This window comes from Colletotrichum tamarilloi, assembly GCF_030869305.1.
Source record: "Colletotrichum tamarilloi strain Tom-12 chromosome Unknown Scaffold_114.1, whole genome shotgun sequence".
Lineage (NCBI taxonomy): Eukaryota > Fungi > Ascomycota > Sordariomycetes > Glomerellales > Glomerellaceae > Colletotrichum > Colletotrichum tamarilloi.
Window position 1 is genome coordinate 1 of NW_026849497.1, and position 66831 is coordinate 66831.

The following is a 66831-nucleotide window of genomic DNA, read 5'->3' on the forward strand; positions in this document are numbered from 1 at the left end:
CGATCCCAATACGAAGTTCGCGAACATCAGGGATATCCATCGGGCTCAAATCGAAGCGGGTGAAAAGGAGGTTATCACGGCTGAATCCAGCGACTCTGAATGCCCTAGTGAGGCTGGCAGCTGTATTGTAGTGGGTGTGGTTGAGGATCAATAGTTAATAGTAATGAGGAGGTTGGGTTGTGATCCCATCGTTTTTGTGGTGCCAGAAACAGGGGGGTGCCAGGAAGTGGGTATGTTGACTTACTCTTCTCGCGGGCTCAAATGTTTTTGTAATGGCTTTGTAAAGACTTTGAATTCCGGGATGCGTGGAACTGGCCATACGGCATAGTTTCGAGTATTCGCCAGGTGAAGAAAGTCCAGAACTATCAAGCCGAGAGCACAGAGTACCAATAAACGGGTATTGACAGGCAAACCGGGCTTGTCGACCGAAATTGACAGCACCAAGTTCGCCAACGGCCAAACCCCGACAAGCCTTTCACGCCGTTACGGGCATGCAGGCGCAGAAAGCCGCCAGCGGCTAGGACGAATAAGGGCGACCACTGTGGATGTAGAACAATCTACAAGCGACCGATTCGGGGCTTCGACCAGCTCGGGCCAGGTTCACCTACAAGGGTATGTGCTGCAAGCGAGCTGTGAGTTTAGATGAACAGGAGCAGAAGGGGAATCGGCGCATGAGCCAAGCTTGGCGACTGTATTTCCACAGATTTCGACAACGTGGGCGGCTTGTGAGCAGCCCAGGGGTCAATGTCGTCAATCTTACTCTAGTTGCGACCCCAATCCAGGGGTGTTCGCCGGCGTCGACGACCGTGTTTGGTGGGAAATGGATCCCGCGTACATGTTGCTCCAATGTTTCAAACGAAGAGCACTTCGACCAAATCGTCACTGAAGCCTACTCCTATCGTGTGATCCTGGTTGGGCGAGGCAACAAGGTCGAGCTCCTTTGGCCATCCTTGCCCTTTCACCACCCCTTTTCGCGTCCATGATGCCTGAAGTTTTGTCCAGATGAGGGTAGTCTGCCATGATGTGGGGATAAATCTCATCAGCAATGTGGGTGGGATGATAGATCATGGCGGCTGACAGTCTTTGGTTCCCATCATCTTAGTGCGCTAGGGGTGGTGAGATATCTTCGATATAAGACAACCATTTCTTCTCACCATTTTCATCTTTTCTCTATTCTCTATTCGTTCTCAACCATCGCTGTGTCTTTTGTCATTGTACAAACCACTTTCTTTCTTTTTTGAAACTTCACTTTCATTCATTCCCTGGTGGAAAATCAACCTCTTCATTTTCTTCCTGTCCAATCTTTCCAACCACCCGGTCTTCACCAAACCAAACCAACCCACAACACAAAATCAAGATGCGCTCCTTCGCCTTCCTCGCTGCCGCGGCCGTCGTGCCCCAGGCTATGGCCCACTACGTCTTCCCTACTCTCATCGTCAACGGTGAGCAGACCGAGCGCTACCAGTACGTCCGCGAGGCCAAGAACTCCAACTCTCCCGTCACCGACGTCACCTCCGACGGCATCGTCTGCAACATTGGCGGCAACGACGACGATGTCCTCGCAAAGACCCAGACCAAGGCCGTCAACGCCGGTGACGAGGTCGGCTTCATCGTCGAGAACGACATGGGCCACCCTGGTCCCCTCGCCGTCTACCTCTCCAAGGCTCCCTCCGGTGTCGCCTCCTACAAGGGTGACGGCGACTGGTTCAAGGTCTACGAGCTGTCCACCTCCAACATCACCGAGGCTGGTCTCCAGTGGGCCACCTACGTCAACAACGCCGGTATTCACAACTTCACCTTCACTCTCCCCAAGGAGGTCCCCACCGGCGAGTACCTGATGCGCGCTGAGCACATTGGCCTCCACGGCGCCGGCACCAAGGGCGGTGCCCAGTTCTACATCGCTTGCGCTCAGATCTCCGTCACCGGTACCTCCACCGAGACCCCCTCGCCCGTCGTCAAGTTCCCCGGCGTCTACACCGGCGAGGAGCCCGGTCTGTTGATCAACATCTACTACCCCGCCCCCAAGAACTACACCGTCCCCGGTGGCCCCGTTGCCTTCTCCGGATGCGAGGACCACACTGCCAACCTTCTCGGCCAGACCTCCGACGGTGACTGCACTGGCTCCGATGGTGCCACCACTCCCACCACCCCCACTACTCCTACCACCCCTTCCACTTCCGCCGCTCCCTCTGCAGGCATCCCCGACTACAACGGCGGCAACAGCACCAGCCCCGCTGAGCCCTCTGCTGCTCCTACCGCTGCCGCTGGCGAGGGTGACGACTGCGAGAAGTCTGCTGCTCGCCGCCGCGTCCGCTCCATGCGCCGCAAGCTTGCCCGTGCTGCTTCCTTCTAAAGCAGTCAAGAGAGTTGAGAAGTTGGAAAAGTTTTTGGACATAAACCCCTGAGCTATGCTGTCACCACTTGGTATTAGCAGTGCTCAACACATTATTCTTGTATATACATATGACTTAAGACACTGGATGTAAATGCGATTAGATATCGGACGATCCTTCGTACAAAGGCGTCCTCATGTTTGAAATATGAGAATCATTCACATGAAACCTTCACTTCCCATCCTTAGGTCATGTGAACTGCCGACACTTGACTTTGGAAATGAATGTGTTCAAGGGGTTGGCCATAGTACAACAGTTGACCTAGTCAAAAGTTCTGTCACACAACTGAGCTAGGCAACCACCTGCTGCCAATGATTCCCCTTTTTGTTTGAAGGGAAAAAAAAAAGAAAAAAAAAAAGACTGATCTAGGCTCAGATGCTACAGCTCACCATCCTCACAGTCTTCATCTTCATGGGCGTTAGTCAAGAGGTCAGGCTTTGATCGGGTGTAACTTGAAGGAAAGCTTGGAAAAAAGTATCGGATGACTGACCGATACCAGCTTGAGCCTGCGTCTTGACGCTTGTGGAACCCCTTGAAGCCGGTGTCTCCAAGCCATGATGGGGCTATACTTGAAGACTCAATCAACATTCTCGCAATTGAGCACATGATCTTCGTTGTGTAATGCTTTGAGCAAAGTGTCTCAATCGATCATGTAACTTTCCGCACATTTTCCTCTGACAGGCGTATGAGTATCTGACCAAAAACCGGGCCTTTTCATGGCTTAGTTTAGGAGGATTTCGTGTCACTCACAACTCACTTCGTAACCCCCGAGGCCGGTCCTAGTTCGTGGCACCATAAGATGTTTCTATCACCCCTTCCAATCGCTTGTAAATACTTGGAATGCATTCAATCTTCTAGGAGCGGTTGCGGGAACTAACATGAACATGCAATTCTGCACCAGACTGCGACATGCCTCTTGTAACGCAAAATGGGCAAGTGTTCATGCGAACATGATCGAAGGCCTTGATACTTCGTGAAACCCTCATTCTGGTCACTTCAGCTGCTATGTACGTACATGTAATCACACATCAAGTTGTGAATGCAGCAGGTCTCCATAATTGCCATAAAGTCTGGGTATCAGCATTGGTCTCCACTGGTATTGATAGCATCGCAAACATATCATTCCAACTCATCATTCACTCGTCAAGAGTTCATCATCGTTGCTTCGCTCTTCTATGCAAAATGGGTTCGAATATCATTGTTCCATACCAGTATTTGCCTCTACGGAGCCCGGACTCGATTCGCATCGTCGTCCTCGACCCGGCTGCGGATACCCAGTCTCCTCTGCAATGCTCCTTAGCTCAATATGACAAAGCGGAGCAGATGAAGAATTTCGGCACAGAAAAGGATTTTGAGGCCGTCTCATACACCTGGGGAGACGCACCACCGTCTTGTCAATTGCTGATTGATGGTGCATTCTCTTTCGACATCAGCCCGACAGTCGATTCACTCTTGAGAGCTCTACGGCAGCCGTCCACAACCAGATCTCTTTGGATAGATGCCATTTGCCTCAACCAGCAAGATACTGGCGAGAAAGCGCAACAACTTCCTCGCATAGGTCGGATCTACAAAGGAGCGAAAGAAGTCCACATATGGCTCGGTGACCCAGACGACAAGACAGCAGCAATCTTTTCTGCTATACGCATGATGCAAACGATCCCGGACACAAAACAAGTGAAAATAATGGCTGAAGCAACATTGAAGATAACTAAGAGCCAAATTGGGGCCGATCATATCCTTCAACTCAAGCGTTTCCTTTCCCGGCCTTGGTTCTCGCGCCGTTGGATTATACAGGAGGCATGCCTAGCCAAAGAGGCCAAAGTCCACTGCGGAACATCCTCTTTAGGTCTGCCTTGGTTTGTCGCCGCTGCTCGCCAGTTGGAATGCGTCGAAGAGCTATACGGGTTCCAGTACCACTACCAGATCCTGATGATGAAGAGTCTGAGCGAAGAGCGGAAGCCGATCCTCCAGCTGCTCTGGAACTTCCACGCTGCCAAGTGTAGGGAGCCAGAAGATAGAATTGCTGCGTTGTTCGGTTTGATACCAGACCATGAGCAAATCATGGACCAGCAAAGCTATCTCGATCTTCGACAACACTGGACAGTTCTGTACCGAAGGCTCGCACTGGCGATGTTCCGGCGCGGCCAGAAGACTGCTTTGCAGATGCTCCTTCACTTGGCTGAGTTCGGGCCGCTCAATGAATCTGACGACTATTACCCGTCGTGGGTGCCGAATTGGACCAGAGAACGGCGTAGGAATCTTCCATTCTACAACATGAGCAGCAATGTCGATGCCTTTGACTATCCCGAGAAGCCTGGCTTTCCAGAGGTTGCTGTTGTCATGGACTTGGAGCGCGCCTCCACATTCGCCTTGCCACCTGTTAACCCCGTCGGAGACGAATGGGTTATGCAAGAGATCCCCGGGGCAACACCAAATTGGACAGACGACCGTACCACGCGGTTTTTGTTTAAACAGGACCGAATATTCATTCGCTGGTACGATTCCTCGGGTGGCCCCAGTGGCCGTACGGTCAATTATTTCATGTTCGCGGATGCACCCGACGAATACCCCGAGTCTTTCTCTCCGTTGAATAGTCTCGCCAAACTCTGGCACAAGTTCTTCCCGCCCAGCTTCCCATATGCAGAGGGCGACTCGGACAAGATTGAGACCATTGCTATGCTATTCCATACCATTTTACGCTTTCGCAACCCCACCAAGATACCGCCTGAGGAGAGATTCATCCAAAATACCCTCAAAAATCTGGGCGAGCTACAACGACACAAACTCTCCTTGGACCAGGCCAAGCTCATAGACCAAATTTACACAATGATGGAAGAAAATGTCTTCTTCAGTCTAGAGCCACGGGATCTTCCGGAAGACCTCAGCCCTTCATTCAGGTCTCGAGGTGAATACGGCTTTGGTCCTCGTACGCTCTTCCCTGGGGATATCCTGATTCCGGTGTGTCGTCTGAAGGAGGATCCCGCGAGGCGTTCGTGCATCATGCGACACGACGAGACGGGACGACACATGGCCACTATGTTGGTGTTGAGGATCGAGCGCGGACCTGAAGACACACGATATTCCCCTATACCTTTTTGTGCTCCGATTGACCCAGCTACTGGAGTCCCCAGGGAACCACCGCATATAAAGCGGATGAGGTATCCAAAACGGAGTAAGCCTTACCCTGTTGCAGGACCCAAAGAGTCAGCTCCAGAGAACGCGGCTGCACCTGATCAGCACAGAGTGGTCGGAAAGCCGGTCAGAAGAGGTCGTGTCATTGGCATGGCGGTATGTGTTACGTCTGATGGGACGAAGCGATACGCTGAGCACGACATTCGTCTCGAAGGGGAAATGCATAAATATTTGGATGTAGATCAGCCATGCCTCATTGAGTTGTACTAGGTGCTTTTCTAGAGCGCAATCCTTCTGGCCAACCTCACTCTTACATTGTGTTACATGCGTCACAACGCACTACTACATGTAATATAAGTCTACTAGGTGATTAAATATCTGCAGCGCGTGCATTCTAGAATGAAGGAGTCAGATACCCACTTTATCCAGGTCGGAATGAACTCATTGCCTGACAGATGCCATAAAAATTTTTTCTTGCAGTCATGAGAAGCGATCAGTTGATAGGAAACCCATCGACAATTGTGACAATAGCTTCAAAACCACCTAGCATTGCCTTACTATGAGGGGATGTAAACTTGTCTTACTGGGAAAATCGCTTTGTCTTCCGATGGTCCGATTTGCAGATCTCGTAGATCTCGAAACTTGCAGACACTCTTGCATCGGGAGGCTGTCGGGTGCATTCCCTTAGCTGAACCGCTATGCAGCTGGAAGAATCTGTCGAATAGACTAGGTCTTAGCCTCTTATCTAAAGAGGCGCCAGACAACTAGCGGTTGATGATTTGAAAAACACCACCCGGAGCCGCAACGGGGCGGCAATGCGGAACCGCAACGCCGCAACGCGGAAATGTGCTTTACGGACTTAGCTTCCTTTGCCCCGGATTTCTCATGCATGATCCCGCGCCTTTCCCCGCACTCAACCCCCACCGACGCTGATGTGCAAACCAAAAGGTACCCGGAACGATGACCCTTTGACTCTTTGGCTGCTAGCATCGTGGGATGAACGATTCAAGCATGTGTGAAGTCTTTCGAGAGAGATGTAGATCAAATCAGATCATTTCAGATGGCAGTATGCATTCCATCCAATGCCCAAACCTTTGGGTCTCTACCAAAGTTTGAAGCAACCTCGCATAGTCTCTAGATCTTGGGGGGCCAACCATCCCTTACCAACCCTGCGACCTCAAGTGCGGAGAAGCTCCGTCTTAGTTGATGACAAGCTGCGTCAACGCCCCTCAGTCTGGGGTAATTCGAGCCGCCGGCGGGTCCAAACAGCCCGTATCAAGGCAGAGTTCAAGCTAATCCATCCAAGCAGAGCGCGTCCAACTTGGCAGAAATATCCTGAAGCTCTATGATTTGCCCGCTGGATCAGCCTTGAATCCCCCAGTTGCCCCGTTCCCCCGCATTCGAGGAAGCCGGTTGCGCGCTATCGTCTGCAACTGAGAGACAATGTGCGGCCCTTGGCGCCTCTAAACTCCACAAAACCACTACGGATGGGAAAACTGTTGAGAGCTAAGGCGGCACAGCAGGACGCCATTACTTCGTGGACTGTGTGCGACAGAGTTTCATTTCTTTGCCCGATCTATCCCCGGAGGACCCCCTCAAAATGCGTTGTCGCGTCAAAAGCTGTCAGGTGATGTCACGACTCAGCCCTCCGGTGCGGAGGAAGGGAAGCTGTCACTGGGGATGAAGATCTCTCGTCCTGCATAAAGTCTCCTTTGCGACCCTCCTTTGAAGGCATTCCCACACCAATCCTTCCCAGAAGCATCTGCAGGCAGACCATCGAATACTACAACACCACCTTCGACCAAATACCTCGAAACAATGGCAGGATCCTTTCCGCGAAGCGAACGGATCGAGCCGGGCTCAGTCAACCTCCCACCCCGCGAGTATCCCCCATCTGTTCGCTCAACATCGGTTGATGCGGGGAAGGCCGCGACAGATGTCATCAACGCCTTCAACGCTGCACTGAACTCCAAGGAGTACAACAAGCTCGCACAACTCTTCGTCGCTGACGGCTACTGGAGGGACCACCTAGCGCTATCATGGGACCTCCGCACCCTCAAGGGTAGGGAGAAGATCCAGAGCTTCCTCAGCGAGGCGTGCCGGCTCAAGGAGGTGCAAATCGATACATCCACGGCCTACAGAGCACCTCACTTTGCGCCGCTCGATGCTCATGGCAAGGTCCAATGCCTGCAATACTTCATCAAGGTCAAGACGGATGTCGGACCTGGCGAGGGTGTCGTGCGCATGGTTGAGTCTGGCGATAAGTGGGAGATCTTTACATTCTTTACGACTTTGCGCGAAATCGCGGGTCACGAAGAGCCTACTCGGCACCGACGAGAGAAGGGTGTTGACCACGTCCAGAAGCGAGAAAGCAAGAATTGGAAGGAGAAGAGAGAAGATAGCGTCAACTACGTTGATAGCGAGCCTACGGTGGTGATTGTCGGTAAGCATTTTGACCTCGGGCGTTCAGCTTTTCATCGGATGATACTGACAGTGATGTAGGTGCCGGCCAAGCTGGTCTCACGATTGCCGCTCGGCTGAAGATGCTCAAAATCAATGCCCTTGTCGTAGACAAGCATCAGCGCATCGGTGACTCTTGGCGCAAGCGATATCACCAACTTGTTCTCCACGACCCGGTTTGGTACGATCACCTACCGTATATCAACTTCCCAAGTCACTGGCCCGTATTCACGCCCAAGGATAAGATGGGAGACTTCTTCGAGGCGTACGCCAGCCTTCTCGAGCTCAACGTCTGGATGTCAACAACCCTCACAAAGTCGTCGTGGGATGATTCCAAGAGGCAGTGGACCGTCACTCTCGACAGGCAAAAGCCCGACGGATCCAAGGAAACTCGGACTTTGCACCCTCGCCACGTCATACAGGCGACGGGCCACTCTGGCAAGATGTTCTTCCCTAGTATCAAGGGCATGGACAAATTCAAGGGAGATCGCCTCTGTCACAGCTCCGAGTTCCCGGGCGCCAGGCCTAACTCAAAGGGCAAGAAGGCTATTGTCGTTGGTTCGTGCAACTCGGGTCACGACATTGCACAGGATTTCTACGAACAAGGATACGATGTCACCATGGTACAGCGTAGCTCAACCTCCGTCGTCTCCTCAAGTTCAATCACGGACATTGGTCTGAAAGGCCTCTACGACGAGGACTCACCCCCAGTTGACGACGCCGACCTGTGGCTATGGAGCTTGCCCGCTGAGCTCTTCAAATCGCTCCAAGTCGGCACCACGGAAGTACAAAATGCCAACGACGCCGAGCTCCTCTCAGGCCTCCAAAAAGCCGGCTTCAACCTAGACATGGGACCAAGCGGAGGCGGCTTCTTCGTCAAGTATTTCCAGCGTGGTGGCGGCTACTACATCGACGTCGGATGCAGCCAGCTCATCATCGACGGCGAGATCAAGATCAAGAGCGGTCAGGAGATCACAGAGGTTCTCCCCAATGGTCTCAAGTTCGCGGATGGCTCGGAGCTTCAGGGCGACGAGATCATCTTCGCGACGGGATACCAGAACATGCGCACCGAGGCGCGCAACATCTTTGGCGACGAGCTCGCCGATCGTGTTGGCGATGTGTGGGGGTGGGACGAGGAGGGCGAGTTCAGGACCATGTGGCGGCCAACGGGGCACCCTGGCTTCTGGTTCATGGGCGGCAATCTCGCAATTTTTCGTTACTACTCTAAGATTTTGGCATTGCAGATCAAGGCGGTGGAGGAGGGTATCGATCAGAACAAGAGCCACACTAAGACTTTAGGAACGACGGGAGGTGTTCCCAAGCTGTGAATAACTTGTACTGCTTGCTGCGTTTAGTTCAGGCGTAATGAAATTCCTTTCTGAAGCTCTCTCACTTGAACCCGTTATTACGGCCATTCTCCTGCCTGCTGTTTTCACCGTGACTATCGGGCCTTTATCGCCGTCAACAACCGCGCAGCGCCGGTAACGGGCGGATCAGAGTGGGGCCGGCCTGGGTCAGGTATTCCGGAGAAAGTGTGACCGTGGAATCGAAACTCGGGATATTCTGTGACCGAACCATGGGCTGAAATCTTGTTTTGTCTGTTACTTTACTTATCTATACATCTTTGAGCTTAGCTACGGGCGACTTTACTGCCCACTTGGTCTGTGTTGCGGGCTTCAATGAATCCATCAATCTTAACGGCTCAAATCGGATCCAGGGTCGAAAACTCAACCCTTAGAGCCATTAGACCCCAGATCTTTCAGTTCATCAGCGGCGGTTCTCCCGGATCATCGATGCTCTTCAGGCTCAATTGCATGAGTTCTGATCAAAGTCAAGCACTCCCGAGCTTTAACTGAATGCTCACATGGCCCGTGAGGCCCTCCTGAGAATTGCGATTGCAATCAGCAAAACATCGGCAGAGTGGTGATCTGCGATTTGCAGCATGGTTTCGGGCGGTATTTGTGGATATCTTCGCGCATCCCTGGTCAATATTTATCCCCAGCTACAACCTTGGCCCCCAAAAAGCCCTCGATTGTGGAGTAACGTCTCTTTTGTTTCTTTGGCCTGACCGCTAGGTCTCACGACTAACGAGAAGAGATCGTCACTTTAATGGAACTGCTGAAAGTTGCCGCATTCCCTATTGGGACTGAATGAAGAGTTTTGAAGACCAATTAGTCGTTCTGAACGCATTGCCGTCTCCTTCAGGACAGAGCTAGGCCAATGCTGCTGGCTCATCTGTTGATCTATCCTCATCTGATGCAACCTATCATGCTCACACAGTCGTAGGCGTACTTGTCGAGTGCATACGTGGGCTTGGGAAATCGGCAACTGCCCCTGTCAATCTTTATTCACTACCCTGCACCTGACAATTTCGACGGTATTCAAATTATACTTCTGGTGTTTTTTGAATGACGAAATCTGACCTTGTTCTCTGTCTTGATAGGGCTCATCAATGATTTTGGCACAACGATCTCCCCCGCCTCCGTAGCAGCCGTCCTTTCCGACGTGGAGAAAATATGCCTGTCGTCTGTTCTCAAACTGCAGTTGATCGGCACTTGAATTGCGATCTCGAAGGGTTATTGCTCACTATTGAACTCTGCCAAGATCACAAACTCACACATGATGGCTGATACTGCAGTGCGAAAATGTCTCAACTCTCAAAGAGCTCCTGATGTTCCTGCATTTGCTGATCAATCTTTCCCAAATACCACGTGGACTTCGCGTGTCTGCGCCATCGCCGAGCTACGGATACAGAGCTGCCCAGGACGTGCGCGTGAGGCAGGCCTCCAAAAGCGACCGTTGACGCTAGCAACGAGACCAACTCACAGACATTTGATCCAAGGCGCAACTCAAAGCGTGCCGTCGGGTGGGCGCCCGCCAAGGTTGCACGCACGAAATGAGCCCAGCGAAAGAAGAAGTCGGTTTGAGATCGATGATACACACTGTTGCTAGCAGGGTTGGAAATTAGTCTAGTCTAGTCTAGTATGGCCTGGACTAATACTAAGCTAGTCTAGTACGGCCTGGACTAATACTAAACTAGTATAGTACGGCCTAGACTAATACTATACTAGACTAGTATTAGTATACTAATTAGTATATATTTAGAAAAAATTATTTTTAAATTTATAATTAATAATAAGCTATAAATACTTATATATATTAAAATAAAACTATAAAAAGCTTCTTTTATATAGTTTTAAAAGCTTAAATACTATTATTTAAATAAAATATACTTAAAATATTAGTTTTTTATTAATTTTTTTAAGAATTTAAAAATTAAATTATATATATTTTTTAATTAAATAGTTTTACTTATATTTACTATAGCAATATTTTTTATTATATTTTTTAGACTTTTTTCATAATAAATTAAAACTAATATTTAAATTTCTAAAAATAGTAATAAAATTACTATAAATAGTATATTTTATATTAATTAGTATACTATTAGTATACTAATACTAGTCTAGTCTAGTACTAGCTATACTAATACTAGTCTAGTATTTTAAAGAGTGGACTAATACTAGACTTACTAGTACTAGACTAGACTAATACTAAATACTAGTAGTATTTTTTCCAACCCTGGTTGCTAGTGCCGACGTTGAAGGTTGCACGGTCGGCCGCGATCTGTGACAGCTCCCGGTGCCGACTCAACGGCGTCGATACTTAGTATTCTGCTCAGTCGGCGGCTACACACAAACGAGACCAAGTCCGCCTTCTCAAGCCACCGGATCTAGCGGGAGTCTTCATCCGAACATGCAAAGGCCACCCGAACTGGCGACAGTCCGCTCTTCACTCCAAGGTTGCGTCGAATAAAGTTCCGAGACTCGGCTACGCGCAGGATTCGCGACAAGCAGCCTGGTCGCCGATTGGTACATTTCACATACCGCGCTACGCAATCCATTACTGCTGGATTCAGGGGCAAGTTCGGGCCCTATGTTCTGCAGCAATCCTTCAGACAGGCATCTAGCGATCTGTAACCCAGTCGAGACTGCAGCCGCAATTGGACAGCAAGTGCGTCCGGAGCACCTCCCCCTCCTCGTGAAGTTGCGGCCATGTCGGCCTGCCACCTTGCGTGTCGAGTCTGTTGGAAATCGGGATAGAGGTCGTATAGATGGAGGGTTGACCCTTGCATCGCGACGCTTGGCGGAATCTCATTCCCTTCCCCGGATTGGTTTCTTACGGCTTCATCCTGGCCGACCCCTGTCAGAGTTGCCTCAAGGGCACCAATGCTACCCCACGGAAGATCTTGGGCCATCGACTAAGTGACTAGTGCACGCTCTCTTCCCACTCAGCCTCTATTACGACGTTCAACCGAGTGGGAGTATCCATGTCTGCAGAGATGACCCAACAAGTCGAAAATTGCACCACTGCAGGTAGAAACACGGCTTGTGGCTGCTGGGGTTTCGATCTGAGGTGGGCAAATTTCCCAGGCGAGGTGAGAGAATACAATAAGGATGACTGAAGGCCTCTGCTCTTTGATCATAGAGGGAGACTTGTTTCTTCTTCTTGGTTCTTCACAAATCAACTCAAATTACGCCACTTACGCAAATCATCTGGAGGTCTGTTAAACATGGCGGCGAACGTCTTGGTCAGGAACCTCAATGCGATACAAGAGACTCAACAACAGGCCTCCGTCAGCACCGTCGACCATGCCCTCGATGGCCAATCCCGATTTGGAGAGATTGTTGCTATTCTGGCTGTTGGATCCGTTCTGTCGACTGCGGCGGTCAGTCTCCGGGTCTACACCAGGGTTAGGATGCTGCGAACTTTTGGGCTGGACGACTCGGTGATGGTGGTTGCCCAGGTGAGCAATAACAACATCTTCCTGAGTCAAAGACTTGCTGGCTCATATCATTACTTTCTCAGATGTTCCTTATCGGATCAGCTGTTGCCATTGGGCTTGGTAAGTCCATCTGATACCTCACAATCTCGAGTCTCTTACTAACGACAATGAAGAGAGCAAATGGGGTCTTGGCTTTCATTCATGGGTTCCTCCACCCGAGGACTACGTCCCATACATGAAGGTAAATCCTATCGCGATCAACTCACCGCCGAGTCTATACTCACAACAACATCAGTCCTTTTACACCTCGATCATCGTGTACAACATCGCGACCTGCCTCGTCAAGATCTCCATCCTATTGCAATACCGCCGCATCTTCGCCATCGACATTATGCAGAAGTTGACGTTGTGGGGTCTTGCCTTTATGATCTCGTGGACTGCCATGCTCTCCTTCCTTCTACCAATGATGTGTCTTCCCGTAGCCGCTTTCTGGGATCCGACCATCGAAGGCCGCTGCATAGACTTCCTTGCCATCTGGTACACCATGGCCGGAGTCAACCTCGTAGCCGACTTTGCCATTTTCAGCATGCCGATTCCGGTCATCAACTCACTGCAACTTCCTCGCAAGCAGAAGCGAATGTTGCTCGTTGTCTTCTGTCTCGGATTCTTGTAAGTTTTTATCCATACTCCGCTGATATTTATTGTTCTAAGTCGTTTTTCAACAGCACATGCATCATCTCTGCACTCAGAATCCGAACCCTCCGCGTTGCTGCAGATACAAAAGACCCGTACTGGGATAACGTGGACGCCGCCACATGGTCCTTCCTCGAGGTCGCCATCGGCATCCTGGCGGCATGTCTTCCTACCCTTCGACCGATATTCGTTACTCTGCTGCCACGCCTCTTCAACGCGTCTTCACTGCAGTTCAGGAGTAGTGGCAGGCCATCGAAATACGGTAATCCGTATGCTCAACCAAGCGAAGGAAACAACAGGGCCAGTTTTATGCACGGGCTGGGATTCCACCGCCCTATGAGCAGCACAGAGGGGTTGAATCGCCAAGACGGAGTTGAAATGTCCGGTCAAGAGAGCGAGACGTCGGCTGAGTACACCGTCAGCGTTAGCACAGGAGCACCCGAAAGCCTCGACAAAATGTCTCGGGTGAAGAGCAAGAGAGACAGTGTGATGGATGGTCAGCATATCAGGGGGCATATTCGGACTACGACTGTGGTGACTCAGGAGGTCACGTTCGAGAAGCCCTCTAGTTCCAAGTCTAACCCAGACCAGGATTAAGAGGATGAGTTATTTCTTTTGTTCAGGTTTGTCTTAGTTGTATTGATGTGAGGATGATGTTTCCTTTCCTCGTGTCTTATTTTGGTTCATGTTATACCCCATTTTTACCTCTACTTATTGTCATTCGTTTCTTTCGTTAGTTAGAGGTCTTGTCCAGATATTTACCTTCTGCGCGGGTTCAAGCGTAGTTTTACAAATCTAATTCTGTTTGTCTGCTTAAGATGGTCCCGAAATCTCCAACGCATGGTACTGCTAAACCTAGTCGGAGTATTCTTCCAGCACACTTCGTGGCTCTACATACTTCCCTAGCGGCTTGTAGTCAATGTCGTACCCAAACGCCTTCGGTCCACCAATCTCTAGACCAGCTTGAGTCTCGGTCCATCGCGGCGAGCAAGTAATACCAATCACGGTGACTCTGTACCCGTACTTGAACTCAGGCACTCCGAGAGCCCGGCCCGACTCGTTGTCCAAGATTGAGATCAGATCCGGCACAGCAGCCACTATGCTAGTCTTGCCGCCCTCATCAGCATGCTCGGCCAGGATGTTCTCGTTCTTGAAAGGGATCTTCATCGTGCCCCCTTGTGCGACGGCAGCAACCCTCTCCTTGTTGTTCGCAGCTTCGTCTTCATCGCCGCTTTCAAAGGCGGCGATATGCACCTCACCGTAAGAATGGCCCTTGAAAAGCCGCCTCTCGACCTTCATAATCTTGCCCCTAAACAAGACCTTGGCAGCCTCAAGACCACCGGCTTCTTTGATGATGGACTCGGCGATCGTGCTCATGGTGTTGGTTGCTTGGCAGAGAGCAATGCAGCGCCCAATACGCCATGCAAGAGATACAGTATTCAGAACGCCAAATTTCTTGACCTTATCGGTGGTAGTAGGCTTGGCTGCCATGCCTACACGAGAACCCATCTCAGAGCAGGAGGCGCGTAGAGCGCGGTCGACGATTTCGTCGTTGGGCGCTCTGGTCATGACGATTGTCTTGCCGTCTCCGGAGTCGATGGCACACGGCACCAGCTCCAAAGGGGCATGTACGGCCAACGTCGTTTGCCAGTACGTTGGGTACGCTCTACCCATCCAGTCGCCATCAATGATGGGACTGTCGTAGAATCGGGATGAGCCAACGAGGAAAGGTTCGAGACCATTGGCACCACCAATCTCGAGACCCATCACGGCATCGAACTTGTCATGGCGAAGGTACTCCATCAAGCCCTTGAATGCGTCTACCGTCTCGATGGACTGCAGTCGTTCAATGGAGACAGCGGGTGAACCCATGTGGCCTGGTCGAAGTTAGTCAATCACTAAGACGCCATGCGTTAACGAGATCAGTCTACTTACCACCCCAGTAGATGACATCTGAATCCTTCAGTGAGGATGGCTCAATGACACGCATCTTGTGTCCGGCTCTGAGCATATTCCGAAGCTGGATCTTCGACGCGGCCGGGCTTCCACCACCTGCACATCCCAGCACGTAACAGCCATCGGCAAGATACTCCAAGTCAGTTTCAGTGATATGCCATTCCAAAACACCGCTTGTATTCCGAGTAACGGTCGGCTTGTACTTGGCTGGGTCAGTCTTTTCTTCCTCCACGGTTGCCCGCGTCAAGTCTTTAGTCGCTTCAACCTGCTCCTCGCCGTCCTCTTCCTCCGAGTCCTCGAGAACCTCTTCCAACTTGGCATGGAGGTCAATGTCACCAACTGCTTTGACAAGTGTTCGGATCTGGTTGGCGACGTATTGCAGTGGCATCGTCTCGATTTCGGCAATCTTGATGCTTTCCGGGATCGCACCAGCAGCAATAGCGCGCTCGACGGCCATCTTCTTGGCGTTCTCGATGGCTTGCCCTTCTGTCTGGTGAGTTGTACCTTGCACGATATCAACAGCGCCGCATACACGTGCGATGGCTGCTCCGACAGCGTTGGCGACATCGTGGAACGGCGGTCGGACGAGCTTGGAGGCACCTTTCAGGCTTTCCGGTGACAAAATGGCGCCTCCACCGACGAGGAGGACCGGGACAGGGTCGGGTGAAGTTTTGATAACATCAACGGCACCCTCCAGCAGTGCCTTGATGCGGAGGATTGCCTCTTCTACAAAAGCAGAGTCTAGGCTGTTGGCGTGCTCAGTTGTGCCCACGACTGCTTTGCCGGCTGCGACTGCGATGTCCGTCGTCGTGCAAACATCCCCGCCAAAGACAAGTGCGCGTGTGGTCAGCTCAAGTCCGACAGACTCTGGGCCGACTTTGACTTTGCCATCCACGTTTCTGACAATGGAACCTCCTCCGAGACCGACGGAGTGGAGGTGAGGCATCGAGTAGTTGACTCTTACTCCAGCCACGGTGACATACGCCGATGCTTGTCTAGGCATGCCTGAAGGAAGCAGGACGCCAACGTCAGATGTTGTCCCGCCAATGTCTACCACTATAGCAGAGCTATCACCGCCAGTGTCTAGGCCCGCGAGATAAGCAGCTCCACGCATTGAGTTTGTGGGACCGCTCGAGAACGTGCGGATTGGGATCTTGGCCGCAGACGCCGCGTCAAGGATGGTGCCATCGTTTTGCGTCAAGAAGAGAGGGCAAGAGAGGTTAAGTCTCTTCATTGCGAGACGGAATCTGCTCACAGTCTTCCTTGCATAGCGCAAGATAGCACCGTTCAGGATAGCGGCATTCTCTCGCTCAATGAAGCCAATGCTCGCACTCGCCTCCTTGCTGCACACAACATCTACGCCAGGTACTTCGCGGAGAATGATGTCGCGAACCTTCTCCTCTTGCCCAAAGACTTCGTCGATAGGTGAGTAGACACCAGATACTACAACAGCGCCGACGCCACTCTCGCGGATCTTGGCGCACTCGGCAACGACCTGAGATTCTACCACTGGCGCCTCTTGTGAGCCGTCAATGTGTAATCCTCCGTCGACAATGCCAACGTAAGACTGGATCACAGCTGCTAGGTCTGGAGGAAACTCGGCGAAAGCGGGCACCTCGCGCAAGAAGGATTTGCTGAGCCGTAGAACGCCCACACGCTGCAGGCGGCGAACATCACGCTCGATGACTGCATTGATAAAGTGTGTTGTTCCAATGGTCACACTTGCGACTCGTTCCGGCGAGTCTGTCAAGCCGGCGGCGGCGAGCACAGTGCTTACGGCGGTCTCGATGCCTGCGCTTGCATCGGGGGTGGTGGGAGTTTTGAAGTGCGCTAGAACCCCGCGGTCCGCAGTATTTTGGAGACTTAAATCGATTGCGACGGCATCCGTATTCGTTCCTTCGAAAACACATTATCAGCGAGGTCTCGTTTTGAGAAATTGAGTCTCTTCAATATGTAAAATTTTGTTTCCGGGTTGAGACACTCATTGTGTTTTGAGCTGACGGTTGGAGCTTTCAGACTCACCTCCAACATCAACTCCAATTCGAACAGTACGTTGTGATGGTGGCATCTCTCCCATGTTGGTACTTTGGTCGCACAACAGCTCTGTTTGTTGCGATATCATCAGCTTGTTGCTCTTCTCCAGGTCTTCAGTTCAATCACTTAGTTGGGTATGACTGTCCCAGTCTCATATACCTAATCAGCGCTCATTCCTTTAGCTCCAAGCTATTCGTGTCAGCAAACCCCGAATGGCAACGTCGCAAGCTCTTGGCCAAAGCTCGTATCGTCGGAGATCATCCCACAGGCATGCCGTCTGAGCGGATGAAGCGGTTAAATGGGCTCCCAAGACCACGGCCACGGCCAGATACTGTCTGCCACTAGTCTTTAAGACGGCGCAAAGGATAGATAATGAATGATAATCGGGCAGGTACAGCCGCTTGGCTACTCCGTGCAACCATGCAGTTAGAGGTCCGGACACCAGATGCCGAACGATGATGTTGCGGGGTAAACTTGGATCCCCTGGGTTTGTTGATCTCCAGACTTTGCCCAATGCCGTTCTTATCACCGGCTTTGCTCCACCCTCGCGTGAAACTATGATAAGAGCTTCACACCTAAGGTGTGTTTGGAGGCATTCTCCAACGATAAGAAATAGCCTAAGTTGATAGCTACGCATACCAAACGCGGGTGTCTAGGTTATCGGCCGAGGTTTTGGATGACGCGAAGGTCTGCCAAGCGGGCGCCAATGCAACGTACCAGAAGCATTACCGATATGGAGGAACTGCATCCAGGATGCGCGTGAGCGTGGACTCTCGTCGCCTGCGGAATCATTAAACCAAGCGAATGTCCCTCACCCGGCCGCGAAGTCATTGGGAGTCTTTGTGCAAGTCCCATGGATTCGTTACTATTACCATGAGTCTCCGTGGATTTTTGAGATGGGCTCGGCTGCCCGACACTGATGTAGCTGAATCAAACGTGTGGATTAACGAAGACATCAGACCCCTTCCTCCAAACCGTAGAAGATGGACAACTTCAACTTTCATATCATTCTGGTTGACTAACCAGGTTGCAAGTCAGTGAAAAGTTATTCATGATAAACTCATTGGGCAAGCTAACAGAGTGATAGTCTCCAATTGGCAACTCGGAGCATCTCTCGTCGCTGCTGGACTCTCTGTCTGGCAAAGCGTGATTGCCATTGTCATTGGCAAAGTAATTATTGCCCTTGTTGCCATCTTTAACGGACATGTCGGCGCACATTGGCACATCGGATTTCCAGTCGTTTCCCGGTACATCTGGGGCGTGTACGGGCAGTACATAATCCTCATTCAGAGAATCATTCTCAGTTTGGTGTGGTTTGCTGTGCAGTCGTGGACCGGAGGTTTGACAGTTGTCAACTGGTGAGTACCTCTCAAACAAAACATCAATCGCCTCTGTGTGACCTAATGCTTGCGAATTTCAGTCTTTCGGCAATTTTCCCATCGTTCGAATCATTAGGCAACGTGTTCCCCGAGTCCTCACACCTTACCACCAAAGACTTCATCGGTTGGATCATTTTCAACGTGCTCCTTATTCCCATCCTCTACATTCGGCCTGAGAGGATCCAGAAACTCCTTCTGGCTTTCAACATCATCTCCTCAATAACACTAATATCCATCATGATTTGGGCTCTGGCAACAGCCGGCGAAGCAGGGTCTCTAGTCCGCCAAGGGTCAAAGCAAATGTCCTCAAGCGAACTCGGCTGGCAAATCGTCCATGGCATCACTACCGTTATCGGTAGTATTGCTGTCGGATTGACCAACCAGCCGGATTACTGTCGCTTTGCTCGGAAGCCTGGAGACCAGGTTTTCGGACAATGGTTCAGCATCATCTTCTTTGGAGCCATCTTCCCTACCTTTGGCTGCTTGGCAGCTTCGGCAACTGGCGTCATCTACGGCGAGCCAATCTGGAACCCGCCCTTGATCGTCCAAGCATGGCTAGATTCGAATTACAACGCCAAAAGCCGCGCAGGCGCCTTTTTCGCTGGGCTTGGTCTCCTCTGTATCCAACTGAGTATCAACTCTGTTGATAATGCTTTCTCCGCTGGCATGGATCTGTCTGGTCTGTTCTGTCGGTACATCAACATCAGACGCGGCGCTTACATCGGTCTCGTGCTGAGTGTTGCGCTCTGCCCATGGGAACTCTTGTCATCGGCGGCGGTCTTCATCAGCGTTCTCTCCGCTTACAGTGTCTTTCTTGGTCCCATCATCGGCATCCAAATCTGCGACTACTTCATCATCCGCAAACGCAGAATCAAGCTGTCAGACCTCTACCACCCTCGTCCAGATGGCTCTTTCTACTACTGCAAGGGGTTCAACCTTAGAACCTTCGTCGCCTGGGTGTGCGGCTTTGCGACACAGCTCCCAGGTTTTGCTGCTAGCGTTACACCTGATAGCGTCAAAGTTGCTGAGGGCTGGATCAATCTTTACTACCTAGCGTTTCCACTAGGTTTCGCCATATCGTTCTTGTTACATCTGGGCATCAACACCATCTGGCCCCCTCCTGAAGCCGGTGTTATTGATGAGGTGGACTACTATGCGACTTTCACTGATGACGAAGCAAGGAAGCTGGGAGTTTTGCCGCTTGATACCGAAATCATCGAGGGCTCGCATAAGGGTGTTGAGGGGCACGACTCTGAGAAGGGGCCTCCAACATGGTTGAAGTCTATGCTGGGTTAGTTGAGGTGTGCTGGGTACTTTAATGCCCTACAATACTTAGATAGCTTGCTCAAAAGGAAGTGGAAATGCGTCTTATAGCGTGTTATTATCGTCTTCATGCAGCATACATCAAGATCGCCACCCTTCATCGCGTGATATCGTATCTTCATAGCTTCATACTTACATCATTAGATACTATGTAATACCTTTCAGTCTATCATTCCATGTTCATCGAATAAGCAGCCGATGTTCGTCCAGACCCTGAGCTGTGTCGGCATTGCCGTGTTTGTCGGATACTCAAAGGTAGAAGTAACAGAATGGTCCTGACAAGGTGTCCATCACATCTGCAATCTTGATTGAGGGACCCGTGTATCCCATATCAATGACATCCGTGAGTTGAGTTTTCGCGGATGGCGGGCTGTTGGCCCAGGTAATGTGACCGTAATCACCTCCGTTCAATTCCTGTTGACGTGCGGCAGGATCCAGCGCTTGCCTTAGAGCCAGATGTTAGAAGAGTCCATTGGATACCATGATTTACCCGAATGGAAGACTTACCAAAAAGTCCACATGCGGTCCATCATACCGTGATGAACCCAGAATGCAGGGTCGCCAGGGGACGTGAAAAGGTCCGCACCTGGATCACCGGAGATGGCATAGTGCATTCCTCCATGAGGTCCAATCTCAGGGGTGTAAGGAACTCCCTCGCTCAAAAGCCTATATTCCGAGATGTTGGGCTTGAGCAACAAGTCTGAGGGTCCATCAGCATCGGTCATCACTTGATAGGCGCTGGCAGAGGTACTCACTCAACACCGTTGTGTAGTTCGCGTATCTTTGGTTCATAGCCGGGCCCACGTCGCGCTTCAAACCGCGAGGATTGTAGCCCAGGCCACCGTCCGGCCCGGGCGCCGTGCCCTCAAGGCCACCGACCGGGCCAAGATTGACAGACATGTTTGCAAAAGGCCCAGTAGTCACGAAACCTCCGCCGACACCAGCAGGCAGCTGGATGCTTGAGCCGCCAATTCCCACGGGAGGCTCAATGACAGGCCCATCATGGGGGATGTACTCGCCGTTTCCGCCGAGACTGTAAGGGTCCCCGTTGAAGATAGGGGATAATTCAGGCGCAGAAGCGTACTTAGGCCAGTCCCAGTACTGATATCTCACAATAAGTGAAAGGAAATCAACCATCAAGATTTGGTCTAAACTCACAGGTTGATAGCCGGTGTAGCCACATTCCTCGCGCAAAGCCTTCTCGTAGAGATGCACGAACCAGCGATGCCATGGCATAAAGTTACCCGTGTAGTGGATCGTCATGGTCTGCTGAATATGGGTCACGACAAAGTCATCAAACTGTGTAGCGAGTCAGTCGAGTCCGGGTTACCGCGCAAAAAAGTTCGGACAAAGCCGTGGGATGATATTACATACCCGAGATCGAGCACCAGAGGAGACATTAGCCGGCGTTCGTGGCGGCAGGCTTTGAAGACACTTGACGGCTTTCACATAAGAAAGTCTCTCGGTCAATGAAAGCGAGCCACTATTTGTTTGTCAGTCATCGGCTAGGATATTGAGCCCAAGTTCCAGCACTTACTACTCCCGACGGAAGACCATGTTGCTTGTCGTGCAGTTGGCTGATTCACCGCGCTTTTTCAACCTGGCCTCCCGCTCATCTAGTGACTTGAACACATTGGCTTGGATGCTGGCAGTGAGATCGGCAAACTGAGCCCCGTCTGTGGTTGAGTCGCCGCGTGGCTTGACCGAAGGCGCGGCGAACACGACCGATGCCAGTGCGGCTGATGAGATGACGGACGAAACTTTCATGTTGCACAGCTCTGTCAAATTGAAATGAGATGCAGATCACAAGAAGGTGTTTGTCGCTCTGGTCACGACAAAGGTTGGGAGAGACAGCGGCACTGACCAGCAGTTGCCGAGACTAATAAAGGCGAGCGTAGTAGCGCACGCAGCAGGGGTCTTGCGGACCACCATGCCGGTAAGTTGGAGAATTTCCACAGTCATTTCGATAGGAAGCTTCAGTGGCTCGATCAAAATATGCTAAATCATTTTGAGTCGGCAACCGATGCAGGTCTGCGGCGCTGTATGCAAGATGCCTGCGATGTTGCGGTGGAGTGGCAAGGCGAGAAGTCTGGCTGTATCCGAACCAACCAACTCAAATTTCAACTATCTCAAAGACCTCACCAAGCTCACCGCATGCTTACCTCACTTTCCGCCTGTGCCGCCCTGCCGTACCCGCACCCTAATTGTCTTCATGCATGTTTGTAACTTGGTAACCGTGGCTATGTATCGCTCCATCACCATGGTACTTACCTCTATACGGCATAGCAGCATTCTACAGAAGAGCAGCCACCGTTTCATCCCGGTGCAGACACCTTTAGATATACCGGGGGGAGAGCGGGGCGCCGGGGTCAGCAAATAGACGGCGCATACTCAAGAATCTTTGATGGCCAGCACACCACCCTCAAAGATGTATATGGTCAAGTTGTTCGAGTCGTATTGGAATGACAGAGTCTTTCCTAGCCATTGCATTGCTCGTCGTAGTCCCCATGAGTCACTTCTTAGCCGTTCTGTCTTCCGGGGCTTCAAGTTGCCCGAGACCTGAAGTACCTCGGTCATGGAGCCTACTCGGGTAATTTCCTGACCCCGGGCTTGACCTATCGCTTTGAAATGAACGTTAAGAAGTAGATGTCAAGAGATTCCGCTCAGCCATCCCAAAGCCAGGTTCTTTTACGTATTCCTGCCGCAAGGCTTCGAACCCGAGGGGAAATTCTATGTGTATTGTGTGAGTTCAGTGTGGAGCGTCTGATCAAAAATACAAGTTGCGTCAACATGAACACGATGGAACGCATTGATCGTTCCAGTATCCCGTCGGTTCAATCCTTGCACTGTGCCTAGTTGCATTCGTCACTGCAGCGATCAATTCTCCGGTGAAGGACGAGTTGGTGAGTATTCGTAGCTTGAAAAGCGCAATGTGCAATTACACTACAGGCATCACAGAACAGACGATGCCAGGCCGGTCAAAGTTTTCGGTCATATATAATACCCAGTTGGCAAGGCCCAGTTGACACGTTAATGTCGCAAAAGGCAGCTAGCATGCGACGCGGCTGTCCCCGTCGAAAATAAGTCGAGAATAACCTCTCGAGCAGGGCAACTGTGAGATTCAATGAGTGTTGGTACCTACCAATCGCTGCTACTGTGTTATCCTGAGCATGACTTACCCCTGACCCAAGCCAACGGTTCTTGAGCCGGCAGTACTGACTGCCGCAATCGGATCTTGGCAAGTAAATGTACAGATGCAGCCTGATCTCCGAATGATGCACCACCACATCGGATCCCATTGCGAGCACGACAAGTCCTGTTTTAACATATTCTTGTGGTGAGAGATCCATTCGCTGGATTGCAGGTGCATATGAGATAGGCACTTTGATAGACCCGTTGAAGGATGCCACCCCTGCCAACATGTTCGTGATGTGGTACGGATGCGGATCTGTTTAAAGATGAACCATGTTGGAAACTTTGACCAACTTTGACAAGATGTACTCCGCAGCTCTGATTGATCTACGGTGACCCCTGGAATATGGTGTCAAATTCTTCGCAGGATACTGAGTCAATCACCGAGAGTGGGCAAATATCATTATATTCCCAGGCCTTCAACCTAAAGGAGATAACTCAAATGGTGAAAGGAAAACATGAGCCATGTGCCACAAAGTGACAGCGTGGCCCAGCTGATGCGGGCCATCTTGAGCTGGGGAAGGAAACCAAGACTTTGTTCAATCACCAAGAAGTCTTGTTTGCACTTCCGAATCACTGCTTCCAAGGTTGTCCCTGCAGGCTAGTCCGCCATGGACGACTCGGTCCCCTTTCCACCCGACATCAATAGAGGCAGCGAGATCCTCGTAGTGTGCGGAACTCTGGTCGGCCTTTCGGTGGCCGTTGTCATCTTGAGAATATGGGTTAGGGCGAAAATGGTCCGGCTTGTCGGCCTCGACGACTACTTCATGATCGCAGCGACGGTAAGATCTCTTGTTCGGCTTGTCGGCGAAGGTGCGGACTAGGTTGTAAGAAGGATGAAGCTAAGGAAAACGTCTTTGTCAAGGTCACTATCTTCGCAGAAATGATGGTCATCATTCCCGAAGTCCAGTATGGCGCAGGCCGACACATCCAATACATCGAACCGAAGAGCAACATCGTCACAGGCCTTCACCTCAATTTCGTCACGCAGCCTTTGTGCCTCATTGCGCTGTGTTTGGCCAAAGTTAGTGTAGGCATGTTTCTTCTGCGGATAACGCCATCGGGAAAATTTCGACACGTCATCTGGGGAATAATCATTTTTACGGTCTTTTCGGCACTTGGTAACTTCTGTGGGTTGATCGACGTCCAAATCTCCAGTCTGAATGGAGGGATCATTCCGATCTCGCGCTGATATCACTTAGTGACCGTCTTCTTCCAATGCCAGCCGTTAGCATTCACTTGGGATTTCTCTATTGAAGGCGGAAAGTGCATTCCGCAAGCAGATCTCAAGTTCGCCGCCTTCTTCAACTCGAGTAAGTTACACAACGCCCCTCTTCACGTCTACGCGTGTCTCTAGACTAACAGTTGCAAGGTGTATCTGTCTTCACCGATCTTCTTTTCGCTCTATTACCAGTACCGATCATGTGGAAGGTGCAACTGAATTGGAAAGTCAAATCTGCCGTCATCGGAGTGCTTTCTCTCGGGATTTTGTGAGTATTCTGCGCGAGCGTGAAGCTCGACCTCGCTAACAGCCATTCCCAGTGCGACTATAGCAGCAGTTATCAAGATATCTTTCCTGTCGGGTTATGGGAAGCACGGAGACTTTCTATTCAACAGCACTGACATAACAATCTGGTAAGCTTTCGGCAATCTCAATGGCCTTCAACGACGAGCCCCCGTTTTCTAAAATCTGCGCTTCAAAGGACGACCGTCGAAATATGCACAGCGATAATTGCAGCCTCGATACCATGTCTCAAGCCGCTATTCAAGGCCATACTCTCTGGGTCGTCAGCCGAACAATACAACTCGTCAAAGTACAACAATGATGGGTACATGCGGAACAAGAATGCAAGCAAGTCAAGAAGGGCGCGCACTCCAGAAGGAAACTTCGAGATGTTTAGCCAGTCTCGACATACAGCGGCGATTCGCTCAGGCTTTGGATCCAAGATGGGCTCGGAGGAAAGCATTATTCCGGACCACGGCAGTGGTGGTGAAGGTATCACAAAGGCGATGCAGGTGTCTGTCTTCGTAGACGAACGGCAGAAGAGCCCTAAAGATCTTGTATAGCGGGGGCATATGCAACGGAACGAGGAAGTCCTCTTCGCTGATATGAGTTGGTCTCAGTCAATATTTTTCTTGCAAGAACCTACCGAATGTCCCACTTTGCCAATATTGAAGCGTGTTATTGGCCTAGGATCATATCATCTGTGCGAAAATCACCATGGGGGGGATGCAGGAAGATGAGATGGGCTCTCTAACCTACCTAGTGGCCATGCGTACTAGCCTTTCGACATGATGCCTTCTTCGAACGCCAATTTCTCTCACTGAATGCCATCTCTTGCTGTCAGCTCCAAGAAACCAACGGATACTCAAAGTCGCTGAAGCTGTGATATTCAACCGAGTCTTGACGTCATTGATATAAACAACTCAGCCATCCTCTCCAGAGAATTCGTCGAGCTGGAAGTCATGCTGACTGGAGCAACAGATCCGCTGACTGTGCACCTGGACATGTGCTGGGGGAACTTATTCAGATTCCCAAACGCGCTGAGGACGATTTTTATCAAAGAGTCGTACACGCATGGACTCGCAATGATTAGCGTTCGGCTGATAGCCGACAACGTGAAGTTTCGTCAGAGCGCAGAACAATGCGCTGCCGTACAAGTTTCAATTGCTTGAAAACGCATGCAAAGCCTGTGCCAAAAGTTGAGACCGCGGTTCCGTAATGAGAAGACATTAAATAGCAGCCTTTTTTCTTCACGCTCGTTTCCCTTGTCTTTCGATCCTGATCACGCGACAATTTATCCAGTAGCTCAACGGTTCTACTTAGCCTCGTTGCCAAGATGAAGTTCTTTCTATCTCTCGTCGTACTCGCTGCCGCTGCGACGGCCGCAAGCCCTGCTCTGCTGACGAAGCGCGCCGTATATCCCCAAGAAGGTCAGGTGTGCTGCCGACACGACCGAGCCGAGAACTGTGTAGGTGACCAATGTTACCCAACTGGACTTTTTAGCGCAATTCGGCTAATCTGGCGATGTGTAGATCTGCGTCGCTCGCGATAAAGGGGTTGGTCTTGTCTCGATAATCCGATACGGGAGCAAACAGCTAACTGCTCCGAATTTATTTAGGAATGCAACAGAGGAATCTGCATCATGTAATTATCAATGATACCATACGACATTAATGTTCAGTTCGATTCGCTTGAATCAGCGTGGCTCAATTCTATCCCATCTTTCCAGTCGTGATGTTGGCTCCCGGATCTTGGCGGAAGTCCGGGGAGTGTTGGTCTTGGAGCGCTCAGACACGATGTTTTAGCCGCAAAGCTGACATGCGATGTGCTCGGCTGTTTGACCGTTTTGCGTTTGATCGAAGCGGGATTCTGGAATAATCTATGTGGTGTAGACACTGGCAGTAAGGAATCAAGCATCGTTTCAACTGCCTCCCCTGGCGCTCAGTTGCTGGTATTCCAGTGTCCACACCTTGGAGATGTAATTGCTTGGGATTCTCAACTCTATCTTGTCATTGGTTCTGGCCTTTCACACCCTTGGAATCAGGACAACCACATGGGCTTTTGAATCATATGCAAAGATGTTTGCCATTGCTTGTATCATTATGAAGTGAAAATCTAAGCAAGCAAATGCCGTCTAGGGCGCGACGGACGAAGATTGGTCTCCACTCTAGGGCGCAGTCATCGGCCGGCAGGAAAGGCTTTGGCCGATGTGCCGAAGCGCCGGTAGTCGGCAGCCGGTGATGAAGGCCGCTCCGTTATTGAGTCTGACTCACTGCAGCAATTTCCCGGTGCTGCCAGGCTCTATCACTTTGTCGCTTATCCGTCACTGAATCGGCTTCAGTGACTTAGCGAGCCTGGAATGAGTCCCTCTGTATCACCCGACATCGGCTTGCTTTTCAATTGAGCTAAACAGCATTTATCGCGACAAATCATCAACTACATGAAAGCTCTAGAATTGGGTTCACAGGTCGTATTTCAATATTTCCTTACGAGCACAGCATTTTGCCGTCGAAAGCCTGTCGGAAATGGCATCAGTTAATCCAGAAGCACCCCTCGAGGGCCAAAGTCGCGTTCAAGTATCTGTTTACTCTCGCTTCAGACCCTTGCAGAAGCGCACCATCACCGCCATCGCTGCATGTTGCGGCTTCCTCGCTCAGGCTTCAACGACATGCGTTTTGGCGGCTGTCCCAGAGATAGTTGAAACTTACCACACAACAGCGAATGTAATCAGCATCAGTAATGCGGTTTACCTTGCGTTCATGGGCCTTTCGTCATTGATCTGGGGACCTTGGGCCGACATTTTCGGCCGTCGCTCTGTATGTTCCGAGTTCATGATCAGGTACCTTACATTAGAATCTTCTAATTGAGTCATAGGCCTATCTCTACAGCATCACACTATTTCTCGTCTTCACGCTTGGCACGGCTTTGGCGCCTCAACTAGAGCTATTCTTCCTATTCAGGGCCTTCACGGCATTTCAGGGAACTTCCTTCCTCATACTTGGATCCAGCTGCATTTCTGACATTTATCATCCCGTAAGATAATCTATACGAAACGCTGCTCGAGATATGTGACTGGGTTTACTCACTAGGACTGCAGACTGAGCGAGCAACTTCTCTAGGCTGGTTCTTGAGTGGCACCACCGTCGGTCCGGCTTTTGGACCGCTTCTCGGTGGCATAGTCGTCACATTCACTTCATGGCGCGTCATCTTCTGGATCCAAGCTTCACTTGCTGCCACTGCACTTGTTCTCGTTTTCTTCTGCCTCCCTGAGACTCTGCATCAGTCTCGCGAGAGCGAATTAACAGGGCTCAGGCCATTGGAGAAATGCAGGAAGCTTTGGCAATGGGGAAACCCAGTCAGAGTGGTTAAGATCTACGGGAATAGAAATATGCTTCTCATTGTAAGGTCGCCCCATTGTAGCTAAGCCCACAGATACTGCTGCAAAGCCGCTAACATATCAGTGCCTCGCTTCCTCGTCTTTGGTTTGGAACATGTACTCTCTCCTCACCCCTATTCGATACGTGCTCAATCCCAGGTTTCATCTTACTACGCCACTGCAATCGGGTTTGCTATACATTGCACCTGGAGCGGGATACGTTATTGGCTGCCAGATTGGCGGTCGATGGGCTGATTACACCGTCAGCTCGTGGATCCGGAAGCGCGGCATCCGCTTGCCGGAGGACAGACTTCGAAGCAGTCTCGTCTTCCTCGGCCTGATGTTGCCAGGATCCATGGTTCTGTACGGTTGGACGTTGGACAAGAAGTTTGGTGGCATCCCTCTTCCTGTTATCTGCATGTTTTTGCAAGGCATCGCACAGTTGGCTGCGTTTCCAAGCTTGAATGCTTACATTCTGGATGTCATGCAACATCAAAATGGGGAAGCTTCAGGTAAGTTATGTGCGTATTTTTGGGCCATACGTATAACATTGACACTAACAAGTTCGTAGCCAGCCACTACCTCATGCGATATATGTGCGCTGGTCTTGCAACTGCGGTGTGCCTTCCTTTGATAGAAGCCATCGGTGTCGGTTGGGTTTCAACGATGTCAGCTGGGATACAATTCATCTGTGCCGGACTAGTATACCTGACCGTTCGACTCGGCGAAGGCTGGCGGCAAACACATCAATTACCCATTCCGCTGTAGCTTCCAGATACGTTCTGTATCTATAGGGTCATCTTCATTGGGCATATTTTACTGGATTTGTGTTCCTAGAAAAAAAATACTCCGCTAGGCGTGAGACAGATTCGAACATTAACTTGTATGTACCAGCCAGACTTGACACTTTTCTCCATGTATATACACGTGCTTGGCTACCTGCAGGGATTCCTTCATCAAAACTTGGTGGTCTGATTGTTACTTGAACATAGATGCTCGCGAGACTCAATCAGTCTCATCACCCGTGGCAAACTCTCCAGCCTTGATCTTGTCGCTGAGAGCCTTGTTCTCCCTGATGTAAGCAGTAAGATCGGTCCGCTTCTCAAGAAGAAGGTCTGCAACAAGGCGACCGAAGACAACCTCTCCAGCAGCGTTTAGATGTGTAGAGTCGCCCGAAGCAAGATCGTACTTGTGTCCGTTCTCATTTCCGATGGCGTTGATGTAGTTGGTGCTGGCAGTGTTGAGGTCGAGGTACGTCGCGCCCACGGCTTCCGCGGCGGCGATGGCTCTAAGGCGCTCAGTTTCCAAGTTCTGAATGACCTTACCGCCGCTGAAGGTGCGGCGTGTTAGTGACGTGATCAAAATCTGCGATGAATGTTAATATGTTTATTGGATGCAGTCCTATTACTGTTTTACTCACAGGAGTTCCGCCTGCAGCCGTGACCTCGTTGGCTAGCTTCTCCAAATTCGCTTGGAACTGGTCGGCAGAGATGTTTGCCGCTGCCTTTTGGTCATTGTGACCGAACTGAATCGTGACAATCGGGCTGAACGCATCTTTGTTCGCCTCAACCTCGCCAATGACGGTGTCCCAGATCCCCTGAGCCCGAAACGACACAGTCGTCGCTCCACTCTTGCCGTAGTTCTTTCCATCGGCCGGGGACTCGACAAATGAGAGGAAGCCGTTTCCCCAACCTCCGCCGATGGCAACAGTCGAATCGCCCGTGAGGAGAAAGTAGGGCGGCTTGGCATCGCGGATCTGAGGTGCGTTGAATGGACTGAACGGAACAGCGGAAACGGTCGTGAACGCCGTGGCGACAACAGACAGAGCTTGACTGACTCTCATTTTGCAGCTTCTGGTGTTTGGACTGGAACGACTGGGAATTTCGCTAGGAAACGCGAAACAACATCAAGAGACGCGAGTATGATAGCAATGACTAGAACTGTCTACGCAACTAGGCCAAAAAGCTTGATATAAAGCCATGGAAAATGAGTCTTTAATCTATCTTCCTCTCTTACAAACTGTGAAAGTCGCATCGTCGCATCTCGGCGGAGACTGAGCCGAAAGAAGCGATGACACCAAGCAGGGCGCCAATGCCGCGATGTCCCCACGCCAATCCCACCAATAACTCTCGGTTTTGTATATTGACGTCTCGCGCACCTCCTGGAATAGTCAAGGTTTACCTCAGGGCGCGGCACAATTGCTGCGGAGATGAGATCTTGCTTCCGCTGATCGTATGGCGAATATGGACGACCTCGGGCAACGGGAAGCTTGGCATGTAACAGTGCGGGGGAGTCCACGCCTGTCACTCGGGCTGCTCCGTGGCATCATTCGGCCGACTTGCGCGGACCACGTGCAAAGATTTACTTAAGTGCCAGGGGATATTTTTGATATATCTCGTCGCGACGCCATACACGACTCGCACATGAAGGTGTGGTTCCTAGAGAGTAGTAGACCCCGATGTTGATGACGATTGATAACTCTTGGCAACCACGCATCTTAAGCCCACAAGGCTTTATTGAGGTTGTTGTTGATGTTCAGCATTGACGTCATGCGCACTAGAATGGGAACAGCGTCCTTCGTCAAATTCTATATCAACTCTACCGAAGCAGTCAACTTGGCGCATTATTCCAGCCTCAGCATGCTTCGTGCTCCTGTCGAGGGCCACTGGAGACAGACCTCAGCCTTGCTTGCTATTATTCAAAGAGGTGAAATGCTAATTCGGCCAAACTATTATCGGACAAGAATTGGCTATCAGGATTGGATGTTCGCATGTGCACACACAACGTCTAGCCTCATAGGGGTTGTTGAGATGTCTCACCTGCACGATGCCCGTTCAGGCAAGCAATGACGTGGTGCAAGATTTCCTCGAGAGTAAAACTTGAAATGTTGAGTTTCAATAGACTCTGTAGAAGAACGCATCTTAATAAACCTCAAAATCGGACCACTGCACTTTCTGATGCAGTGTTGGAAAATAGGCAAACGATTATCTGCAGACCCATTTCCGTCTTACTTGCCCGAGTGAGATCATCTTCAAAGCTTCACTTGAATCCACGTTAGAATCCTCAGAGCTTCGGTAATGGCATCTTTTCACTTATTCTCAGAGCTCCCATTCGAACTACGCATTCACATATGGCACCTTGCGAAAGAGCCGCGGACTTTGGTCGTCCGCACTTGTGATGAACCCGCGAAATATCGCCGTCAACCGCTCGAGTCCACCTTGATTTATTGCCGTTCACCAAATACTGTTCCCGCAATTCTGCAGACTTGTCGAGAAGCGCGCAACATCGGTCTGTATGCCAAAGCATTCTCTGGTGGTCTGAACCCGCGATATGTCTGGGCTGATTTCGATCTTGATACGATACAAGCCTCGTTTTGGGATCTGAAACTGATGGGAAGCGACAAGAGCCTGTTTCAGCACTTGGTTGTGGAAGTCAACGATTTAGAGTCCTTTAGGCGTCACTACAGCGATGCCCTTGCTGGCCTCGCAGATCTCGACACATTCCGAATACTTTCGAAAAGGGGACTAGAAGACTGGAGTATTGCGATGGATGAGGTTCCAGGAGCAGACACAACCTCGTCTATACAACGGGCATTGACAATTCCTTCAACTGTGCTACAAGGCCACCTTTAGAAGGAACTGCTCAAACATAGTCAGAAACAACGCATGCTTCCGATCTCATCTGGATTGATGATACTATCCCCTAATTGAAGTCGACTATGAGTGGTGGTGCTCCTCCTTCTCTCCTTCTGGCGGAAAAGGCGGCTCGGCTCCCTCAACACTGGGATCCCAAGATGGATTGGGACCGGCATCGCGCCACCGCACCGACCGTGGGCCGTGCTTATTCCAGTCCAGAATGGCATCGAAGTCTCTGCAAGTGTGCATCGAAGACCAGTTGGGTAGAGCATCTCGTCGTTTCGGGTTGTTTAGGGGATCAACGAACAAAGCGGGCGTTACATCTCCTTGGCATTGCAAGTTCATCCTCAGCATGTCGATGCAGTGGTCTGTATCGTCAGATTCGATCGCGCTCGTTGGCTTCCGGGAAATATCAGACTCACCAAAGTGGCTGTAGATATTTTCATCAGGGACACCTTCGTCCAAGAATTGGTAGTGCTCGTAATTATAGAAAAGCCCCATTCTTAAAGAGTTCTAAAATACCTGAGTGTCAGCACCGCATAATGACTCATGGAAGATAGGCGAAGGACCTACCAAGCAGTGGAGCAGATGAAAGACTTCAAGCATTGCCAAGTAACCGCCTCCATGCTCATCGGGCACTTTGTGGAATGGCATCTCTTTTGAGTCGGTCATGTTGAGCAATTTCAGTTCCTCAGCTGTGACACGGATGCCACCAGCCCCAAGTTCAATCTCGTGCCATGCGATATCGACATCGTTCGAGTGTGTCCCGGGTGGACCGCGCCATTTGTTAGTCTGCCTGAACTCAGCGTTATAATGCTCCGGTGCTTTGTATTTGACCGCCTCAAATGCCGGCGCTTCATTGGAACTCAATCAGTCAGAGCTCGAGGGAAGGGGAGGAAAATAGACTCATCGGGGAGTACTCACAAACCGTCGACAGGCTTTCAGTGCACTTTTGTAAAAAGTCGGCCCGAGACTGAATTGGAGAGAGGTTGTAAACTAGAACAGCAAGTGTGACCAGGTTGGTCAAGCCAAGCCAAACTGTTGATCGAGGCCAGCGATGTGTGAACCACGGCGCTGAAGTTGATGTTCCTCCTGCTTTGCCCTCTGATTGTGGCAGACTTTCATACGAAGATTTCAGTTTCCACCACATCTCTGCAAATGATACCAATGTTTGGGAAACAGGTAATGTTCTGTAGATGATGTTGGCGACAACGAGAAGGGTTTAGACATAACGTAAAACAGCAGTCACCAGCGCACTTACCACCGCGTTCGGAAACCTGCCCAACTCCCACGCAGCCATCAGCAATCTAAGTGGCAATAGGCTTGCACTATTACGCCTTGTATGGGCCGATGACACTCTCGCCAGCCTGCTTCTGCATAGTGCAATCCTTCAAGTTTCGAGCTTCTTATTCAGGCCTAGTTTCCGCATAGGAGCCGCTTCAAAAATCCCAGGTCATCATATTGTGGACCACGTCGACATAAGCTTTGCGGCCAAGCCCGTCCACTTAGAGCGGCGGGATGGGTTGCATATCTAGAAATCGGGCATACCTAATCGTGGAAGTCCGAGTGTGCGTGACACTTAGAAGCGCAACCCCGCCACCGTGGGATCGGATCCCTGGCCCAAGGCCTACCCGCTTACTTGGATTTCTCTCTCTTTGAATGGCTAGATTTGCGAAGAGAAGGTTCGGGAGCTCCCAGGCAACCGTCAACCCCAAGGCAATTTGTCTTAGTTGCAGGTGTCTAGTCTTGAGAGGACGGCCTTGATAGGTCATAACTTACCCATCAACCTCCGTCTCTATCTACCTTCCCTTCTAGGACTTACGAACCCGCATGTTTGGCCAGAAGATAGATGAGAAGCGCTAGAAGGGTACCGGGGAATCAAGAGCTGCAGGATCGGATAAGACGCAATGGGCTCAAGCCTTTCGTCATCCCAGAAGGGAGTTACATTTCTCCCACCGTATCGCAGGTCTAAATTTCTGAGTAGTATTTAACGTACTTGAACTTGGTCGAGGACTTTCTTGAATAATTTTGCCAATCGTCCATCTCCCAAACTATCGCAATTGTTCCAAGTCCTCTTCAATCATGCAGCTGTCCATCATCACTGTCCTCGCCCTCCAGGCTATCGGCGCCGTCGCCGCTCCTGTCGCCGCCCCGGCTGCCGACTACGCCGACCTCGCCAAGGACTCGATTTACATTAAGTCCGTCAACACGTACAAGCGCGGAGAGGAAGAGAAGCGCGAAGCCAGCTACGCCGACGCCGCTAAGGCCAACATCATCATCAAGTCTGCTGGTACCTACAAGAGAGACGAGGAGAAGCGTGCCCCTGAGGCCGACTACGCCGACCTTGCCAAGGACTCCATCTACATCAAGTCCGTCAGCACTTACAAGCGTGGCGAAGAGGAGAAGCGTGAGCCTAGCTACGCTGATGCCGCAAAGGCCAACATTATTATCAAGTCTGCTGGAACTTACAAGAGGGATGAGGAGAAGAGGGAGCCCAGCTACGCCGACGCGGCGAAGGCCAACATCATTATCAAGTCGGCCGGAACCTACAAGAGGGACGAGGAGAAGCGTGAGGCCGGATACGAGCAGCTTGCAAAGGACTCCATTAAGATCAAGGCCGTCAACACCTACTAGACTGGCGAGGAGATGGTTGGCGAAGAGTAAGCGAGGTCGGCCAGGGACACTGCGAGTTTTGAGTTCTCCGATATCTGCTAGCAACACCTCGACATGAGGATCACCAACTCTGCTATGCGGTATCGCGGGGACAAGAAAGGCAAAACTTAAAGCGAAATATTTCCTTCATGGCTAAATAGCCGGCTACGTGCGATGAAAGACTGGACCAGGTCTAGGGCTTGCGAGTTACGAATCACTTGACTTTACCACGCTCGTTAATGTATACCATCGATATCAATTATCCATGCTCTAGATGTACACGTGTGCACTTCGTCATCCTCGTCGCTCCAATATAAGCACAGAGCTCATGAGTGATACGTCGTTGAAATTAAGTTACCAAAGCCCCTAGGATCTCCTTCCAACAATCTCCCTGTCCTTGATTCCACGACCCTACTGCGGAAACAGAGACAATTCTTTGACCGGCCATTCGTACTTGCGCTCATATTCAGTCTCAAATGTCCATTCACCAGACCCGACCATCTCCACCCTCTTGCCATCCTTGGTCGGCAAAACTACTTCCATCTCAGTGAGAGGTGGCACCACCACGTCGACCTTGAGTCGCAGACGCCCTTCTCCCTCGTCAGCCAACTTCCATGCGCAAGCAACCTTTCCATAGGGCGTGACATGCTCGGCAGAAGCATTCGAAAACTCTGCACCCAGGATCGGCTCCGCTCTCGATCGCTTCCACCCAGGCTCCAGGCGTTGCAAGCCTGCAAGCCGTTCCACAAGGAACTTGGCAACCGCTCCAAAGGCGTAGTGATTGAAAGATGTCATGTCGCCAGGGTTGATGGTGCCATCGGGCAACATACTATCCCAGCGCTCCCAAACCGTAGTCGCTCCCATGGTGACGGGGTACAGCCAGGAAGGACACTTGCGATTGAGGAGCATCGCATAGGCTACATCGCTATGACCAGTCCGAGTAAGAGCTTCGCAGATGTACGGTGTCCCAGCGAACCCGGTGCCGATCCTGAAGCCGTTTCGGCGGACAATCTCTGCGAGCCGACTCCCTGCTCTGGCTGCCTGATTTTCCAAAATGAGATTGAAGCAGATGGCGAGGGCGTATGCCGTCTGCGAGTCTGACGTGAGACGTCCGTTGCTGCTGACGTACTCGTCCTGGAACTCCCGACGGGCGGCATCGGCTTCGTTCTGATAGCGTTCGGCGTCTTGAGGTTGTGACAAGAGCGCGGCAATCTTGGTGATGAGGTCAAGAGACCTGACGAGAAAGGCGTTGGCGACCAGAGGCGGATCGGTCACAGCCTTCATTGGCTCATCGGGAGGGGCGTTGGGGTCAAGCCAGTCCTAGAAATGTCAGTAAAAACATTCGCCCTCCGTACACTCTCTTTAACCTACACCAAGCTGGAACAGGCCGAAATCCCATAAATGGGTAGAACCGGTCTTGTTCCGGGGAATCACATCAATCCAAGTCTTCATGGACTCGTATTGATGTCTCAAGATACCAAGATCGGCAGACTCTTCGTAAAGTGCCCACGGGGCAAGTATCACGACATCATGCCAAATCGCGTTGGCGCCAATCTTGCTCCAGTTCTTCTGCCCGATGAGCACGTTCGGGCACACCATTGGAGGGACGCCGTCCAGAGCCTTTTGATCATGGGCAACATCGGCCAGCCAGTTCTTCAGAATGCCAAAGCAGTTGTAGATGAAGGTGGCAGTGGGCGCGAACAACGCCAAGTCGCCCGTCCACCCCAGGCGCTCATCTCTTTGGGGGCAATCAGTCGGCACGGACAGGAAGTTGCCGCGCATCGACCACCGAACGTTGCTGTAGAGCTTGTTCAAGTCGTTGTCGGAGCACGAAAAGTGACCGACCTCTTCCATATCCGTGTGACACACGCAGGCCTCAATCGCGTCTTTGAGATCTGGGGCGGTGGAAGGCCAGCCCTCGACTTGGACGTAACGGAAGCCGTGGAAGCTGAAGCGCGGCTCCCATGTTTCGCCGCTATCGTCGCCTTTGAGAGTATAGACATCCTCGGCCTTGCAGTCTCGCAAAGGTCTGGTCCCTAATTCCTCTTTCTCTAGGACTTCCGCGTGCAGTAGAGTGATTATGCTCCCTCGTTGACCTTTGACGTTGTTGATGCGGATGAATCCGACCAGGTTCTGGCCGAAGTCCAAGATTGACTTGCCCGAAGGGGTCGTGATCAATTCCAATGGCTTCACATATTCAAGTCTCTTGACCGGTTCTCCGTAGCCGCAGATGAGGTCTGTCGTTTCCGGGAGCTGGGGAAGCACTTGGACGGTTTCCCATGTCCCGGCAGGCGAATCACTGCGTGACCACCCCGGAATTTCCGCAGTAGCATCGTACTTTTCGCCGTCGTATATCTCTGCGAGCTTGACGGGCCCTCGGGTAGTCGTCCAGCTAACATCGGTAACTACGATCTCAATGGAGCCATCCTCATAGGTGATCTCAAGCTGTGCAAGAGCCGCAGTGCGGGTGCCCCAAATACTTCGTTTGCCACCCTCGAAGCCAATACGACCATTAAACCATCCTTCGGCTAAGCGTATACCGATGCAATTCGACGCATTCGATGCAATGTGTGCCGTGACATCGTAAGTCTGGTACTGTAGCCTCCCGTCGTATGCCGTCCAACCAGGGGCCAAGAAGTAATCGCCAACTCTCTGGCCGTTGATCTCGGCTTCGTAGACACCCTGGGCCGTAGCGTAAAGTCGTGCAGAGCGCACTTTGCTCTTCGCTTCAAAGACTTTTCGGAACAAGTCCTCCGGTTGCGGGCTGTTCTTGCTATCTTCCGCCCACGGCGCTGAGATCAGATTGCCAGTCCAGTCGCTGCGGACTAAAAGACCAGTCTCAAAAGAGAATGGTGCGCTCCATGGCGAGAAGTCAGTTGCGTTTTCGTCCTTGGCTCTGATCTCTATCGAGTACGTTTGTCGTGACTGTATAACGATGTCTTCGGGCCATTCGGCTGACGATGAGCTGATCCCGTGGCTATCGGACGGGGCACTTATGACCGAATGAGAGCCATCAGGCTTCTGTATCTTGACTTCCCAACTGCCAAGGTTGAATCTCGAGGGGGCGTCACTGAAGCGCCAAGAGATCTGAGGACGTTCCACGTGAATACCGAGTGTGTATGGCTGTCGATAATGATCGACGCGTACGTCAACCACGCGAAGTCCTGCCATTGGAGTATGTCTGCGTCTCAGACTCGGTTCATAAAGCTGTAGATGTGATTGGAGGCTAGGAGTGAGTTAAGTTGCTTGGCTATAGAGAGAAGAGTCTTGAGAATTTGTTCTAAGTGATGTCTTGCGATCGACCGCAGGTGCCACGGCACCATATTTCAACCACTCGAATAGAAGTCATCGGTGTGATGATGTGACGAACGGACAAGCAGAGACCGACGAGTTGTCTGAGGTTTGTCTGGTGATGAGGTGTGGATGGCCGCTTTTCTGGAGCTTGATCCTGGGCAGAAGAGGGGCGCTCCGCACTATTGAGAGAATCACCAATCAGATATCCTCTCTACTCCGAAGTAAAGCCTCCAAAGTCCAAAATGGGATCTTTGAGACTTGAAGAATCGCCGGTGTTTTGCCAGCCCCTCACGTTAGCCTTCCGTCGTGGCCGAGCTAAGATCCGGTGGCTTCGACACATCATCGTTGCATCTGACCTTCTAGTCGACTCGGATTATCAGTTTGTCATGAAGGAGTTGAGATATTAGTTTCATGGCACGACTTCGTCAAATGTACACGAAAGTTGCGTAGATGGACGTGTCTTGTGGGGTAGCAGGCTTAGTGTCTTCTGAGTCGTGACTTTCGCTACAGCTTGTCAAGGCATTGTAGCTTATAGATAGTAGAATGCGGAGAACGCAAATGGCCGACATCGAATATGATGCCTGATGATTAGCTACTATATTACAATGAGAAACCGATGCTAGAATGTAGAGTTGTACAACAAAAGAAATTTTGGGTATACATGTGTGCGGTCAGGTTCGTCATTGACCTGACAAGAACGTCTTCCACCGCTCTATTACCTCGTTCCTCTCCGCTTCCGTTGACCTCCTGAAATCATCGATACCCTGTCGTAATCGAATAAGCAGTACCTCGGCTTTGAGCGCCGTAAGCCTGTGTTTTGAGAATTCCTTTTCTATGCCCTTTAAGGTGTATCCAGGGAGACCAAAAATAGCTGCGCGGCTGTTAGCGTCCCTTTCATCAGAGTAACGGTACTTCGTTCTAACGGTTGGGTGGGAAAAGGGTCCAGATCAACACGCGATAGACTTACCAGCAAAGAGATTGAACGTAAACCCGCGACCAGCCTGATAAATACCCTTCCCGAACCCCTTGACTCCCTCCCTCTTGGCCCCATCGTACGGCTTCATGACAACACCGCTAAACGCCTCCCACGTTCCCAAAACAAATTCCTTGCCCGACGTCCGCAGACCGCTCCCGAGACCGGTAATCTGATCCCGCCGCCGCACCTCGTGTCCGATGAACCCGTAAGAAGGGTAGTTGTGAAACCCGTTGGCGACATTGTAGCACACTGCCACCGGCGCTTTGAGACCAGCCTTGACAAGCTCAATACCGTACCGCCCCGTCGCGCGCGCGATCTCCGTCGGCCTGTTCCGTTTCTTGACGAGAGTCGCCACGGAGGACTTGCGTCTACCGCGTTCGTCGACGTTGTTGGCGTCCATCATGGCGATTTCGACGGCCGGGTCGGCGCACTGGAGGGACTTGGTCGCCATCTTCATGGCGATGGCGTTCATCTGCTTCGGGGTCATGCTGTGCGCCTTTGCTACGCGCTTTAGATGGCCATCTTCCCCGTCCTCTGTCTTGCCCTCTTGGCCCGGCTGGACGTCTGGTTCCTCGCTAGGTTCTGCCGAGGGTTCGCGCGTCGTGTTGCTCTCCTCTTCAGGCTGCTTCTCATGCATAGGGCGCTGCGCTTCGAGGTCGACCGCGTGCATCCGGTTTTGGGCGGCTTGGGGCGGGTGCTTCAGCCGGTGTGAGTAATCCGACGTCGCCACGCCGATATTCGTGAAGAAGCCCGATACCGCGGCTACAAGGCCGATAAGAGGGTGTTCGGCGCCCTCGTCGACATACCAGTGCTTGTGCTTCAACAGCTTGAAATCGTGGGGCTTCATGTACCCCTTATCGACGAGGCACCCGACCGCGAAGTTACTCAAGTGCGCGCCCGTCTTTCTGTGTCGCCAGTTGGCTAGTCTCTCTGGGCAAATATCGCATCGCATCGTGTCGAGAGCCAGTCGTTCCTGAATATCCCTCGCGGTGTCCCCCGCGCCGTCCTCTTCCGCGATCCGCTCAGCCATCTGCTGCACCGCCACCTGGACCTCGGGCTTGAGCGCAAAGGTGATGCTAGCAGCCAGTGTCTCGGCCGTCATCTCCTTGAAGGGCACGGGAGCCGGGCCAGCGCCGGCACGGGCGATCATCTGGCCCCAGAAAGGCTGATCTCCAAAGAAGGGGACCACGACAGTAGGGCGTCCGCATGCAATTCCTGCCGCGGACGTGCCGGCGCCGCCATGGTGCACTACAGCCGAGACGCGCTTGAAGAGCCAGTCGTGCGGGCAGTTGCCGATGAGATAGACGTTGTCCGGGACGTCGTCGCCGCCACCGACACCACCCCAGCCCTTGGAGACGATAGCGCGGACCCCGGCCTGTTCGACGGCTTTGAAGATGAGTTGGGTGAGAGCTTTGGGGTCGTCGACGACGATGGAGCCGAAGCCGATGTAGATTGGTGGTGGGCCGGCCTCGAGGAAGGCGGTGAGGTCTGCGGGGGGCGTGTACTTGTCGGCGAGAGGGAGAAAGGAGAAGCTGGTGATGTTGATGTGGGAGTCCCAGTCGGCGGGTTTGGGGATAAGAGACTCGGACCAGAGAAAGGTGTATGGGACACGAAGTCTGGGGAGGAGTTGGCATCCCCACAAGGGACTTATATGATCAAGGCCTAGCGTCTGAGTGCGGAACTTATTGATCAAGTCGCCAAGTCTAGTTGCATGTCAGTGACGAGTGAAAGGCTTCATAGACTGGGTGAGAATGAGTGACTGACCCTTGCCACGTCAAGAGTTCCATCATAATAAACGACAAATAGTTGGCGGCGCTCGTGTCGGCCTCACCATAACTCATCGAGGCCAGCGGGTGATGAAACGCTTGTGTTGGGCACCACGGCATCGTGAAGACCATGTGAAGTGGGATACCGAGCTTCTCGGCGCAGTGAATGTGAGCCATCGACGGGGGGTTAGCGATGATCGCATCAGCGACAAAAAGATCATCAGCATTCAACACCGTGGCAGCTGTCGTTCGTTCGCCCATGCCATCTCCTGCCTCTATACAACTCCTCCACGCGCCATTGATAATCTCAGCCATCTCTTTCCTGCGCTGCTTGATATCTCCAGCCTTGACGCTCTCTCGGCTGGGAAGCAGTCCGGGGTTCTTAACCATGTAAGCCATGAGCGCTTCCGGGTCGCCGCCGATGCTGAAGAATTCGACGCCATTGGACTCTACAAAGTCCTTGAAAACGGGATGCGTGCAGATGCGAACTCGATGGCCGTAGGGCTCTTTCATGAGGAGCTGCGCAATGGGGATGAATGGCTGAACATCGCCGCGGGATCCGACAATGTGTATCGCTATGTTGAGCCGCGGGCTCTTTGACGGCGGGTGCTGCTGCAAATTCTGCAGGATGACGCTGCTGCGTCGCCGTAGCCGGGCCTGTTCGAATTCTTCATCGTAGTCGCCAGAGTGCGGTCTGAATGCCCCTTCAAAATCGCGAAGCCAGTGGGCAAGCTTTTGCGGATTCTCGTGAAATCTCACTCTGACGCGTCCATCGTTGCCGACGTTGCCGGATGTGGCCGTCTCTGAGCGACCGCCGTCCCCCAACGCAATGTGGCCCAGTCCCTTTGACTTTACGCGTGTGAGTGCTGCCATATTGGAGAAAGAGGAAAAAGACGGCTTCAACTCAATGGAGCCCTCCCCAGACCGGACCCCAGTGAGCTGGGCTGGTTATGTGATGGATGGATCCAGTTCCCAAACGGAGTCGATGCTTTGATCAGTCCAGACCTTCTAATGCGACGTCCGATGAGATGAGGAACGAGCCCATGTAAGCATATATGAGTTTGTACGAGCTCTGAAGGCTTGAGATGAACTAGCAAATTCCATCTCTTGCCGCACTGCCGCTGACTCGGGGAACAATCACGTGTGTCATTCCCGCTCTCCGAGACTTCCCACCCACTCAGTGCCACCAGAACGGCAGAAATCCCCCATTGCCCGCTGCTTTCATCGGCGTTGTTTATCCCTAAAACGTCATAGAGGGGCTGTTCTTTTGCAGATTAGCGTCGAATGGAAATGAGGTTACCATGCAGATTTACGAATGGGACTTTAGGTTTACGCCGTTTGCAGTTAGCCCCCTTGGCTCGCCCTTTTTCTGTGGAACTCTGTTTTTCTCGTGCCGTGGTGGTCCTCTCGGTCTCGCCTTTCTGTCACATTTTCTCTCTTATCTGGCAGCTCTGGGCATCTCTGGCTGCCCGTTTAGGCCCCTTGGTGGTACTGTAGTCGCGCGTATAGTGGCGGGCCTGGTGGCCTGTTACGCGCATTCATCTGGTTCCATTGGGGGCGAGGCAGAATGGAACAAATGCCATTCGAGTTTCAGAGATCCCGGTTCCGTTCAATGTTCTTTCTGGGGTCCAAGGGAATTGCCATTATCCCCCCCATCCAGGGTCTCCATTCACTGGACATCTTTGTCTCCGTCTTTCAGTCACAAAGCCTGTCGTATGCCTTGGCAACCGTGGTAACTCGAGACTCAAATGACCTCTTCCAGGCTTCCAGAGTCTTCCGAAGACGCAACAACCGGATTGTTGCTCGGGACCCAGGCCTGAACGGAGTGCTCGGGCGACAAAACCTCGGCAGTCCAGCTGGGCTATTGTAGGTAACCCCATGCCGCAGATCGGGCACATCGGCGGTCCGTCTCCCGTCTTCACAGACCAATTCACCGAGACTCCGTTCAGTGCTGAGGAAGTTTCCGTTTCCTTCGCCCGCTTGTGACCTGCCAGCTCTAGCCAACTCGGGGCCATCTCCATGGACGAAACCCCGGGCCTTGAGATCGGAAAACACCGCAACGCATCTCCCAGCTGACCCGGAATGTTCGGCGAGTCTGGCACCGGGCTTGCCGCTTGTTGATGCACCTTGCAGGTTTTCAGCATTAATCTGCTGTCCAAGGTGGTGGCTAGCGGCACTTCTGGTCGGTACCAACACAGAACATGCACTTTATACACATTTTTTGCTACGGGCCTGGCCCCTGGATACCGAGCAAACGTCAAAGTCAATTGCGTTATTTAGCCTATTCGAGATGCTAATCAAGATGCCAACCAGAACAACAATTGTACTCCCCAGAGGCCGTGACATTAAGTACAATGCAAACTTAATCATGTCTCATCAATCATAACAGGCAGAAAAGACGCGAAACAAAAGCAGGGGAGCGAAAAATGAGGAATAAATCAACCAGAGAAGCAGAGCACAGCAGAGGACCCCCTAGTATCCAAACTCCAGCAAAAAAGCCACCCGCGCCGAAGAAATCGCCTAGAGAAAACACACAAAGTTGAGGCCGCCAAGGCAACTCGGTCTCGGTTACTAATCAGCAAATCGCTGCCTGAGACTGCTCTTATTCGTAGCGAGCACCGCCAACTGCGCGATGCTCGAGTTATTCGTAATGTCAAAGACAGATACCTCGGCCCCAAGCTCCTTCATCAGCCATGACCGGAGCTCAACCGCCGTCAGCGAGTCGATGCCGTACGCGTGAAGCGGTTTGGATGTCTCAAGATTGAGCGCGTCGATGCTGAGCATCCGCGCAATCTTGAGAAGGAGGGCGTCGAGCACAATCTTCTCGGCTTCCTCCAGTGAAGACGCGCATTGCAGGTGTGCTTTGTGGTTGATGCCCTTGTTCGCGTCGTCTCCTCTCTCTGCATCGTCCGTCTCTGTGAGTCGCAGGTGGCTAAACAGAGGATCTTCTCCCCACGTCTGCGTCTGGTACCCCTCCGCAGCTGTCTCTTGCGGCAGCCAGAGACGAGAGATAACTTGAGCCCTCGTCGTTTCCTGGGATGTAACAGCACCGGCCGGGCGGCAATGATAATCTAGCACGGCATAGAGCTCGTCCGCGGTGATGTGAGTCCATCCTGCAGATGAGAGGTAGTCCCAGAGTTCTGGCTTCTCTGCCACATAACCAACGCCACGGATGATCGGAAGGTCTATCGAAACGGCGTTGACGCCCTTAAAGACGAGATGATGCGCAAAAGCGTCTTGGAATGTTCCTCCTGCGGCGTAGTTGGCCTGCTCGGGGCTTCCTGTCACTCCCACAGTCGACGAGAGGAAGACGAAGAAGTCCATCTTGTCGCCGAGGGCGTTGTACAGGTTCCAGGATGCCTGCACCTTGGGCTGTACGGCTGCCTTCCAATTGTCGAGCGACATGTTCTCGAGAAGATTGTCCTTTATGCAGATTAGTATCGACGACCCTTCGAGCAGAACAGAGCATCAGTTATTCAACTTACTTGGAGCACCATGGAACCTTGGATGCATCCCTTGATGGAAGGAAGGGTAGTAGCAAGCTCAGCCAGAACAGTTTGTAGAGCACCGGCATCCGTCACATCGCAGGCCGGAGTGACCACATTATCACACACAGCCTCGAGCTCAGAAAGCAGCTCAATTGCAGCTTTCTCCACTGCGCCACGTCTCGAAAGGAGGATGAGGTTCTTGGCCCCTCGACAGGCCATCCATCGCGCGACGGACCTCCCAAGTCCACCTAGACCACCAGCAATCACGTACGACGCCTGGGGATCGAAGCTGCTAAGGGACTTCCGGCTCGGCACGACGGGTATCATGTCGTCGTCGCGTGGTTCGAGAACGATCTTGACGGTATTCTGATCTTCAGACTGCGTCCGGCGAAACGCGTCGCCGACCTGGGAGAAACTATAGATCGCGGTTGGCGAGGGGCGGCTGATATTCTTCCAGTTGGCAAAGACAATGTCGACCATGTGCTGGAACATGGTCTCGGTGCGGGTTAGGTCGAATGCGAGGCAAGATGTAAGATCGAAGGACTCGAGACGGATGTTGCGGCCTCGCGGGACACGTGTGTTAGAGATTCCGTCAACTGAGCCGATGTAAACAATGCGTCCGAATGGTGCGATGCAGTCGATGACGCCGTCGTTAAGGTCATCGACCACCGTAATAAGAACATCAATGCCACGCCCCTTGGCCAGCCTCTGCTGTGCAGACCGCATTGACAAGTCATGACTGCTGAAGACGTGATCTTCCGGGATACCGCATCCCTTGACCAGTTCCTCTCGCTCTGACTGATTCCTCACGGTTGTGTACACCTCAGCTTTTTGAAGCTGAGCGACCTGCACGAATGCCTTTCCGATACTGGAACATGCGCCGTGTACCATGACAGAGTTGCCCTCACGGATGGAGCCGAACTCGCAGAGGACAGCGTAGGCCGTTGTGTAGTCGACGGGCAAGACCGCGCCATCAGTGAACGACACTCCATCAGGCAGCTTCGCGAGCAAGCCGTCCGTAGATCGAACATGGGTCTTCATGGTGCCCGACACCGCGAGTCCAAAGACCTTGTCCCCAACCTGGAACCTTGAGGCAGGCCCAGACTTTGTGACTATGCCAGAAGCCTCTAGACCCAGAGGTGAGTCTTCTGCCTTGCCGAGAACTGAGGAGACGTCACTGGTGCTCACTCCACAAGCCATGACCTTGAACTCGACATCGTGGTCTCCAAGTGGTGTCTCGGTCAGAGCGTCTTCCTCGAAGCGAAGTGAGTCAAGTTGGCCAACGTCTCCGACCTGAAGGTGCAGCGAACGAAAGGCTTCGTCTTTCAAAAGCTTGTTCTCAATGCTCACGACGCCAGTCTGGTTTTGAATGTGATCGGTCATGTAATCTGCCTCAACGAGGCGAGATACGTGAACCACGTCGTCAATCACCCTGAATGAGTTCTCGACGCTGTCTTGTGCTGCTGCAAGAACCTGGACGCACCTGGCGGCAATGAGCTCTTCGTCGGCATTCTGTTCGAAAGAGAGAGTGAGGAAGTTGACATCTGGCCTCTCTGAGCGAACCACTCTAGCCAGGCCGGTTACCAACTCGGAATCCGGGTCGGGCGCAGTGGACGTACCGCCACGAGTCACCCAAAGGATGTTTTTGCTCTTGGTCAGTATGAGCTTGAAGCTGTTAAAGGTCTCCTCGTCCATATCCTTCAAAGCAGCATGGTCCAGTTCGGAGAGTACCACACACGTCGCGCTAGCCAGGCTCTTGTCAGCCAAGGACGTGATAGTTGCGATTTCGCAACCACCTCCTTGACCGATTGACTGCACCACCTTCGCTGCCAGCTCGTTCTGAGTCGGCGACTCGCTGGTCAGAATGTAGTACGATGAAGGAGAGCATGCCACTATCTCCGTTGTGGGGTTACTGGACACCAGGATCGAGCTCATCTGATGCGGGGATGAAGCGAAATCGTCAAAGACAGCATCGAGCCCACTGAAACCAGAAGCTCGAAGATGGGTATCCCATGAATTGGGAGACATCAACGGACCCCAGACACGCTCCTTGTCCTCTGAAAGCCACCACCCGTGCAGCGTGCCGAAGCAGAAGCTTCCCAGCAGGATCTCAGTGTTGGTGATCTCAAAGAGGAGAAGCTTTCCACCAGGTTTGAGCAACTTCCTAGCATTGACGAGGGTCTCGTCAATCTTCTTCGTAGCGTGCAAGACGTTCGCCGCAATAATGAGATCATACTTGTCGGCCTCGAAGCCCTGGCTCAGGGGGTCATTCTCGACATTGAGCACGCGGAATCCCATTCGTCCGACCTCATCCTTGAAGTTTTCCTTGGCTTGTTCGAAGAACGACGGCGAGATGTCGGTGAAATCGTAGTGCCCGTACCGACGTCCGCTGTCTCGTGTCAACGTCGCCATGGCAGGACGCGTGGCGCCACCTGTGCCGGCGCCAATCTCGAGGATTTCCATGTTAGGGTTCTTGTGCGCCATGATGTCGAGGTAGCTACAAAGCTGAGCGTAGCATCTCTTGGAGCCGAGACCGTTGCTGTAGACATCCTCTGCCAGCTTATCTTTGAAGATGACGTCCAAGGGATCGCGGTCTCCGGTGAGGATACTCGAGAGGGCCTGACCGACGGCGATGATAAGCTTACCTTCCGATGCGTTGCCATTCAAGACTTTGGCTTCGAGTTGTTCAATACTCTCACTTGCGGGACCGTCCGAGTGCTGACGGGCGACGTGTTGGAACCACTTGACATATCGCTGGTGGTACCAGGTCATCTTGCCGATGGATTCTTGGGTAAGAGATTTTACGCAACGGCGCATGTAAGCAAGGCACAGCGCCTCGCAGTCCAGCATCCAGGTAGATGGGTCATCCTCCTGCGTTAGAGGCAGCTGGAAAAGTTGTGAAGCCTGCTGCTTCGTCAGGAAATTCGGATCAGGCTTCCAGGATACGTTGAAAGCCGGATGAACCATCGCCTGAGAGTTGTCCTTGGACGGCCCGTTCGAGATAGTCTTGAAGACAAGGCCAGACATTTGTACCATCTCGTCACCTTGTTCCAGATGTGTAGCCCTCACGTCCGAGACCACCTCGCTGCGCCCTTTGACTCGAGTGTCAGCAGACACACTGTATGAGTTATGAGACACGCTCGATCGCGCCGAAATCCAGCCATCAGCCAGGTACGTGGGCACTCTAGTTGCCCCGGCGTATTCGGAGCTGAAGACCAGAGCGACGAGATTGGCATGTACGACGCCATCGAGAGTAGCTGGGTGCACCAAGTGCGGCTGGACATACTGGTGTGGCATCGACTTCTCGATCTTGTCCACTGAAGAATGGAGTGTTGCTACCATGCTAAGGTCTTGTCCAAGACGGACGTCGCTCAGAGTCTGGAAGGTTGGGCCAAAGTTCAACCCAGAATCCGCGAAGCTGCGATACAACTTGTCGACAGAAATCTCCGTTGCGCAGCCATCATGAATGCTCTCTTCAGGGCCCCTAAGTGCGAGTCGATCACCCGACTCGTACTCAGTCTGCACGAAACCGTGGCAATGCTCCCTCCACGCGCCATCTTGCATGGTCCAGAGCTGGAATTCTCGCCATGTCGAAACAACGGAGTGGCTATTCTCCCGGTGCTGACGGAGGTAAAACTGAGATTCGACACCATTGGCATCATCGGGTACTCGCAGGGCCCGCTTGAATGACACATCTCTCAGTCTGAACCCCTTCAAGACCTTGCTCTTATCGGCAATCTGCCGGCTCGCCTCGATAGCCATGACAAGCATAGCGGCCGCAGGATATAAGACATCTCCAGAAACCTTGTGATCTTCGATCCAAGGATTCTCCGAAAGTCGGATGTAATTGCGCCACACCGCATTATTCTCGTTGAAACCCGCCATTGGAGCTCCAAGTAGCTCGTGCCGGCCCACAGGTCTCTTGCGGTAGTCGTCGCTCAACGTGCTCTGTACCCAGTACTCTTTCGAGTGGTCAAAAGGGTAAGAGGGCAGATTGGTGAGCATGAGTGGCTTTGGCCCATGAGGCTCGTCTGCGTCGTTGACCTGCGCCAGGTTGACATTGTAGCCGTGGCAGAAGAGATTTCCGACGGATTCCAGTGCAGTCTCGACGCCCGGCTTCTGTCGGATAAGAAGGGAGTGATAGTCAACCTTGGCGTTGCCGTGGACCTGTTTGACTGTGCTGAAGAGCGGTCCCTTGAGAGCGCTGTGAGGGCCAATTTCCAAGAAGTCGGTGATGGGTTCGAAGGGGAATTCCTCTTCACAGTCACTGTTCACATCACCATTCACGTGGCCATTGACAAATCCGTCGACGAGACCATTGACATGTCCGTCAACATGTCCGTTGATCTTGGGTACTTCAGAACCCTTGAGCATCTCTGTGACCGAATCGGTAAACCGGACTGGCGATACCAAGTTCTTGACCCAGTACTCAGGTCGTCGAAGTTGCGAGGGGAGTATTGGCACTCCCATCGTCGAAGAGTAGAATCGAGGCTTCACAGAGCTTCGCAAAGCACCCTGTTGAAGATCTCCCATGGCCTCCAGGTACTCATCAGCCATGGCCTTCATGTACTGCGAATGGTACGCAATTTCGACGTTGAGCTTCCTCGCGAATACCTTTTCGGCGCTGAGCAGCTGGACCAGGGCGTCAATCTTTTCAGCATCACCGCTGACGGTATGACTATCCACGCTGTTCATGCAAGCAATTTCTAGGGTACCTTCGCCGCCAAGTTGCTGGTTCACGCGATCGATGGCGTCTTGCGTGGCGGCTTTGCTCAGACCGACGGCAGCCATGCCCGTACTCGGCCGAGAAGCTGAGCGCGCGAGCTTGGCGCTCAGCTTACCGCGGAAGTAGGCGATTTTCCAGGCTGCTTGTCGTGAGATTGCGCCAGCGGCGTAGGCTGCGGCGACTTCACCGGATGAATGTCCCGTGATGGCATGTGGGTAGACGTCCCAAGTGGAGAGAAGGTCAACCATGGCAACCTGCAGAGCAGTGCATATGGGTTGGCAGAATTCGGGGTCGTTAATTCGAGAGGAAGTCTTTGACTTTGATAGTTCGACTAGTTTCCGACAATAATCAGTACGAGGTCTCACATCACTGGTCCAAAATGTTGTACGACAAGACTTACACGTTAAGGACCAATTACAACCGAGATCATTTAGATACCAATCAGCCGCCAACAGACTCTCTTGAAAGGCGCGGTACGCCAACAGGTCCATGCCCATCGTCGCCCATTGCGCTCCCTGGCCAGTAAAGACAAACGCAAGCCGCGGGTTGGTCTTTGCTCGTATGGGAGTAGCCGCATTCCCCTCGAGAGACTTTTCTAACTGTGCCGGCGAGCTGGCGATACTAAACGTCCTCCAGGAATGACGGGTCCGCCTACAGGCCAGTGTGTAGCTTAGGTCCCTCAAAAACCGCAGCTGGGCGGATTCTCCGACGATCTGGGCCGCTTTCGTTGCAAGATAGTCCCTGTATCCGTCTCGTAACCGAGAAACGGCATCCTGGTCGTTTGCCGACAAGACAAAGAGACGTGGGGCGTCTTCAGTGTCAAAATCGTCTAGATGGATCCCGCTATCCGATGGGCGGTGGAATCCATTAACGCGGCCTGTGTCGTTGTGACAGAAACGTCAGCGTGTGCCCGTCGAGCCTGGCGTAATAAGAACAAAAACTTACCCGTCCCATTCACTAAAGGTGCGTCTAGTTGTCTAGGAATCTTGGGGATCGTCTCCGTGCGATGGTTCCCGACCAGACGGAAGCTCTTGAGGAAATGGAGCGCATCATCCATCACTACGTGGGCATTACTGCCACCAACGCCAAACGAGTTCACGGACATGCGGCGCAGGCCACGCTGCGGCCACGCCGTTGGTTTTGTGGGAAACCTCAAGTTCCACGCGTCCTGGATCTTTGGGTTGCGCTTCTCGAACCAAATGTTCCCGGGAATAACGCCGCTCTCTAGCGTCAAGACACCCTTGATCACGGCCGCTACGCCCGCAGCGCCCTCCAAGTGTCCAACATTGCTCTTCAGCGCACCCACGTACAGCGGCTCGTCCGCAGACCGATGAGGCGCAAAGATCTCAGCAAGGGCGCTCGCCTCTATGGGATCGCCCACGGGAGTACCCGTGCCATGGGCCTCGGCGAACCGCGTGAGCGAAGGGTCCAAGTTGGCCCGCTCGTAGACGTGCTTGATGAGCGCGACCTGGCCCCTTTTCGTCGGCTGCGTGATGCCGGGCGATCGGCCGTCCTGGTTCGTGGAAGAGTTCCGGATGACGGCGCGGATGACGTCCCCGTCCCGAATGGCATCCGATACCCGCTTTAAGACCAGGGCCCCGAACCCTTCGCCGCGGGAGTATCCGTTGGCCCGGTGGTCAAAGCTGTATGACTTGCCGTCCGGACCCAGAACGCCCGCCGCGTCTAGCTTTAGTGTCATCTCGGGAGTCAGGATAAGGTTGCACCCGCCCACGACGGCCTAGTACATGATGACGGGGTGGTTAGCCAAGAGCCCGGCTTGCAGACGGCGGGGGAGAGGAGGAGGGGCGTGGTTTGGTTGGCTTCAGTGTCACCGCCCCTGGAGATGAAAGGGACTTTGGTGAAATTACATGCATGAGAAAAAGAGCCTCACCATGTTGACTTCACGAAGTTTGAGACTCATGCATGCTTCGTGCACGGCCACCAGACTGCTTGAGCAGGCCGTGTCTACTGTTACACTCGGGCCCCGAAAGTCGAAGAACCACGAGACTCTGTTGCTGAGCATACTGGCTACTGTGCCCAGGGCTGAGTATTTATTCGGAATATCCAAGTCTTTCGCTATGTGATCATTGTAATCGGCCGTGAAGCAGCCGACGTATACGCCGGTCTGGGTTCCGGCAACGGTATCGAGAGGTATTCCGGCTTCGTGAAAAGTCAGTATTCAGGCCAACTTCAAATATCGCAGCATCGAAAATTGGAATGTCTCTTCGTACCATTTTCGAGAGCCTTGTATACACTCTCCAACATTCCTCGCTGTTGCGGATCGATACTTCGTGCTTCTGTGGGTGTGATAGAGAAAAACGGCGCATCAAATGCTGATATGCTGCCCTTGAGAAAGTGGCCATGACGGACTCGTGTCTAAATTAAAGCGCTGCAAGTCAGTTCTCGTCGCATAAACTTTGCATAACGCGGAGCGGGAACACGCACGGCGCCGCTCCTGTCGGCATCCAGATGCCAAAAGGCCTCTGCATTGTATCTCTCCCGCGGGACTTCCGTGCGAGCTGACCTCCCGGCGAGTAACGACTCGTAGAACCGCTCTGGCGTATCGCCGTCCCCTGGAAGCCTCGCGCTGAGCCCAACAATGGCGATGGGATCTCCCATGATGTATACCGTACAGGGCTTGGGGGCTGTCTTTTTCGTCTAGTGTTTCGATACTATTGATCTACTCAGGTCCGTGCGGTGAGCTACGGTGAGAGTTTGAGGGATGGTGGGAGTCGGGGAAGTGAATTGAGACATGGAACGAAATCCTTAGGACAAGACCAGAACCTGGATCAGGGCTCCAGCGAGATAGTAGCATTATTAGAAAGAATCCACCACTTGGTTTCCCCTCTTCCACTATTCATGTGGACTACTCCGGAGCTAGCTATCAGATATTTCTGGCGTCAACCTCGACAAGCAAATTCACTCAACCCCTGGTCGGAAAGAAGAGGCCACACGCGTCATGTTGGCGAACTTGCGATGCACCAAGCACGGAGATGGCTCCAACAAGCTTCGCACTTTGACTGGAGTTTCTCTTCCAACAAAACATGGTGCATGAAGAATAAGACAAGGGTCCCGGATAGAAGGGGAGGAGATATAACAGATACGTGGTTCATTATGGTACATGCGATCGAGAAGGGTGGCTAAAGGGTGGCTACGTCGATGATTTTCGTACCCGTACAAGGTCACGAGGCTGGGAAGACAATGGCGATTCCCGAAGGGCACACCCGTTCGTTAGGTAACTGCGAAGCTTTGCGTTCCGCATTCCACAGAGTTCATTTATCGCTCCGCCTTGGCATGCCGTACTTTAGACCCCGGGAGCTGTTCAAGTAGACGTGTTAGTGCAGGCGAGACATCCATCGGGCCCAGATACAGGGGACCGGTGGAACACAAATTACACAAGATTCCTCGGGCTGATTTCGACCGGGCTTCCTGTGTGGTTGGCCCGCAGTGTGCATGCGCCCCTGTCTCTCGTTCTCTCTCGCTTCTCCCAAGCTCGCTCAACTCGGGATCGGTCTGACCCCTCTTGGAAAGTACGGCGACAATGATGACCAAGTCAAGACTCGAGGTGCACAGGGTCTTGCACACATTTTGCAGTTTAAGGTGCTTACGAAGTAAGAGGGGTGGGGGGCTACGGGAGATTGCTGTTGGTTTTCCCATTTTGTTTCGGTTGCAGTTCTTCGGCACCACGTGAAGCCAAGTTGCTAACTGCCCAAATCCAATAGTCGAGCATAGACTGCATCAGTGCATGCTCAAGCAGACGATGAGCTGTTCCTCTTGGCTGCTTCTTCCCCCTTTTCGACGAATACCTCGCTGCACCTCTGCAATGATTGCCTGGATCGGGAGCCGGATCCCGGAGATCCGATGACGATCGTTGCGATAGTCTGCCAGGATGCGCTTGGGCGAATCATTGCTTCTGGATTCTGGAAGGCGGTATCATGGCAGAGACCTTGACTCAGTGCCGTGTAAGCAGGCAGGCTCAGGCGTCAGAGTCGATCCCACACGATGGCGTCCCAGCTGCCGAACCCTGGACTGCTCGGCGACAGGGGTTGTGCTGGTTGCCAGCCAGTGGCCCCCTTGGGTCTCACGGCTCCCGCTCCATAAGAAAATGCAAGGTCATGACTAGGAGGATGACAGGTTTTAGCTGCCGGTCCAAGGCGTTGGGCCGCGTTGGAACATGGAAAGTGTGTGATGGCTGTGAATGCGAGGAAGAAGTTTGCGCTCTGATAAGGAGATTTCTGACAGAATTGATAAATGCGCCTTGATATACAATGTTTGCTTCCCCTTTCTCATCACTGGCACAGAAGAGCCCATGCCAGAAATGTCCGTTGTTTCTTTTCCAACGCTGCCGACGTCGCCAGCGTCGCGTGACATGACGACTATAGACTGGGTTGCGATTTCGCGAGGGTTTCCGCAACGTTTCCTTGGACTATGACAGGCCCGGGGAAGAGTCCAGAGAGCCAGAGTTGTCTGCCCATCCGGGCACATTACCACTGATTCTGATAAAGCGCCGACAAAAGCCCCGCAGATATTAGCACTTAGCAGCGACACGGCTACGCGCAGTACGAGGGCTTACCAAACCAGCTCGCCATCCGTACAAGGTTTTTCTGTTTTAGCGGCAAGGGATGGAAAGGGAGAAGCGACACAAGACAGGGGCCGTTCAAACACGGCAGTGTCCGGGAGATGATGGCATGGCATGGCCGCCTTGGGTTGGGGACCTTTGCACCTTTGCCCAAAAAATAAACTGTTGCCCTAGCCCGTTTTTATTCAGTTTCCCCCAGAAATGAAAAAACAAGACGAACCGCTTCTGGTTCATGAGACGACCTTGTCTATCCTATCCCGCCGCACCCTCTTTCTTGCTGGTTGCTTGTCTATCACTTTCTTCCTACACTCATTGCTACTGGTAACCTTCTTTCTTCCCCCTTGCGTTATACGGAGACCAGAGTAAAAGCCCGCCTATCGTCGAGCCTTGCTGACCTGCAACTCTCTTGGTTTGTGCATTGCGTCTTTGGCCCGGCATTTAACTTGGACCCCCCCAGTTTCCCGAATTCCCCCTCCTCCAGTCCCGAAGCGCGCACCGCTCCCTTCTACCCTTCCCCCTTGCCCACCACGGTCTCGCTCGGAGCGGACCGCATGTTGATGGACAGGTTCTACAACCAACAGCGGCTTCGCAAAAGCGGTGGTAGCAGCTTGAGCTCAGTCGGTTCTGGCTCTCCCGTGGGACGGCACCAGCCGACCCGTCCTCCAACGGCCGCCAACAGCATCTCGGCCGCCTCCACATCGACGCTGCTCACCGCTAGTTCGTCGTCCGAACGTACCCGCAACTTTTCCACAGACAGCAGGCCGCGCACGCCGCCATCAACGAGGCCGTCGATGCAGTCAGGCGAACAAGACGTACGTACTTCTTCGGTCTATGAGACATTGACCCCTCCGTGGACCGTGGCAACTGTCATGTTGTCGCCGGCGCCTACAGATCCAGGTGGTAATGCAGGTTTAACCAAAGCTCTTGAATCTCATGCCGCAAATAGGAGTATCCCGAGGATCACCCGAGCCCGACCTCCGATGAAGTGAACGAGGCCGTCTGGGCGGGAGGGTCCGATTCAGACGACGGATCGGACAGCGACCCGACGCCGGGTCAGAGTCTCCGGGCGGTAACAAAGTGAGTCTCTCATTCTCATCCGACGATGATGTCTTTCATTGTTCTTTTCTTCATTGTGTTTCATGTTTATCCTCATTCTCACTTTCCCTCGCCATCTCATCGGCCACCTTTCTTTTCCTGCGACATTCTGACCATCCGAACCATCCGTGCAGTAGCAGTTCCAGCAAATCAAAGATCAAGACGGGCAAGTCGTCCATCTTCCAGTCCATCTTCAACAAGTTTGCCAAAACCGGAAAGCGCTTCGGCTTCGTGCCAAATACCAAGGTACGCTTTACTCAACTATCATCCTTTGATGCAGGTTGCCCCGATGCTAACCCGTCTTACCAATCCGCCAGGAAGAACAAGACAGAAATGGTCAGCAAGCATCCTTCACCGTGGTCCACCGGTCCTTGAGTTCATGGCCACCTAGCTCTTCACCTACACATGCATCTTGCGCTTCCTGCAGGATCTGGAGCGTCTAGACCAAGACCTGCCTTGTCGCTAACCAGGAATCCGCAGTCCTCCAACACCAGATCATTGCCGAACTCTTCGACCACAGACTCCACTTGGCCCCAGTCGTCAAGGCCAGGGCCGCCCTCGACGTAGGCACGGGGCCAGGGCTATGGGCATTAGTGCGTTACCTTCTCATCATCAGTCACTTCGCAACGCCCCCTCCCCTCACCTTTTCCCGCATAAATGATGTAACTAGTCTGGTATCACGGAATGACTCGCTAACTAGCCTCATGTAGGAATATGGCAAGTCGCTCCTGTTAATGCCTACGGGGTATTATAACACCGGGAAGTTCACGCTAACGCCAGTTGACCGCCGCAACAGCCAAGAAGAACCCAAACTGTGCCGTGATGGGCGTCGATATTGAGAAAGTGCGCCCTCCATATAACGTGTCCAACTGTCAGTTCAAGATCATGGATATAACTACCGACTGGAACATCGGCAGACAGTTCGACTTCATCCATGTCCGTATGCTAGGCGATATCGTGGAAAAGGAAAAGTTCGTTGACTCCATCTATCGCCACCTCAACCCTGGGGGCTGGGTCGAGTTCAGCGAATGGATCGCGATCCTCGTATCCCCAGATCACTCACTAGAGGGGACAGCATTTCACAAGTGGAACATGCTTCTCCAACAGGGTCTTCAGAATATGGGCCGCTCCATGCACTACGTCTCACAATATCAGCCCATCTTGGAGAAGTCAGGGTTTGAGAGGATGAAGTTGACAAAGCACGCTGCTCCTACGAACGCGTGCTACCCGGGTAAGAAGTGTCAGCGGTTCGGTACCATGATGTCCAGCAATTGGAATGCCATCATCGAGCCGCTAAGTGTCCCTGTTTTTACTATTGGTCTAGGCTGGTCCGAGGCCCAGGTTCTTGCATTGGTTAAGAAGGTCCGCAAGGAGATTGATGATACGAACTACCATTCGTTCATGACGCTGTAAGTTATCTCTGGAGTCAGGCAAGGTTGGAGGAGGTCCTGGATCATAACTGACAATCACATTCTGATATCAGGCTTACGATATACTGTCGGAAGCCACGTAGCGGTGCATCATCGTCCGCATCGTTGGCGAGCTCATCACGCTCGGCAGCTCAAATGTCGGTGTCCAATGTCAGTTCACATGGGTAGTGGAAAACGGCGTCTAAAAATGGGTGATGTGTTTACAAGGGGTTTGGGATTATCATACCACCATTGAGCGTTTGCAAGGCAAGCGGGCAATTTTATCATCAAAGGAATCTTCCGGTTCCATTATCAATATAGTTGAGGTTTCCAGCCATATCATATTCTTGGTTTCCAGCAGGAACAGTCCCATAATTTGCATGTAGGTACGTGTTTCCGAACATGTAAGTTGTCGATTTGAGGCAAATGCCGCATCTTGTTGATGAACGCAAGCGATTTACTCCCCACCGACGGGCAATTTTCTGCTTTGCGCGGGACTTGTTTTCTCTTCGCTTAAGCGATAAGACGCTGCGTTTTTCATCGGCACAGCCACCCCGCAGTGCCCGCATGCTAGGATCAATAGACTGCCACAGGATTTCCAGGGCTTGATATGCAGGATTGCGGCGCAGTCAGGCGACTCGACGCGCGCAGGCACCGCAGGAAGAAGGATTACGGGGGGGGGGGGGGGGGGTTCTAAAAGGGTCCTATGAGCCTATCTTCTCGAGGCACCAGCACTCCCGCAGATCAGTGGTGCCAGTTGAGGCCATACAGACCATTCAAGCCCCCTCAGTTGATTCCAGGCCGGCATTCCTACATGTCACATGCATATTCGTCTGCGTGGGGAAGTATGAGCTGATATGATATGGTCCAACCGGCTCTTACGGGGGTCATCTGAGGGATTTAAACCCTTACTCTGCAGACCGGGGCCAATGGATAGGTAATCCGACATGAACATTAACGAGCACGAAGATGATAGTTCTCCTTGCCAACTACTCTAGCGCCAACAAGACAGTCATGACATACGTAGAAGACTCTGAGCGTTTGCCAGAAGCAGAAGGGAAGCCGGCAATTAACCCACCACCTTGCATATGACAGAACCACTTGGTTCTGGGTACGGATACCGAAGGATGCATTAGTTGTTGCTGCAGAATTCAGGACGGAACAGACTCCGTCCCGCAAGTTCTCATTGGCCAATTCCGACACAAAGTACTCTTGTTAACGCAGAGTTGAACAATAGAGCAACCCATGCTTGATAGTGAGGGAAGCTCGGAATAGAATTCAAGCGCAAGTAAACTGAATAGCCACGGTAAGCGCTCGGTGGCATACTATCGGTGAGTTGTTACCGACACGGTGATAATTGCCCAATTCCCGGAAGGATCTAGGGCTTTTCCCGCCCCTTTGGACTTTGTTTCCACCAGACTTTACTCGCGAGTCACGACAACCCAACGAAGCGCAATCGAGCGAATCGTCTTCATTCGCACCTCCGTGCTGCCAATCTTTCCCTTCTAACTCAATTCCTCGATTGATTGGTGCCATCGTCAACAATGGCCGATCTCGGCGCAGACCGCACTGCGGCCTATGGCGCAGTCTACTCGCCCTCATTCCTCACAATCTTCTACGACAAGTACGTCCTGGGCTTCAATATGTCAAAAGTCTGGGGCTGCAGCACGGAAAAATTACTTCTCCCCTTCTTCAGCGAAAACTTCACCCGCAACCACCTCGACATTGGCGTCGCTACGGGTTGGTTCCCGGCAGCCGCCCTGGCGCGGCCGTTCCGCGCCACCAGCAAGCAGCGCATTACGCTGCTGGATCTCACCGCGCCGCCTTTGAACGCGGCAAAGACCCGCGTGCTCTCAGTTACGACGAACACCGAGGTTCAGTGCGTTGAGGCTGATGTCACGGAGCCGCCGCCGAAGCAGCTTCTCGGCGAGCGGTTTGACTCCATTTCCATGTTTAATCTGTTCCATTGCATGCCTGGCGGCAAGGCCAAGCTTCGTGCATTTGGTTTGTACAAGGAGTTGTTGAGCCCGGAAGGTGTGTTGACCGGATGCACGGTGCTGGGCCCAAATGAGTCGACTGGGTGGTTTACCAAGTTCTATCTCCGGTGGTACAACAAATGGTGGGGTGTTTTCAACAACTGGGACGACAAGAAAGAGGACATTCAAGAAGCGTTGGATCAAGAGTTCGAGGAGGTTGAGACGTGGATTGTTGGACAGGTGATGCTGTTCAGGGCAAAGAAGCCCAGGAAGGCGCTTCTTGATGTTTAAGATTTGGAACAGATATGATACCTATAGCTGCATGAGTTATGAGTTAATGAGATGGGTGCATGACTGGACGTAGACAATCAGCCTCAGAAAGAATACAAAGAGTTCGAACTTTCTTGCATGCTTTACTCAAGTAGTATGTCCCTCAAACACAAACTCCGCGTCGCTGCTTTGATGAGAGGAAAGGCGAACTGCCTCAGCTCCCGTATCATTACAACTGCGTGATGTTTGTAATGAAATCGAGCTCTATCCATGATGCTGGTCAGAAACATGGTATACAGATGCATTCAATCAACCCCACTCCATCAACTAACTGATTCCCGATTCCTTCCGCCACGATATAAATGCCGGCCTCAGTATGGCGTCTAAAGTCACTGGACTCAACGGTCATCATTTTCAGTACTTTTCACCAACAGCAAGTGTTCGGCGCAACATTATCAAGTTCAACATTCGGCGTATTGCGATCCGACTTACTTGATCCTTCAATTCCAGTATTCGAGAGCCCGCTCTCTCCATACCAACGTCGGCAAATGGTTCCCGTAGCTTGACTTTTCCGTCATTTTGTTCACATCCATGAACCATCTGGGCCAGTGCTCTCCAACCTTCAAGTTCGCGCTGACAAAGCTATGATAGAGAGAGTCTTGAGATCGATTTTGGTTTCGCGTTGATATCAGCCACCAAATGTTCGACTTCATATTTGGTCATTTTACCAGCCTTCTTCAGGCACACAGGTCGTTCATGCATGGGGTTTTTCGAGCTCAGAGCAGGAGTTACGCCTGCCAATGGGTCTTCTAGAAGATATCCTTCTACATTTGCGCATTGCAGCTGCCTGAGTCGGTCGACACTTGAACTTCTTGGAAAAGGCACCCTGTTCTTCTACTCAGTGCCAAGTTTCCCTTGAAGTGCTAGGCAAATTAGCTTCTGTTCGTCCAATCCGGCGTCTGTTTAATTGGAGCCAAGGAGCGCTTCGAACAGCTTAACCCGATCGATAATGAAGATCTTCGGGTGGAAAACTCCCGACTGGAAATCTCCACCACTTTATTAGGGGGTGTTAATTCCCCAATACACTCACGATATACCCACTGGGCCACTGCCGCACACCAGTTTGACCGGATGTTTGTGATTGACTGAGCGGTGGCTACTGTGGCCTTCTGGTAACTTTCTGTCTACTGGATGTTTCATGACTATCATGCTGCTTGGGCACTAGGCCATGCTTTTGCTTTGTGTCAATTTCAGATGAAGTAAGCAGCAAAGTTAGCCCAATCTCGGCAAAGTGATTCAAGAAATCCTTGCCTTCTTGGTCGAGACCGTGAATTTGTATCCATCGCAGGGTATCTCTTGCCTATCGCGATCTGTTGAAGCCAGATTAGAGCTGTCGCCATGATAACTTCATCGTTGGCTTTGGTCTGATACTATCGTCAACTGGCCATGAGCTGCAGAGGAACATAACTATCGACGTCTGAGCGCGTACTACGACATCTTCTACGAAGAAGCGTACGTCAATACTCGGGGGAGCTTGTAGCAGCACTCTAGTGTTACACTCATCCTACTCGAGCGAGAAGCATGATGTGACTAACAACACACTGTCAAGGAGGGTTTTCTGCATTGAAGTTGGAAACCTGCGTTTGGCCAAGTCAATTTGATCATCATTTTCAGATTCTCGCTACAATCGACAGTTTCAGGCTACAATTTTGAACCATTTTCTAGGCCTTGATACCTTTTCTTGATGAACATAGGAAACGTCATAGACTATTTTTCACACGGTGTTCTCCTCCTTCCGGGCTTGGACATCGAGCTTCCTCTGCTTTCGCCATTCCTCGGCATATCTCACGCCGAATCCGTGCTCGAAAACTACCCTGATCTCCTCCAACGTCATGTTCGCTGCTTCAGGGAAGCAGAAGATCACAAACACCCAGCCCAAGAAAGACAGCCCGGCGTATAAACCAAACGTGCCTGATGGGGTCATGCCTCGCATCATTGACAAGAACGTCGAAGAGACGATGATGTTCGGACCCCAGTTGAAGATGTTGATCATCATGGTCCCCATAGCTCGGACTTCCATAGGGAGAAACTCGTTCGCCTGCCACGGGACACAGCCCAAACCCGCAGCGTAGAAGGCCACGAACATGATCATTGCAACCAGGACCAGGGTTGCGGGCCAACCAACTTCCTTGGTGGTCAGCTCTAGAGTGTTGTTGTCCAAGGGGATCCAGTGGAACGCAATGGCGGCAACGGCAAGGCAGACAGGCATACCCCACATCGTCCAGAGCAGGATTCTTCGCCGGCCGATTCTGTCAATAAGGAAGATTGACAATACTGTGAAGATGAAGTTGGTGCCTGCTACAACAGTACCAACAGCAACGGGGTTCGAGAAGCCGACGATCTGGAATAAACCTTGAGACTCTGATCAGCATGGCACACGCAGCACAGTGTATAATAATTCATGGCACCGTACTGGAACTGTAATACATAAGTGTATTAAACCCGCAGAGCTGCTGGGCAGCCATAAGGCCACAAGCTGAGGTAACTGCTCGCAGGTTGGCTGGGACCTTGAATAGGCTGGTGACAGACTTTCGGAGGGAAATTTCTTCGTTGAGGACCTTGGCTTGGTTGACGCCGCGCTCAATGGAGATCACTTTGTCCGCGATTTCATCTTCACTGCCCTTGGGGTAGATTTGTCGCAGAACCCGGATACAGTCGTTTCGGTGGCCGTGGAACATAAGTTGACGAGGTGACTCTGGACACCAGAAAAGGAGAATACCGAGTATGATTGAAGGAACCCCGCCGATTCCAACCATGTATCTCCAGCCGTGTGCGGTCGTGTTGAAGGCTGCGGCGAAAGCGTACGCAAGCACAGATCCGGCACCAAGGAAGATCATGTCGATTGAGATCATTCGGCCTCTGAATCTGGCAGGGGAAATCTCTGCGATGTATAATGGCACGATCTGAGAAAACAACCTATGTTAGCACACGGACCCCGGTCAAGTCTGTTGCGGAAAAGCCTAGAGATATGGAGGCTTACCATGGATGCAGAGCCGACACCAAAGCCGATCACAAGTCGACCAACGGTCATTTGCGCAATCGTGAAAGAGGTAGCCTGGAGCAGGGCACCGATCGTAAAGAGGATAGAGGCGAACCAGATAGCAGGCTTTCTTCCGTACTTGTCAGCAGTAATACCGGCAATGACGGCGCCAATCAAGGCTCCGGCTGCGGTGACTGCCGTGATCAACTCCTTTTCTGAGTGAGTCAGGTCTTTGTTGTCGAGGTCTTGACCGATAACAACAAGAACTCCGGAGATGACGCCAGTATCGTAGCCAAAGAGCATGCCTCCGATCGCGGTTGCCGCAACACAGAGCCAGACAAAGGTACCTGGCTTGGTTTCCTCGATCCGCTCTAGGTCACGGTTCTCTACGGCCTTGACTGCGTCGCTGACTGCATTGTTCTGCTCGACATGCTGGACGCCCTGCTTGAAGGAATCATCGAGTAACCCCATGGCGAAAGTTGGCCGTAGATTAGCGGATTTCTGATCAGAAGAAAGGAGTTACAACTAAAGATCTTATCAGGACATGAAGATCTCAACTGGAGAGGAGGTCTCTGAGATATTGCCCATGTTTACGAACTCGACACCGGTGGGATGAGCAAGCTTTATAGACTTTGCAACTTCACCACACGCTTGAGGAAAGGTATCAGAGGAAGGCTCACACTCAAGTTCTAGAGTGACAAAGGCAAGGACAAGACACGTTGGACTAGCGTACGGGATGATTCCCGGCAGGTCTAAACCGTCCCATGGGGAGAGCTGTTGCGGGGTTGGCCCTTATCTGACGAGGCGAACACTGTCCAAGCCCTCATCTCGATGTCTAACATCCAAGGAAATTCCAGCCGTCTGACATTGCTCCTCGTTTCTATAGGTCATTAACACTTTCTTGACTCTAGTCTGTCGTATCTGTTGGGTTTCCAGCGGGTCTGAAGCACGGGGAAGTTTGGGGGAAATCTGGATTCGCGGGGTAGCCGACTAGGATTCATCTGGGGAAATGGAGCCATTGCGAGCGCCCCCACCAATTGTGCGACAGTCTATCGCCCAGCTCGTCGAGTCAGGCCTGTCTAGCGCCGCGCGCTTTTTACTCTCTCTGGACAATGAGGCAGTCGTTTCCGTGACGAACTCGAGCCGCGGGCTGGACTTATTGCCGTCAACAGGGGAGTCAACTCTTCCCTCGCCCTGATTGCTTCGGTTTTGCGGCCGCTGACCATTCCTTTGGATGAGTAAACAGTCTGGATACGCTGCAACATTCCGTAGTATGATAGTCTTGACGGAAAAGGCCTCCATGAAAGCCCGAAGGTTGACGTAATGTCGGAAGTATCCCCATGAAGATGGACATTTCCGCCGTTTCCCACCTTTCGAGTCGAGGCCTATACTGAAGTATCTGAACTGTTTTCATCTGGCGAGCAAAAGGATTATCTCGCCGAGAGGTTAAAATTTCCGGCAAGACCAGTAAGATCTACATGTAAGGGTTCCTCCTCTACAACATCAGGCCATGGAACATCGATGCATTTGAGATTCTTGGGAAGCTAATCTGGGACCACATCCTTCCCAAGCAGCTTCATATTTATGAACACCATTGCGGAGGGATATGGTAACACACTCACGTTCTCCAACCGACAAGTTGTAGTAGTGTGTGGACGCGATGGAGAGGTGGGGTGGACTGGGTAAATGTACTACTTGATTACGACGAAACCAATAGTAGAAGATGCATCATGATGAACCTTCCGTTCAGCACGCGACATTCGAGCTTCTGAACTAGCCACAATGTTTGAGCACACTGTTCACTGTGGAAGATGAGAGGAAGGTTTTATAATCATTGTGTGGGTCGGAAACCACTTTCCGGCAGCCTGCCATTCGTGAAAGCAATCCTCTCAGCGCATGCACTGTCAAGGGGCTAGACCGTTGGTCTCAAACCTGACGCGCTACAAGCATCCAACCTGACCGATTTGCACAAGTCAGGGCATACTTCACTTGACGTGGAAGAATCAAGCTGATATCGTAGCTGGCGTGTAATCGTGAGGATGCGGAATGGACAAGCATACCAAAAGTCTAAAGGACAGACTACACCATGGTATACTTATACATGCATCTATCTTTTACTAAGGGTCATACTTTGGACATTCCCAGAACGTATTTGTATGCTTGCAGTTGGTCCAGTCGATCACGCGAAAAATGACCAAGGACTTGTGCGGGATTCCTTTCGCAACCAAGGAGGGTACACGAGCTGAGCTCATACTCCTGTAAATTTAGACGTCAATTTGAAACTGAACATGCGAATGGAAGCAAAGAAAATGCTTTCTCACATTCCTCGAGCTTGAAATTGTAATATCGCAATTTCTAGCCGTGGTCTGACATTGGCCACCTTTAGCAAACCTCTGTTTTTCTATTCCTTCGGAGCGGAGTGTATTCCCGGGTCTGACACGGGCAGGATCTTCGCCGAGGTGGATGTTCGGCTCCACACGGCCTCGGACCCGAAAGACCGGCTTCTTCTACCGGTCTTATAGCAAATAGGCCGAGATGTCCCCATTCCTCTATTGTTCCTCTATTGAGAGATTGAGAGATCGAGGGAATAGCATTGAATGGTACTATATTTCCGGGTAATTTGAACCAGAGCAAGACTTCCTCAGTACCTGATACGCCACTGTGCCACTAGCCCAAACTAGAAGCGGAGGTTATCAGCGATGCTCCGTGGTACTTACCGAGTAAAAGCATCGTGGAGGGTACCTGATGTTCGGATTAAAGGCTTTGTAGAGACCAAGGTCTGATATAATGTAGTTGTCTCAGTGTTACTGCACGTCGTGTGGCCTACCTTATGTCCGGCTGTTTTGAGGCCCCCCACAGTTCGGGAGGCTAGACGGGAAATGTCGACCAAGCGGCCTCTCTCACCCTTTTGCCGCCGGGTAAATCGCTATTGCCATATTAATCAACCCAGAAATCCTAAGAAGCTCAAAGATTTTAGCATTTAGACACGGTCTAGATATTCCGACTTCATTTTTCAGCCCCTTTGAGAGGTGCTGATACAACGCCGCAACATGTCATACCTAGGCTTTGTTCAGGTACACTTCACTAAGGTACTTTGCGGACTTGATCATGCTAGAATCTTCATCGACATTTTCCATACAATAGCAGAGAGCTATAAAGAAATGGGAGAAACGCCTGCATCGTATTGATGGAAAACCACAAACCAGCACGCAATTCTTGGAACAAACTTGGACTGATGAAAGGTATTCAACCAGGTTGATTAACTTGCACTGGGACCGACGCCAAGGACCTGGTTCCGGGTGAAGTCTAGGAAACTTGAGATAGAACGAAGTGACATTGCACCCGTCTGGAACCCAAGGACGGGGACCGATCGGTTTTTAGGGGTACATGAGTTTAACTCATTGGCGCGGCGGCACTAGTACCAATTTTTGGAAGGAAGTGTGTGTTACATTCGGTGTTCTCAAGTCGCTTTGGTAGACCGAAATCGAGACTAGGCGCAATATGCTACAGATATAAAGCCACAGACTTCGCCTTTGCCTATGTCGTGAACAGCAGGAATGACAACCACACAGCAGCAATCAAGTCATCATGGTCACTTTCAACTCTCTTTTTCTGGCTTTCGCCTCCGTGGTCGGTGTTCTCTCTGCTCCTGGAGAGCTGATGAGGCGCCAGTCAACTCCTTCGTCTACTGGAACGCACAACGGCTACTATTACTCCTGGTGGACTGACGGTGGATCCCAAGTTACTTACACCAATGGTGCAGGTGGCCAATACAGCGTGGTCTGGCAAACTGGCGGCAACTTTGTCGGAGGTAAAGGCTGGAATCCTGGTGGACCGAGGTACAATCGTCCGATACCTACCGAGGCTGAGTTTTGAGCACGTCTCTGACAGAAACCCTACCTTTCAGAACTATCACGTATTCTGGCAGCTATAACCCGAACGGTAATAGCTACCTCGCGATCTATGGCTGGACTAGAAACCCCCTGATAGAGGTTTGCCTGACATTTCCTGACCCAACCAAACATCTGCTGAACTTCCTACGCAGTACTACATCGTCGAGTCCTTCGGTACCTACAACCCTTCCAGCGGCGCTACCAAGAAGGGAACCGTCACCAGTGATGGTGGAACCTACGACATCTACGTTAGCACGCGAACCAATGCCCCCTCCATCGACGGAACAAAGACCTTTCAGCAGTATTGGTCCGTCCGCCAGACGAAACGCGTGGGCGGAACAGTCACGACCGGCAATCACTTCAATGCCTGGGCTCAGGTGGGCCTGAACCTCGGCACTCACGACTACATGATCGTTGCCACGGAAGGATACTTCAGCAGCGGCTCTTCTACAATCACTGTCGGTGCATCAGATGCTGGTGGCGGCGGCACAAGCCCGCCTGTGACCAGCCCTCCGCCCAGCAGCGGTGGTGATGGAACTGTGAGGCCCCATCTCTTTACCCCTAGTCGTCTTTTACTGATGTATTATCCCCTTGCTAGTGTGCTGCAAAATGGGCTCAATGCGGAGGATCTGGCTTTACTGGACCGACTTGCTGCCAATCTGGGTCCACGTGCCAGGCGTCGAACCAGTGGTACTCTCAGTGCCTGTAAAGTTTAGGACCTAGGAACGAGGATGCCCTGAAAGGCATGCCGTCTTACTTGGAGCACAGGCTAAGACCATGGAGAAGTCCTCAATGAACCGTGTTCCGGTTTCTCAAGAAAATAATGCGTTTGATTGAATATGTCAAAGTGCGGACCTAAGTCGTGACCTTTCTCTATTTGGCATCAAATTTGGAAGGGGGGGAAATACGCGTAGTCATTGGCTTGTATTGATATTTATACGTCTGGCCTGCATAGGTGTTTGCGCAACAGATGTGGTCCCAATTCATCTCATGATGTCACCGATGACACGTACCTTGGATACCTGTAGCGTCGTACAATTCAACCTCTTGGCATGTCATACAAGGTACTGGTATATCACAATATATATGTAGAGAACACAGCCGTTGTAAGGACTTCGATTAAAAGCAGCGCAGTAGAGTTAATACACCATCATTTACGGGCAGCCATATAAGAAAGAAATATAAGAGAAGAGAACAAGAAAGTTGCGGCATCGCAAGATGCAGGAATAGGCCGGCCTGCGGAACGGGACTGGGGCAGGGGCAGACAAACACCGAAAGATCTCGTATAACAACAGCCCGAGGTATCTATCTGCGGACTGACTTTGAACCTTACAGACAATTGATGAGGCAACAAGTCGTCTGGATTTGTAAGCTACGAGAGGTCGTTTCCTGGCACTACCTCCGTCATTGTCTACCTTATGACAGGCCACACCGGAAAGAAGCAGTATTGCCACTTGCCAGAAAGCACCAAATCTTACGATCCTCAGACCTTACTCTCAGATGGGCCTATTATCCTCATTCTTGCCTGTGTCGTCGCATTACATGCTGGCCGTGAGGTCTTGTGTTGCTAGCTATTTTACTTTGTCGTGGCCAGTCTAGATCCAATGAGTCTGTTCTAGCAGACCTTCACTATGTTGACGAAGTATTTGAAGCTTATGATCTGTGTACCGCCAAGCCTGACCGGGAAACGTGGAGCCCCACCGCAGGACATCGCTTTTCGTTGACCGAAGTACATGCTCAAGTTCGAATTGTACTTCTTCATCAACGTGTGCACCTTTGGCGAGGGGACGTGCAAACGTCTTAG

The 66831-nt window shown here is 51.9% G+C and overlaps 22 protein-coding genes across 22 annotated transcripts in view; 13 read left to right on the forward strand and 9 right to left on the reverse strand.

The window, feature by feature from the left end:
- Positions 1 to 1357: 1357 nt before the first annotated feature.
- On the forward strand, positions 1358 to 2353 carry CTAM01_14124 (glycosyl hydrolase family 61; the record flags this gene model as incomplete). Its single annotated transcript, XM_060530125.1, has 1 exon — positions 1358 to 2353. One exon carries the CDS (start codon positions 1358 to 1360, stop codon positions 2351 to 2353), a length of 996 nt encoding a protein of 331 aa, XP_060375262.1.
- A 1222-nt stretch (positions 2354 to 3575) lies between these two features.
- Positions 3576 to 5795, forward strand: CTAM01_14125 (HET domain-containing protein; the record flags this gene model as incomplete). The annotated part of the gene is made up of 1 exon (XM_060530126.1): positions 3576 to 5795. The coding sequence occupies one exon, from the start codon at positions 3576 to 3578 to the stop codon at positions 5793 to 5795; it is 2220 nt and encodes a 739-aa protein (XP_060375263.1).
- A 1548-nt stretch (positions 5796 to 7343) lies between these two features.
- CTAM01_14126 (uncharacterized protein) lies at positions 7344 to 9313 on the forward strand (the record flags this gene model as incomplete). The annotated part of the gene is made up of 2 exons (XM_060530127.1): positions 7344 to 7968; positions 8028 to 9313. The coding sequence occupies 2 exons, from the start codon at positions 7344 to 7346 to the stop codon at positions 9311 to 9313; spliced, it is 1911 nt and encodes a 636-aa protein (XP_060375264.1).
- A 3245-nt stretch (positions 9314 to 12558) lies between these two features.
- On the forward strand, positions 12559 to 14061 carry CTAM01_14127 (uncharacterized protein; the record flags this gene model as incomplete). Its single annotated transcript, XM_060530128.1, has 4 exons — positions 12559 to 12792; positions 12855 to 12891; positions 12945 to 13440; positions 13497 to 14061. The coding sequence occupies 4 exons, from the start codon at positions 12559 to 12561 to the stop codon at positions 14059 to 14061; spliced, it is 1332 nt and encodes a 443-aa protein (XP_060375265.1).
- Positions 14062 to 14319: 258 nt separating this feature from the next.
- Positions 14320 to 17497, reverse strand: CTAM01_14128 (hydantoinase/oxoprolinase; the record flags this gene model as incomplete). Its single annotated transcript, XM_060530129.1, has 3 exons — positions 14320 to 15341; positions 15400 to 17316; positions 17443 to 17497. 3 exons carry the CDS (start codon positions 17495 to 17497, stop codon positions 14320 to 14322), a joined length of 2994 nt encoding a protein of 997 aa, XP_060375266.1.
- An 830-nt stretch (positions 17498 to 18327) lies between these two features.
- CTAM01_14129 (NCS1 nucleoside transporter) lies at positions 18328 to 20129 on the forward strand (the record flags this gene model as incomplete). The annotated part of the gene is made up of 3 exons (XM_060530130.1): positions 18328 to 18487; positions 18542 to 18812; positions 18875 to 20129. 3 exons carry the CDS (start codon positions 18328 to 18330, stop codon positions 20127 to 20129), a joined length of 1686 nt encoding a protein of 561 aa, XP_060375267.1.
- Positions 20130 to 20405: 276 nt separating this feature from the next.
- On the reverse strand, positions 20406 to 21923 carry CTAM01_14130 (uncharacterized protein; the record flags this gene model as incomplete). The annotated part of the gene is made up of 6 exons (XM_060530131.1): positions 20406 to 20601; positions 20664 to 20856; positions 20912 to 21257; positions 21315 to 21455; positions 21531 to 21639; positions 21694 to 21923. 6 exons carry the CDS (start codon positions 21921 to 21923, stop codon positions 20406 to 20408), a joined length of 1215 nt encoding a protein of 404 aa, XP_060375268.1.
- A 2036-nt stretch (positions 21924 to 23959) lies between these two features.
- Positions 23960 to 25415, forward strand: CTAM01_14131 (uncharacterized protein; the record flags this gene model as incomplete). Its single annotated transcript, XM_060530132.1, has 6 exons — positions 23960 to 24130; positions 24214 to 24478; positions 24551 to 24661; positions 24721 to 24838; positions 24891 to 24983; positions 25052 to 25415. The coding sequence occupies 6 exons, from the start codon at positions 23960 to 23962 to the stop codon at positions 25413 to 25415; spliced, it is 1122 nt and encodes a 373-aa protein (XP_060375269.1).
- Positions 25416 to 26188: 773 nt separating this feature from the next.
- Positions 26189 to 26500, forward strand: CTAM01_14132 (uncharacterized protein; the record flags this gene model as incomplete). The annotated part of the gene is made up of 3 exons (XM_060530133.1): positions 26189 to 26320; positions 26385 to 26408; positions 26471 to 26500. 3 exons carry the CDS (start codon positions 26189 to 26191, stop codon positions 26498 to 26500), a joined length of 186 nt encoding a protein of 61 aa, XP_060375270.1.
- An 877-nt stretch (positions 26501 to 27377) lies between these two features.
- CTAM01_14133 (uncharacterized protein) lies at positions 27378 to 28996 on the forward strand (the record flags this gene model as incomplete). Its single annotated transcript, XM_060530134.1, has 5 exons — positions 27378 to 27668; positions 27727 to 27885; positions 27950 to 28252; positions 28314 to 28740; positions 28800 to 28996. 5 exons carry the CDS (start codon positions 27378 to 27380, stop codon positions 28994 to 28996), a joined length of 1377 nt encoding a protein of 458 aa, XP_060375271.1.
- Positions 28997 to 29233: 237 nt separating this feature from the next.
- CTAM01_14134 (GDSL-like Lipase/Acylhydrolase) lies at positions 29234 to 30071 on the reverse strand (the record flags this gene model as incomplete). The annotated part of the gene is made up of 2 exons (XM_060530135.1): positions 29234 to 29593; positions 29649 to 30071. The coding sequence occupies 2 exons, from the start codon at positions 30069 to 30071 to the stop codon at positions 29234 to 29236; spliced, it is 783 nt and encodes a 260-aa protein (XP_060375272.1).
- Positions 30072 to 31305: 1234 nt separating this feature from the next.
- On the forward strand, positions 31306 to 31860 carry CTAM01_14135 (uncharacterized protein; the record flags this gene model as incomplete). The annotated part of the gene is made up of 1 exon (XM_060530136.1): positions 31306 to 31860. The coding sequence occupies one exon, from the start codon at positions 31306 to 31308 to the stop codon at positions 31858 to 31860; it is 555 nt and encodes a 184-aa protein (XP_060375273.1).
- An 84-nt stretch (positions 31861 to 31944) lies between these two features.
- CTAM01_14136 (uncharacterized protein) lies at positions 31945 to 33163 on the reverse strand (the record flags this gene model as incomplete). The annotated part of the gene is made up of 4 exons (XM_060530137.1): positions 31945 to 32376; positions 32437 to 32717; positions 32788 to 32836; positions 33125 to 33163. 4 exons carry the CDS (start codon positions 33161 to 33163, stop codon positions 31945 to 31947), a joined length of 801 nt encoding a protein of 266 aa, XP_060375274.1.
- Positions 33164 to 33945: 782 nt separating this feature from the next.
- Positions 33946 to 34497, forward strand: CTAM01_14137 (uncharacterized protein; the record flags this gene model as incomplete). The annotated part of the gene is made up of 1 exon (XM_060530138.1): positions 33946 to 34497. One exon carries the CDS (start codon positions 33946 to 33948, stop codon positions 34495 to 34497), a length of 552 nt encoding a protein of 183 aa, XP_060375275.1.
- Positions 34498 to 34926: 429 nt separating this feature from the next.
- Positions 34927 to 37686, reverse strand: CTAM01_14138 (uncharacterized protein; the record flags this gene model as incomplete). The annotated part of the gene is made up of 2 exons (XM_060530139.1): positions 34927 to 35835; positions 35887 to 37686. 2 exons carry the CDS (start codon positions 37684 to 37686, stop codon positions 34927 to 34929), a joined length of 2709 nt encoding a protein of 902 aa, XP_060375276.1.
- Positions 37687 to 38489: 803 nt separating this feature from the next.
- On the reverse strand, positions 38490 to 41424 carry CTAM01_14139 (glycosyltransferase family 28 domain-containing protein; the record flags this gene model as incomplete). Its single annotated transcript, XM_060530140.1, has 3 exons — positions 38490 to 38680; positions 38777 to 40488; positions 40550 to 41424. The coding sequence occupies 3 exons, from the start codon at positions 41422 to 41424 to the stop codon at positions 38490 to 38492; spliced, it is 2778 nt and encodes a 925-aa protein (XP_060375277.1).
- Positions 41425 to 43122: 1698 nt separating this feature from the next.
- Positions 43123 to 51384, reverse strand: CTAM01_14140 (beta-ketoacyl synthase domain-containing protein; the record flags this gene model as incomplete). Its single annotated transcript, XM_060530141.1, has 7 exons — positions 43123 to 43974; positions 44037 to 49096; positions 49166 to 49642; positions 49711 to 50503; positions 50657 to 50925; positions 50997 to 51141; positions 51211 to 51384. The coding sequence occupies 7 exons, from the start codon at positions 51382 to 51384 to the stop codon at positions 43123 to 43125; spliced, it is 7770 nt and encodes a 2589-aa protein (XP_060375278.1).
- A 2211-nt stretch (positions 51385 to 53595) lies between these two features.
- Positions 53596 to 56037, forward strand: CTAM01_14141 (TAM domain methyltransferase; the record flags this gene model as incomplete). Its single annotated transcript, XM_060530142.1, has 7 exons — positions 53596 to 54156; positions 54291 to 54421; positions 54574 to 54685; positions 54757 to 54775; positions 54920 to 55032; positions 55220 to 55848; positions 55923 to 56037. Coding segments are annotated over 7 exons (1680 nt in total), but the record flags the coding sequence as incomplete, so codon positions are not given.
- Positions 56038 to 57392: 1355 nt separating this feature from the next.
- On the forward strand, positions 57393 to 58115 carry CTAM01_14142 (methyltransferase; the record flags this gene model as incomplete). The annotated part of the gene is made up of 1 exon (XM_060530143.1): positions 57393 to 58115. One exon carries the CDS (start codon positions 57393 to 57395, stop codon positions 58113 to 58115), a length of 723 nt encoding a protein of 240 aa, XP_060375280.1.
- Positions 58116 to 59868: 1753 nt separating this feature from the next.
- On the reverse strand, positions 59869 to 61605 carry CTAM01_14143 (myo-inositol transporter; the record flags this gene model as incomplete). Its single annotated transcript, XM_060530144.1, has 3 exons — positions 59869 to 60506; positions 60568 to 61057; positions 61135 to 61605. 3 exons carry the CDS (start codon positions 61603 to 61605, stop codon positions 59869 to 59871), a joined length of 1599 nt encoding a protein of 532 aa, XP_060375281.1.
- Positions 61606 to 64722: 3117 nt separating this feature from the next.
- On the forward strand, positions 64723 to 65736 carry CTAM01_14144 (glycosyl hydrolase family 11; the record flags this gene model as incomplete). The annotated part of the gene is made up of 4 exons (XM_060530145.1): positions 64723 to 64973; positions 65042 to 65126; positions 65180 to 65566; positions 65626 to 65736. 4 exons carry the CDS (start codon positions 64723 to 64725, stop codon positions 65734 to 65736), a joined length of 834 nt encoding a protein of 277 aa, XP_060375282.1.
- Positions 65737 to 66622: 886 nt separating this feature from the next.
- The window catches only part of CTAM01_14145 (uncharacterized protein), a gene marked incomplete at both ends in the record, with an annotated part of 879 nt that continues 670 nt past the window's right edge, over positions 66623 to 66831 (reverse strand). Inside the window, one exon of the mRNA XM_060530146.1 lies at positions 66623 to 66831. This exon is cut by the window's right edge and continues 670 nt beyond it. Within this exon, the coding sequence (XP_060375283.1) occupies positions 66623 to 66831 (209 nt within the window).